This window comes from Humulus lupulus, chromosome 8, assembly GCF_963169125.1.
Source record: "Humulus lupulus chromosome 8, drHumLupu1.1, whole genome shotgun sequence".
NCBI classification, from domain to species: Eukaryota; Viridiplantae; Streptophyta; class Magnoliopsida; order Rosales; family Cannabaceae; genus Humulus; species Humulus lupulus.
This window is the reverse complement of record NC_084800.1, coordinates 23,304,403-23,375,872: the sequence shown is the minus strand read 5'-3', so window position 1 is coordinate 23,375,872 and position 71,470 is coordinate 23,304,403. Positions and strand designations below refer to the sequence as shown.

Below are 71,470 nucleotides of genomic sequence, written 5' to 3'. Positions count from 1 at the left end.
AAAACACAACTGAAAACATATGATTATGTTGCTGATTACTACAAAACTACAACTATGAAAGCATCATATGAGTCAACTGTTCATCCATTGCCAAATGAAAGCGAATGGACACTACCAGAGACTTTAAACCACTAGGCCGCTGCCCTAGAAGGAAAAGAATCAGATCTAGAGGAAAACCAAAAGTGCAGATAAAATGGGGAAGATGCGCGCAACCAGGACATAATAGAAAAACATGCAGGAATGAATCAATCCCAAAGCAGCGAAACCCAACAAAGCCAAAGAAATTAGACAAATAAATTTGTAAATAGTAGATAGACTACAATTTCAATTAATTCAATTGATATAATAAAATTGTATCCTAATGTTTTCTACTTCAATAAAAGTACAGACTTTTTAAGCATTTTACATTTTATAAACTTGATACTCAAGTTCTTGGTTCCAACACAAGTTATTAAAAATCTGAAGACTCAAGTACCTAGTTACAACACATGTTATAAAAAAAAAACAGTTACTATAAATAAATTTAACAAACAACTATATATACATGTAACAAACGACCTAAAAACCTAGTCACATAATCACAAATATTTCACACAAAAAAAAACATAAATATATAAAAAATAAAAATAAAAAGAAAAATAAAAACTAAAGAAACAGTAACCAGTTACCTGAAACATATGGCTTTCACTATGAAAAACAGAAGTAATTGATTACACCATCCTCATACAATCCTATTTACAAAAAAATTGTAACGCCCTAAACTCCAAGGACTATTACGGTGTGCCTTGTAAACAATGCTAAACTCGCTAATCGAGTCATTTGGCCAAAATCGTGTAACTAAGTATGATTAGCGATTTAGGGATTAAATTTTTTGGTTAAGATGTAACGTTTCATTAGAACGTTTACTGTATACCTTGGGATCCCAAAAATATAATGTAAAGGTCTATTACAAGAAAATATTTACAACAGGCCGATCTAAGCGGCAAAATAGGGTTTAACCCTAGTTCCTCTTTCAAACCCTCAGCCGTGGCGGCCGAGCAGCCGTATATGTACACGTCGTCACCTAAGCTCTCCAACTCAAGGATGGTCCAGCTTTCTTTTGCCTTTACCTGCACCACATAGCACCCGTGAGCCGAAGCCCAGCAAGAAAGCTCAACATGCTCATGAACAGTAATAACATGTCATCGAAACATAATGTGCTTGCCTAGCAATAATAGCTTTCATCATGCATGAAAATAAGTTCAAATAAATGATTATGGGGTCCTGCATCAGAATAGAAGACTAATGAGTCATTCTCTGAGGACCTGCTTCTTGAATAGATGACTTGTAAGTCAATCTCGGAGTGGGTGACTAATGAGCCACACCCTGCATAGGTGACTTATCAGTCACACTCTATATAGATGACTAATAAGTCATACCCTGTGTAGATGACTAATGAGTCCATCTCTGTCTAGGTGACTAATGAGTCCATCTCTGTCTAGGTGACTAATGAGTCCATCTCTGTCTAGGTGACTAATGAGTCATACTCTGTATAGGTGACTTATAAGCCACACTCTGGAGGTCCCATACCCTCCTAGCCATGTGACGTGTAGGTCACCTTAGCCTTTCTGGCTCTGGCTCTAATTAACTAGTCCTTAGACTAAACAAGCGCTTATGAGTTTCATCTACCTTAGGGTCGATCCAGCGTTAATGCTCATTCGAGTCATTCAATGCAGATGTCGATTAGATCTAATCTTTGTTGGCTTGCGTTGAACACGCTAAAGTCGTTCCTAACTTATAAGTCAGCACTGTGTGACCAGTGCCCAGTACCACTGCCGAACTTGACTAATAAGTCACAGCTTCACAGTTGATACTGACACCATTGCCAATCCCTGGCTAATAAGTCAGTGCTTCCTCATTTAGGTAATACAAACAGACATATATCATATGTCAAATATTCAGATATAAGGCATTTAGCATGCTCATTCAATAATCAAAAGCATAATTATAATCATGCATAATTACATAGACTCAAGCTTTGATCAATCTCATAATCAACATTCATGCCATGCCCTAATCTCATGTATCCTATGAATTTTCAATGCAATCAATGTCCACATATAGAGCACTCAACATGCCTCATGAATAACCATGCATGTCACATATGGGTGCATTTTTCTTACCTCTGGTTCGAGCGAGAATTAGAACAAGAACGATCGATCATTTAATCCTTTAGCGGTCACCTAGTCATAACCAAATACAATCTCTGATTAATGAAAATCAACAAAGATAGGGTCTTGATCTAAACCCCACTCTCGGGACCCCGAAATGTACTCACACGGTGAGTAGATTCGATCCCGAGCCTTAAGGATTGAAACCCCGAGCCAAAAACCCTTAAAAACACTCAAAACAAGGTTCTGAAGAAACAAAGTAGCACTACAACACTACCCTCTTAGCACCCCAGCGTTCTTCACAAAACCAAATCGCCCTAACACCCCCTGAAGGTAGCGCTGTAGCGCCCCACATTGGGCACTGTAGCGCTACCTTCAGCCAGAAATTTTCCAGAAATCTCTTCCTTCGATTCCACCATTTCTAACCCAAACCAAAAGCTTCCAAACATCAAATTAATTCCCAAATGAACCCAAATACCACCTCCACATACCCCAAACATTACAACCACAAGAACCCTAGCCAAAACTCCAATCAATTCCCAACTTTCCAACTCAAAAACAAGCTGAAACTTAACTAAGAAAACAAAGCAAAAGCAAGAGTTCTAATGGCTCAAAACTCACCTCAATCTCAGCAACACACCCTCTTCAATGGTGGAGCATAACCCTAGCTTATCCCAGCTTGGTTCCTTGGCTTGATTCCTCAAAAGAAAGCTTGAAAATTCAAAGAGAAATGGGGGAGAAATGATGTACGGGAGAAGAGGAAGAAATGCTCTGTTTTTGACAAGGTTTCTACAGATTTCTAAGCTTAAATGGCTGAACCAATCCTTTAGGGTGAAAAGACCTAAATGCCCCTAAGTCTAAAATAAACCTTAACAGTCACCAAGGGCAAAACCGTCCTTTCGCACCTATTTCGTTAATCACAATTAACACCCTCCAATTCCCGCTATTCTCACATACCAATAATCCATATCCCATTACCCTTTAATTCCCGGTAATGCTCTAATCATTAAAATCATCCCGAGACTCACCCTGAGCCCCGAACTTAATCCCGTTATGACCAAATCGAACACTTGAATTTCATGATCGTCTCATGCCGAAAAGCTCGAACAAATCCACATATAATGTGGTACCAATCATAACTCACCCACATGCACGAAAATACATAAACTCGCCCTCAACGGGCCAAATTACCAAAATGCCCTTATAATTAAAAATACACCCATATGCATGCATTTATCATCATATAATAATATAATTTACATAAACATGCATATGATCACTTAATAACATAATAAATCAATTATGGCCCTCCCGGCCTCCTAATCAAGGTCCTAAACCTTATTAGGAATTTTGGGGCATTACAAAAATTAACATTTACAAACTAGTTACATAATGAAGTGTCTCTTTAAAAAACATTGAAAATTCATAAATAAAAAATTATTATAACTTAACAAAAAATAATACATAAACTAAAAATTAAAAATTAAAAAATTGTACCCAGTTACCTGTAACGTAAAACTAATCTTTTCAAACTATACACTAATCAGTTATCCATTATCACACAAACTTCTCCAAAAATAATTGAAACCTATATGAAAAAAAAACATGTACATAACAATATCTTCAAACTTTTACAAAAATCACCAACTCTATTGAAAAAAAACATACACATTAAAATAAAATAAAATAAAAAACTTTATATTCAGCCAAAATGTGAAACCAATTCTTTACATTGACAAAAAAAAAAAGTACCCAGAAACAAGTACAGTACTAAACTAGTATCCAGTTACAAACTACAACTTCACTTTAAACAAAGAAAAAAAAAGACAGACATTAATACAACTTAAAAAAACTACAAAAATCTCTACTTATAATTCCTCAACCTCTTTGATTTCTTTGATGGAGCATCATCTTCTGTCTTGTACCCACCAATCTGCTTCTTTTTCGCATGACTATATAAGTTAATGGCAAGATAATCGCGATAGGTAGCAACTTTGGCAGCCATGTTCTTTGGGATGTCATCAATCCTCCCATGGATAAACAAATCAACATACTTGATAACAAAAACTCCACAATCACTGGAAAACAAACAAAAAACAACAAATGAAATTATTAAAACAAACATAATAGAAAAATAAACAACAAATTACAAAAACCAGTTACTTACTTGTCCTCTTGAGAAGGCAAGTCTTTGGCAAAGTTAAAATCAATTGGAACCTTCTTCCCAACAGAATATGGACCAGCATTCAAGTCCAGATCTTTCCTAGAACCATAAAAATCAAGAAAGTCTAGAAAATATGGTAAAACAACAGAATAAGTCTTCACATATGGCAAAGCAATACTCTCATTCTTCTTCCCCACCAAAGAGTTCTAGACAGTTAACATCCTACTCTTTATGGAAAAGAGAATAAAAACTCAATGCAACTGAACCTTCACATGCACAAGAAAAATAACATGATCCACATCCACCTAAGGAGTGTTACAAAACAAATATTCACTAATAATGTAATCTGAAATGAGGTTATCAAAACGAATGCTGCTTGGTTCACATTTAGCTGCCAAAAAGTTATCATACAAACCCTTGATAGTTGCATCAAACTAAGAGTCTGTAGCTGTAACCCTCTTGTTCAAACTATCACTCAACTTAATCTTCTTCCTCAAGTAATAAAAACTGTTGATCGCGTTTTTGGCCAACAACATGTAGACGTCAAAAATGACAAAAACCTTCAAGAGAAATAAACGACACAGACGATTTTTATAGTGGTTCAGCCCCAATGTGTTGGTAATAGCCTAATCCACTTAGAGTTGTGATTATAGATCTACACTTAAGATCAGATGAACCTGAGTCAACTGAGTTTCTTCAATGCAAATTACAAGAATACAAGAATTCTCTCAAATACAAGTACTCTCTCTCTAGAAAATTGGAATTCGAATCAAAAGTCCCCTTTATGATGCCATAAGCCTTGTATTTATAGGCTCAGGATCGTACAGATGATGTCCCTCATAATCGGGATATTTTGTTATTCTCATTATATTTAATTTACAATAATATTCAAAATATAACAATACACTATATTCATGGGATAAACTGAGAGATTCCCGCGCAAGCCAAGACCGATTCTTGTTGAAGCCGTTTCTGGGATCTCTTGCGTAGCCCTGCTCTGTCTAGTCGATCCATATCACATTCAGGATGGTCAGCCAAACCTTCACTAGACAGACATGCACCTGGCTGGGCAGACATGCACTTGACTGGGCAGACATGCACTTGGCTGGGCAGCAAATATGGTCATGACTGGGTAGACATGTGCTTGACTGGGCAGACATGCACTTGGCTGGGCAGACATGGTCATGACTGGTCAGACATGATCATGACTGGTCGGCTAAGGTCATGCCTGAGCAGCCAATCATATGACTGGTCGGACAAGGTCATGCCTGGGTAGACAATCATATGACTGGTCAGACAAGGTCATGCCTGGTCGGTCATGACACTTGACTGGCCAGTCAAAATTCTTCATTGGTCTACCGGGTCACTCCTAAGCCAGATCACCCAACCATTCATTTCCATTTGTCATTTCTATTGCCACGTCATCATTTTCAAATTTTGGGGATAACATTTGCCCCCCAAGTTTATTATACGATTTTCTCGGATGATAAACTTTTCTTCTAGCAAAATGTTTTTGAGGTCATCCAAAAGCTTCCATCCGGTCAGTAACTCTCACTTTTGTAGTAAACCCACGATTGAACTTTTCTTTTGAATTCTTTAAATTCCATTTTTTGATCTTGTTATAGTATCCCATGAGTAAGAAAATATATTTGCTCCACGTTTTTGAGTAAACTTGTGCTTGCTTAGCTGATTGGAAATGCCTATTTGGTCCTCAGGGACCCAAATACTTTCTTAACTATTGACCCTTAGGTGTTTTGTTTCCTGCTCAGATGCTTGCTTGGATCTTTGGACATGCTCCCCAATACTCGGACAAACATCTAGCCGATTGGACACCTTCCACTGGCTGCTCGGATAGCAGCCCTCGGACGTGGAACCTTGGAAGCACTAGGCTCATCGGATGGCTAGCTAGCATTTCCTCGGACACGGACAGCAGCTCCTTGAAGGCGCACCCCAGCCACTCGGACGAATGCCACTGTCCGCTCGGACATGGGCCTGGCTGCTCGGACATAGCCTTCGGACGCCTCTCCCCTTCAGATGCCCAGCCAGCCGTTCGGATGCAGCCCTCAACTGCTCGGACGCAGCCTTCGGATGCGCGCGGATGCAACCTAGTGATGAACCCAAAACGGGTTTGTTTTAAATATTTATACTCGCAAGCGCACGAATCGTTCATATAGAATAGTGATCGCGTAAGCAAGGATGTCGAACCCAAAGGAGTTGTCTAAAATCGAAAAGAGAAAACTATTTTAAATCAAAAGTAGTAAATTCTAACCTAGCTCCAAAGATTGATGCAAATTTGTAACAATAAAAATAAAATAAAAGACAATAGTATAGAAATTAAAGACAATATATATAAATAAATAAAAGACAATATATATAAATATAAATTAATAATATAAATGAAGATGGTAAAATAAGATTATTAATGATTAGAGTCCACAAAATATAAGTTCAATAATATTTATAAGTACATTGATTCCCAAGTTTTAGTGATAGTTAAAATAAATCAAACTATCATTTTCTAAATAAATTTATAATTTTAAGCACAAATTATTTCTAAAAAGATAGGATTTTTTCTTCACTTTTCAAAGTTATAATTTCAAAGCATTTAGTGTAAATCAATCTAATGAAATAACAAATAAATCAATGAACATTATTTATAAGGCAAAACATAATATTTTTGTTCTAAGCATGGATGTGTACAATTTAATGACACATCTTACACAAAGAATATTATGTATTTGCACTAATGAAGAACAAAGTTTAAATATGTGCTAACAATCCAAAATACATGATATTTAAGATGAAAGAAGATATTTGAAGAAGAAAATTCCATAAACTTTATTGCACAAAATGGGAAATCAACATACAAAATAAATACTATTTAGTTACATAATGTTTCATCATCACCTTAATAATCTTAAAAAGATTAGAAACACATAACTAGAATAGCAAATACAAACTAAAAATTACAAACATAAATAGGAAAATTTGGAGGGGAAACCCTCAAAATTTTCTCTAAAAATACATAGAAAATAACCAAAAAGAAGAAGAAGAAGAGAATAGAGAGGTTTTGAAATGTGTAGAATTTTGTATAGTAACCTCCCCTCTCAAAATGGACACCAAATTCCCTTATTTATAGCCAAAAAAAGTGGTATTAAAATAATCAATTTAAATCAATTAAATTAAATTAATTAATTATAATATGGCAAATATGAATAAATTATAGGGTATAATTATGATGTTTTGGGGTAAAATGTGTAGAAAGTGGGGTAAAAATGTTGACATTTTTGACAAAGGGACAAGGGGACAAAATGCATTTTTGTTGGGCTCAACAAGTGTGAAGAAAAAAGGTGAAGGTGGCTGCTTTGAGGCTCATGGCAGGCGTTGGCCTTGGGTGTAGTGTGCTGGTACATCAAGTGGGCTGGAGGATGGCAGGCGTGGGCCTGGGCATGGCAGCTTGCTGAAGGAATTTCGTGGGCCTGGTGGAATTGGGCCCAGATGGATTTGTAGGCTTTGTTGATGAGGCAAATGGTGAAGGATGGTTGAGTCAGGGGAGTACGTGGAATGGTGGAGGAGCATTGATGCTTGAAGCAAGGGGAAGGCATGTGACTTTGGTGGGCATTGATGGCCACGGCTGGAGACAGCAAGGGAAGATTGAAAATGGGCCTGGGCTGAGGCATTGGCCCATTTGAAAAATGCCAAATTTCTTGTTATTCTTCACAAAAATGCCATTTTTTTCATCATTTTCATTGCTTTTTAAGAACATAAATTCCCTACAAAATAAATATAAAATAAATCATAATACAATATTTTCAATTATAAAATAAATAAATTTAATTCTTTGAAAATATTAATTATAACTTAATTATATTTTACATTTAAGTTCAATAATACAACATTTTTTTACCACTAACTAAACTACAATAATTTAAATAATTAAACTACAATATATTACAACAAAATAACTATAAAAACACACAAAAATATATAAAATCAAAATAAACCTAATAAATTCAAAATTACTTAAAAACTTAATAAATCAATTAAAAACTCAAGAATTAAGCAACAATTAGCACATAAAAAGTGGTAAAATAACTCTATTTTGTAGAGTTATCACCTAGTTGCTTGGTCACCGCTCGGATGCAGCCTTCAGACGCGCGGGGATGCAACCTAGCTGCTCGGACACCGCTCGGATGCAGCCCCCAGCTGCTCGGACGCAGCCTTCGGACACGCGCGGGGGCCTGCTTCGGCACACTCGGCATCCGCTTGGTCATCACCCAACCGATCGGGCATATGGCACAGCTACTCAAGCATATGCCTAAAACTTCTCCCCAAAAACCATCAAAACTCCTTGTAGTATTTACTTTGCATGCATTTGTTCATGTTTGTTTGATTCACTTCAGGGACTCATCGATGTTATTCATGCTAAACAACAGAGTTTCCTACTCGATCAGTGATACATGCTTAGCCGACCAGGGAAGTTGTATCTGCTCTCCCGACCAGGAAAACTTTGCACCTGATCAGCTAAACCTTGTACCCGGCTAGTAGTTTTCTCTTTATTCTTGTGAAGACAATTGCTGCTTAGCAGCTTTGATATTTTTCTCTTACAGCTGAGTTGTTGGCATTTATACTTTACTTTTCTTTGTTAATTTAAAACATTCTAAGTCTTTTTTAGACTTAAAAAGTTATAAGTTTTTTGTGAATAGTAAAGTCACTCTGGTGTATGCCTTATATTTTCGCATGAGTACTTAGTTTTCTAACTTAGAAATTCTAGACATTTCATAAGTCCATACTAAGTATACTTTCTCACACTCTTATTGCTCTAACATTTTATGAGCATAATGTTTATTATCACACGAATATATGCTTCTAACATGAAATTTAAAAAAATTCCAAGTTACTTAAGCTTTGTCAAACAAATTAGCTTAATGGCCTTTTGGACTTCGAAAACTTACAAGTCAGCCTAAAAACAGATATATTAACTCGTGCTCTTATTGCATGTGTTAAATTATATACCAGTATACCCCATGTGCCCCCCAAGTAATCGAGGGTTGAAAGATCCTTAGTCACTTGCTACTTGACCGAATCTGTTCGAGCAGTTAATTACTCGTGAAACACATAGAATATATGGAAAATATTCGAGTAGTTGAACACTGCTTGAATGTATCGACCAGTTGAACACTATTCGGATAATTAACACACATGCATATTTGTATCAAGAATCGACCACGCTACGCGTAGTCTCTTTTATTACTTGTAAATTAAAAAGGAAAAAACGTGTCTAATAACGAGTCTTAAACAACAAAAATTGTTCAAAAATATATGGCTGGTCAGCAAATAACCAGCTCATAAACCAAATTTAAATAACAAGTTAAACAACTTGATATTAAACTACCACTCTGAAAGCGGTATTTAGAAATAATATATCCTCCGATGTTCGCCATTCCAGTGGCTCCTGATCCTAGCACTCCCGCTCAGCATGCTTCTCCCTTGCTTCGTTGCTTTCCTCAGCCAAGTGTGGGCCTCCACATATAGTGTCTAAGGTAAAGTTCACAGGTCCGGGTTGCAAGGGTAGAGATCTTTGTCATTTGAAACTAGGATTGATGCTGCCTCCTTCTCCTTGGGGTGTCTCTGCCCGGTACTTCCTCAACTTGCCCGACCGGAGAAGAAATTCTATCTCGCCCTTGAGGTGATTGCATTCACTCGTGTCGTGACCATAATCTCCATGGAAACGACAAAGCTTATTCATGTCTCTCTTCCTCATCTCTTTCCTGATGGGTGGAGGTTTCTTGTAGGGAACCTCTTCATGACTAGCAAGATATATTTCTGCTCGGCTGGCCGAGAGAGTGGTGTAATTAGTGAATTGAGGCTCATACTTTGTTGGATTTTCATTTGAACTCAACTTTGCTTTCTTTTCCTCATGGTGGTCAGACCCGTTATTTCCACGTTTCTTTCCACCATCCTTAGGAGGGTCAGTTGATCCGCCCGAATTGTTTATGCCATTCTCCTTTTTTTCGATTGCATCATCCAATTTCATATACTTATCTGCTCGGTCAAGAAATTTTTGAAGTGTTGAAATTGGATTTCTATGTATGCTATCCCACAAAGGGCTCCGATAAGTTATCCCAGTAGATATTGCAACCATCTTCCCCTCATCTCCTACAACAGTTGCTCTATTGGCTTCTCTCATGAATCTCTGTATATAATTCTTTAGAGACTCATCTTTTCCTTGTTTGATATCTGCCAAGTGGTTGGCATAAATTGGTAGAGTCCAGGCAGTGTTGAATTGTCTACAAAACTCTTTCCTGCATGCTTCCCAAGAGGTTATGGAGTTCGGCTTAAACTTCCAATACCATTCCTGGGCAGTATCCGATAATGTAGTCGGGAAAACTCTACACCGATAATCGTCACTTACTCCGAGCAATTCCATCTGGTCCTCAAACTTCCCAATATGTCTGATGGGATCTGCCTTTTCTGTATATACTGGCAGAACCGGTGCTTTATATTTTGCCGGTGGCTGGGCTGCTCTAATCCGGGCACAAAATGGGCTGCCACTCCGGTGGTCTATCGCATCTATCCTGGAAGGTTGTTTTGAAAAACCTTGCACTGCAGCTGTTAGCATGTCAAGCTGGGCTTGGATGGCTGGTGCAACTGATGAAGTTCCAAGGTCTTGACCACCTGGTCGGGCATTACCATCTGGTACACTGTCGCCAAGTATTTCTACTTGACTGGCAGGGCGGTTCAGATTTTGCCCTTCGACCGGGACGGTCCTCCTCTTGTTGGTGATAACGTCCCTCAGATCCTTCCGGGAAGCATGCTCTCTTGCCCGATCGAACACTGTACTTTTTGATTTTTCAGAGGCCTTATTACGCGGGACTTGCGCTCTTCCACTACGCTGCTGGCCGGGGTGCAGTGGAGGCCTTTCGGTACGCCCCGGGCAGTCTTTTCCTCCTTGTTGGTCATTGCCATCCTTTTCCTTTGACTGATCGGTGTGATGACTATTAGCCTCATCACGACCATGCCCATCTTTGAATTGTGAAGTCCTCTTATCTCGAGGAGTCTGGGTCTAATCCTGCTTGGGTGGAGTCTTGGTCTGATCCTGTTTGGGTGGAGTCTTTTTACTGCCCGATCAGTGACTCCCTGATCTAGAAGTCTCTGATCGGTGGCTCCTGGAGGGGGTTCTAGAGTGCTCCCTTTGCGTCGAGGCAGTTCTTGATCGGTCCCCATCATTTTCCCGACCAAGGGGGTTACTTCTGCTTCTGTCCGGTCCTCGAGAATCGGTTCTGTCAGTGGTCCTCCAACCAACATTATTATTTCTTGCTCCCTGGATGGTTGCTTGTGCTGCGGCTTGAGCATTGGCTTGGGCCAATTGGGTAGCCGCTTCTAGAGCAAGTGCTGCTTCACGATGTCTCCGGTTGACCTCCTCCTATTGTTGTCTGAGCTCTTCACTTTTGGCCTCCATATCGCTCCTTTGCTGCTCTAACGCAGCTCTCTGCCTGGCCATCTCTTCAGCAAAAGACTCTTGTCGAGCATTGAATTGCACCATTTCCTCCTGGAAAGCCCCCATGGCCTCCTGGAGTTGTTCAACCTCTGGAGTCACGTCCTCGAGCATGACTCTAGGCTCAATCTCATGGTCTTGAGGGCCAGGACCTTCTGATCTGGCAGGCTCTTTAAAGGAACCTGTCTTCTTGGAGGCAACATTGGTGTTCTTAGGCGCCATAATGCTACAGGGATCGTCTGTCTTTCTCTTCGGGCTCTCAATGAAAGCACCAAAATGTTGACCGCGTTTTTGGCCAACGACGTGTAGACGTCAAAAATGACAAAAACCTTCAAGAGAAATAAACGACACAGACGATTTTTATAGTGGTTCAGCCCCAATGTGTTGGTAATAGCCTAATCCACTTAGAGTTGTGATTATAGATCTACACTCAAGATAAGATGAACCTGAGTCAACTGAGTTTCTTCAAAACACGTGTTATTGACATTAGTGGAGAAGGTTAAGTAATGCAAGCATATTGGAAAATTGGTTTGTGGAATTGTCTGGAATGAGTTGAGCATATATGATAGAGTCCAAGTGTTGTAGTCATTTTCGTGTTATATTATTGATTTCCCTAATTGAACTTTACAAATTGGACTTTAAGGCAATTGAGCTGAAATTCTGGTTATTAATATTGCAATTGACATTTCATGAGTTTTGGCAAAGCAGTGTAGATGGTAATGGTGGTTTAGCTTGTTCGTGTTGTGTTTGTTTCTTTTTGTTAGTTTAACTTGGTCTTTACTCGAGGGCGAGTAAAGGTTAAGTTTGGGGGAGTTTGTTGAGTCTAGTTTTTGTCATGTTTAGGTGTTGTTTTAAGTAGTCTTTTATTTCGTTTTTCGTTCATTTAGTGCGGGTTTATGCTTTGTTTGTTTGTCTTTGTAAATATCAGGAAGAATTGAGCACTTGGAGGAAAATGTCAAAGAAAGGGAAGAAATAACCAAGTTTTTCAACATATTTTGAGAAAGGATGGATCTCAACATAATTTGGAAGTGTTGGTGAATTTTTGGGATCAAAACTTGAAAAATTGAGAAATCCCTTAAGAGCCACGGCATGAGCAATGTCGCGGCTAGGTGGTGAAACAGAACCACTGTTTTGAAGGAGAGCCACGAGCCACGGCATGGCTAAAGAGGGCTGCGACATAGATGGGCATCAACCCAGAATCGTCGACACGGGCCACAGCATGGCTGACTAGGGCAGTGGCATGGAGAGAACAAGTCGCCCAGGAATTTAGACACGGGCCGCGGCATGGTGCATGTAGAGCCGCGGCCCGCCTCTTTTAAAAATTGAATCCTAGGTTTTAATATGGCGAAAAAGAGAGAAGAAAGACGTACGGACTGGGGGAGAAGTTCTTGCTTGAAGGCTGAAGGCTTGGAGTATTTTTATCTACATGTTTTTCTTCTACTTTTTGATGTTATCTTTAATTTTTGTTGTGATTAGCATTATGATTATGAACTAATTTTCTGTTTAGGATGTTTAATTGAATCACTTGAATCCCTATTATGAACTAATGCAATTTCAATTCTCTTCTTCTTCAATCTTCTTCAATTCCATATAACCTGTTCTTATAGACTGATTATTGATTGGCCATCTTTAGTCATATATATATGTTTTTAAGTCAAAATCTGAGAAGTGAGATTTAAATTTGCTGTGGTTATATTAGACATAATTCTAATTTGGAACGAAAGTATCTGAATTAATTGTGTAATTGTTTATTAAGTTGTCAAGATTAATGCTACCTTTGTGGTTCAATTTACCATAGAAATATAGGAAAATGTCGCCTAGGTTGAGTTTATAATTCATAGTATGATTATAGGCTGCTGTATCAACTTGTTAATTGAATTAGGCAAAAAGAAGAAGAACTCATATTTTGCATTAGGGAATGATTGGGAGGATAGTTGATGAGATTAAATATCCTAATTGTTTCTACAGTGGTTAAATCAAAAGTTTTACTATTAGTTGTTATTCCATTTAATTTTCAATTGTTGTTTCTGAACTTTTTAGTTTCTTTTGCTGTGTCTACAAAAATCAAGAATTTTAATTTATCAAATAGAATTAAAAAGATTGATTGATTGGTAATTGATAAATCAGTCCTTGAGGACGATACTTGGTTTTTACCATTTTATTACAAATTGCGACTGTGTGCACTTGCATAGCAAAAATATCGCAACAATAAACTGAGAGATTCCCGCGTAAGCAAAGACAGATTCTTGTTGAAGCCGTTTCTGGGATCTCTTGCGTAGCCCTGCTCTGTCTAGTCGATCCATATCACATTCAGGCTGGTTAGCCAAACCTTCACTGGGCAGACATGCACTTGACTGGGCAGACGTGCGCTTGACTGGGCAGACATGGTCATGACTGGTCGGACATGGTCATGACTGGTCGGCCAAGGTCATGCCTGGGCAAACAAACATATCACTGGTCGAACAAGGTCATGCCTGGGCAGACAATCATATGACTGGTCGGTCATGACACTTGACTGGCCAGTCAAAATTCTTCATTGGTCTACCGGGTCACTCCTAAGCCAGATCACCCAACCATTCCTTGCCATTTGTCATTTCTATTGCCACTTCATCGTTTTCAAATTTTGGGGATAACAAAAACAAACATTGATATGCTACAAAAAAAAACAAACAAACAAAAGTTAGGAACCTGGTTACTAGCCAATAAATAATAATAAAAAAAAGTTACACATAATACTACAATAACCTAGTTACTAGCCATAAATAATAATCAAAACAAGTTACACACAATACTAAAAGAACCTGGTTACTTGTCTTAACCATGATCAACAAAAATAACAAAGCATCTAAACAAACAAATACTAGTTAATAAACATTATACAAAGAACCTGGTTACTTACAGTGTCCATAAGGTCATCCCCACAAGTTTGAAGCTTGTAAAACCACATATTCTCATAAATGTTAACAAAAGAATAATCCATCGGAGGATTGATAATGTTATTAACATTAGCAAATTTCTTCTTCCTTCAAACCAAAATATATATATATATTAACACACAATTACATATCAAGAACAATAATATTAAACAAAATATAAAAAAAAACATACTTATATTTAAAAATTATTTTACCCTCAATCCATGTAATATAATACATGCATTCATTCTTTGAAACATTATGTCCAATTTCATCTTTAAATGGAAGCAACCCTCTAACAATCACCACTTCTTCTCCCTTCCTCTTCACATTTTCTTTTACTTCAAATGAACCAAAGTCAGTAACAAAAGGAGATTTAACATGAGTACTAGGTTTAAGCTCCCTCTTTTCAATAGCAACATGAACTTCATCAACATCACCAACCATCACAACTTTCTAATCATCCTTACTCCTAGTAAATATCCTTTCTCCTTCTGCATACTCAACAGTTTTATCAATAACCTTCAAAATCTCTGGATCCAAATATATTTCTTCAAAACTTAAACCAACTGAACTGAACTTAAGCTTCTTTGAAAAATCCTATAATGAAGAACAATAAAATCAATTACAACAAATTCAATTTTAAATAGAATAATACAAAGAAAAAAAAACAAAAATAAATTTCAAAACCTTATTTCCACCCATAACATTTGACAACTCCAAACCCAGAATAAACAACATCAAAATTTTCACTTAAATCCTTCCCAACACCCTAAAATAAAAATGAAACTGGTTATACTAATAAACTAACAAAAAACAACATACTATTAAGAAACATAAACCAGTTACCTTACTACCATCAAAATCTTCACCTAAATCCACCCCACAAGACTGGACAAAAAAAAAATCTGGTTACAACAAAAAATCGTTAAAAAAAACAATAAAATATAGAACAAACAAGTTACCTTAGAATCATCAGAAATAAGGCTAGATACATTATCAAAATCAGTTGGCTTTTTCACTTCATTATATCCAGCAATTTCATCACTAGAACTTCCAACTTTTTCTGAATTTTTTTCAACAATTTTTGCAATCACTGCAGACAAATCAATGAGTTTCCCCATGAACTCAGACCTCATAATTGCAATATCACTAATAATAAATTGTTGCCTCTCTTTTATTGAAGATATTGATTCACAAATCAATCTCAATTTTTCACTATCAACCTGAAAAAACATAATTAAATAATTTACAAAATAGCAAAAAATAAAAATAAAAACAAACCTATAAATTTCAAACAAAATAATATTTTTTTAACTAAAACAAACACCAACACTAACAAGTACCTAGGTACCCGAAATATTATCTCCATCGTCAGCACACTCCTTTGGCAAATATAAAGGCTCAACTTAAACTTCTTCACTGCTGGTTTCTTCCTCTCCTCAGAATTTGGATAAACATCCAAGATAGTCAACTGAATAAATAAAAAATATATATAAAAAAACAAGAAACTGGTTACCAGGATCTGTAACCAGGTACACAAACAAAAATCCTAAATGATTAAAACAAATTTAGCTAGTAACCAGTTACAAAACAAAATATTATACATTTTTGTTGTTAAAAATCTTTGCCACCAAGTTTGAATAGAAGGCATTATCAGAACTCTTCCAATTCAACAAACATGGATATTTTTTCCCAACCCTCTGAAAAAACTCAAGATTCAATTCAGATATAGATTCATATATCAAAACCAGAAAATCAATTGGAAAACCAAGAAGTTTGTAAGGGTGAAGCCCAACCTTCCCATCAACAAAAACTCCATAAATTTTTTTTTATTTCCACCCTTCAAAGTAACACTACACCAAACACCCATTACCATAACACATCATTATAATACTATTTAAAAAGAGTTATTGTATATTAGGAAAGTTTCAGGCGGCAAGGGAAAATAAAATAGCGCCAAATATGCCTAAGTTTTTTCTACAATAGACTCCCCTTTCCCGTGTACCCATTTTCCGTCTCATTTTCTTCTCTCTTTCTCTTCCTGGTATACTCTCTCGTGTCTCATTTTCTTCTCTATTTCTCTTCCTGGTATACCCATTTCCTGTATACCTATTTAAATGAGACCTATCTCTCTCGGTCTCTCACTCCCCTTCACGAAAGACAAATCCTGAGAAGGGCTACACCACATTCGAAGGCGATATAGGAGTTCTGGTTTGTCGGCGGCGGTAGAGAGGCGACTTCTCTTCGGCTCAATCTCTGCGGCTTCACCTCATTGGCTTCTTTGACTCTCCTGTTTCCTAGCCTGCCTATAACTCCCCCATTTTCTTCTTCGCACCCATCTATGCCTCTCCCTGCATTGAATCTTCCATTTACGCAATACCCACCATTAGAATTGACCAGTCCCTTCTGAGGCTAGGAGGCACGATCATCCCTGGAGGCTTTGGTTTGAAATCAGGTAATGTTCTCGTCACCATCACCAAATGCTTTCCCTTGCTCTCTCTCTAGCTCCCTTTCTTCTCTCTCTTCTCTCTCTTCTTCTTTCTCGTTTCTCCATTTATTCAGTGGCTTGAAAGAACCCAAAGAGTAATCGATTTTGAGAGGATTTTTCTCTTTCATGATTGAGCTATTATTATTGGTATGTAGTTTTGTTTTCTTTTTTGATTTCTGAAAGCCCCAAAATTGACTCTCGAATTGGTTTGTGTTTCCCCTAGATATTAAAAATCTCTTGCATTTTATTTTTTAGATTTCTCTTTGTAGTTTGGGTAATGCATTGCTCTGTTTCTCATTTTTGTGAAATGAGATTGACAGGTTCAGGCATTCGCATAAATAATTTCTTTCGTTTTGTTCCTTATACAATTTTTTTTTGTTTTTTTGGTTGATTCTATCTCTTGTGGTTTTACGAAGTATTAGACTTGCAGATATAGGTGGGTTATCTCTTACACTTGTGGCTCACTGTCTTTATGACTCTCATTAGGTGCACACATAATTTCTGGGAATGTTTTTGAACCTCGGGCATTAAACGAACTTCTTCCTCAGTGGAAACAGGAAGAGGTAATTGATTGCTCTCCTTGATTTCTTTTATTTTAACCGAGTTCTTTAGTCATGTATGTAGATTATTAATGTAATACAGTAAAACTTTCGGGAAGTGATCCTATGTTACACTAAGTGTGTACATGAATGTCTCTAGACATTAGATAAGGAACAAAATCTACCTCAGCTTGTGCTTAAATTAGTAATATGAATAAGGACCATGCTTTCACTTTTAGATGAGATAATTCACCCACTGTGACTCTCACTGCAGTTTAGCAATTAAATTCGGCCTCCCCCGACCTCTGCTCTCACACTCTTTCTCATATTTATCGGCAGCAGACAGTCCAGTGAGCCGAGCAGCAGAGGAAGCAGAGCACCCACCGACGACGACTTCTCCAACAGGCTCTCGGCTCGCTCTCTCTGACTAGCAGCGGCACAGGAAGGGACTCCTCCAACAGGTTCTGTCAGCTTTCTTCTTTCTTTGTATTCAACTTTTTCTTTGTTATTATCGAATTAATTGAAAGTTGAAATAGTTATTATTGATAAGATTGAATGCTGAAATAGATAATATAGAATTGAGTAGTGGGTTTATACTTTATATTTTTGTGAGTAATTGATGTGGTTACTGGTTTATATATTGCTTAATATCTTGTTTCCACTTGAGAAGATTCATTTGGACATTTGGTTTCAAATCTTTTATTTTGCTCAGCTTTTCATTTTTAAAGCACACAAGTGTTTGGCAAAATGTGTCAGAGAATATTAAAAATATTTGATGTTTTGAACTTATTGTTTATTTCACAAAATGTCTCAGAGAACTATAAGCATATTTTAAATGATTTTTTGTTTGAATGGTAAGAATGTCTCAGAGAATATATATATATGTCATGATCTTTGTAATCAATCTCATTTTTACACACTAGAAAAAACTAAGATCAGTTGGGCAGTTTACAATTGGATTTTTGCCACCCGAAATATACATTGGTTTGGTTGAACACTATAATATACATGTGTACCTATAAGATACAAAATAACATATAAGAATCTGATCTCACTTGGCTAGTGGTTGCTCACTTTTTTGTTCTGTTACCAGAAAAAATATTTGGACATGGAAGTAGTGTGTTCGAAAGTTTCAAACTTTGGATTCTTTTGGCTTTTATTGATTGTTGCTTTTACTAGTAGGCAGAAAGAACATTTTTAAAGAGAGACTGCCCCAGTCTGATGCATCCACAAGCAGTTGTTGCTGATTCTGATCTTCATCTTGAATTTCTGGCTATTCAGATCTCTAGCTAATGGTGTTGGTTCCATTCCAAATTATTTACATTTTTTCCTTTACATTTGTATTCGACATGAATTGAAAATTGCTTATGGAAAGCAGATTGTGGTTCATTTTTTTTCTTCTTCCAAAATCATTTCTATATAGTATGTACAATAAAATAACAGTTAAGATGATTCCCTGGATTGGAAGAATAGCTGACAAATGAAAGTACATTTAAACTAATTTGGAATGTGTTCTGTACAGAAAATGTATTGTTACATTGGCTTTTGTATTCAAGCCTTTATCTTTCATTCTTCATTGCTGGCTGGCAAAAACATGAAAAAAGAAGAAAGTTGCTATGCTTGAGTACTTTGACATCATCTTTGATTTGCATCCATATGAATGCAAATAATCTCCATATTGTTTTCTTGTGTAAAATTATTCCTCCCAGTCTCATTTATTGGACCAAGTGTGTGGAGCTATTTATTGATTCCTAGTCCAATTCATTAAGAATAAGTAAACAAACGAATTGAAACAATGATGGTGTTAAAGGTATTTTCTCAGTTTTTCTTTCATGGCCATCATATTGATCTATTTATTGATTACTTTTTCCAGGTTGGAGAGAAAGACAGTTAAGAGGAAAAGAGTTTTTGCTCGAACATATTGTTCACCTTCTTGCCAATGAGCAATCACAACTTCGTGTTCTTGAAGAAGCTGAACCCGTAAGTTTAATCTCTTTAATGTTCATTAATGTTGATATATTTTGCTATGCGAGTATGTCCTTGTATTGTCTTTAGATTGACATTAATCATTATGTGGTGTACCTAAATATTTTATACTAAATTGTCTTATTCTGAAATTCTGAAGTGAGATTTGTGAAATGTACTTGAGATTATGTTGATTTGGTTTCACAACTAGCTATGTAGAGTTTTTCTTTTTCTTTTAAAGCTGTTGCTTAGTTTATTATTTGCATAAACTTGTGAGGATGAGTTCTATGTAGAGGTAGAATTACGTATTTTATGGAAATTTTATGTAATGTTCATGTAATTTGTTGGTAATAGTGTAAACTATTAAACACTTGACATAAGGTAGAGTAGATTATATATATATATTTAAAGTGACTGGTAGATTATATATATTTAATTTTCATGATCATGACTATACGTTTAATAGGCCCTCTCTTATGCATTTCAGAAATAGTGACTTTTGGCAGTCTAAACTGCTGCTTTGAATATCAAACTTCTTCTGATGTGGCCCCCAGGTTAGCAAGAATATATACAGAAAATTCAGATTGTATTTTACTGTTCAGAGCATATATATTTCACATGGAAAAAGTAAACTATTTCTTACTTTTGAACTTGGGAGTGGTACAAAAATACACACATATGTTTAGACAGTTCAGAACATATATATTTCTCACAAAAATAGATAATATGATTTTGTGATTTCTTATATTCATGATTTTAGATTACTACTCTAGACCTCTTTGATTTGATTAAGTCTTTCTCATTAATATTGCATTCCAAATCCTTAAACTTGTTCTTGGATAGTGAATTACAAGAGGTATATATACACATAAAGAGGCTGATAATAGTGAATCATTCTCTTCTGCTGTTGCTGCTTCTTATGTACTGTTTTTTAAGCTACTTTTTTTTTTCTTTTTTTTTTTACAAGTATATTGGTAGCTACTTATTATTAGAAGCAACATTTGTCTTTGTATCCATTAATATGTAAAACAAAAGGGTATTTCTCTTTTCTCCAGCACTTAGTGTAAGTATAAGTATTTTTAGTCATGATATATTCTTTCTTCACTTTAATACAGTGCATTTGTCACAAATTGAAGCAGGGCAGGTGCAAAAACAGTACATTGCAAGAGTTATTGGGGCATTTCCCGAGCATGAGGTATGTACAGCTGTGTAATCTATGCATGAACACATATATCTGTGTAAATATTGTCTTGTTCGTAACTGGCTGCAAGGCAGGGCTGGCTTACCTTTGCTTGTCAATTTGTTGGTTATCTTGAAGACTTAATTTTACAATTACCAAAGTTGAGAACTCATTGTTATTAACTTTTTATTGTTGTTGTATTACCACAATCTAAACCTCCTTATCGAGGGGTTTCCTTTTGAAAAACAAAAGTAAATGCATTGAGCTTTAAATTCACGATTCATAAGTCAGAAAAGTTATTTTTTACAACACATATTGATATCTAAGTGCATGCTTATTTTGAATTCTGATATCATCATTTAATTAATTTGTTTTTTTCCTTCTCAGAAAGTTGTAGATGCCAATATAAATTATAATGCCCGGGAAGGAAAGAGCACAGCAGCGGTTAGTTTGATGCTACATTTTCTATAGTTTTCATATGAAAACATTCCATTATTAGTTTGTTTTGATGTCTGCTGAGAGGTATTCCAGTGTCCCTCATTTTATGCATTTGAGGCCATTGTCCTTGGGCATGTGCCTGAGAATAGTAGGATACCTTTTGTAAATCCTACCTCTTTGTTATGCAGGTGCTCAACTCCTCTGGTGGCACTTCAGTAAAAGGAAAGGTTGCTTGTACCAAGTTCACTAGAATTAGTACCAATGGAATTCATAGCATTGTCTCATGCCAGCCAATCACTGGAAGAACTCATCAAGTAAGTTCACCAAGTTAAGAAAATGCCATGAACACGTTTTATTCACTGATCATACTACAAAACCCGTGTTGCATCTCTAAAATTTATTCCATAAATTGTAATAAATTTGGTGGTTAATTATTTGATGTGCACGCTTTCTTTAATTTATTTTCTGGGGCTCACATGCGTAATACTCTAGTGAACTAAATATTTCAACGTTAAAAGTTATGCTTGCACTGATAATTTGGACATAAATTCTTGAGGTAGTGATCCTACTATGCATATTTTTCCTTTGTTTTAGCTTGAAAAAGCTAAGTAAATAAGAGTTTAATGACTTTATGTTACTCACTCATTCTATTTCTTTTATGTAGATACGTGTTCATTTACAACATGCAGGCCATCCAATAGCCAATGACATGATTTACCTATCCAATGAAGTTGTTGATCGTTCCACCAAAGGAATGAGTGCAGATAGAGTTGCTGCTTGTTCAGACCCTTCATTGTCATCTAAAAGTGGTGAAGACTGTTCATGTGAAAAATGAAGAAAACTCCAGTGAAGATTTCAACATCGATCCCATGTGTACAAATTGTCCAAATTTGGCTCCGAAAGGGTAAGACATTTGTGAAAACATAAAAATATAATACTTGATCGTGCCTGTGACATGAGTTACATAGAGAATGCATTTATGATATCACTAGTTGTCTAGTTTTAGAGTCTTTTTCTTTCATTTGTTAGCTGTTATAAATGATGAGTGGGGTATGTATGTCATTGATGAAAGTGCATAAAAACACAATGTGTGGTCTGCACACACACACGTCATATAGGGGAGGTTTGACAATGGAGTTGGAATCTTATTTATTAGTTGCAAGACTTTGTTGCCCTTGTCATAATTGCAGATATGGTGGCCATGAAGAGGGTCTGTGGCTACACTGTGTTAGATACTCTGGGCCAGGATGGATTTATGAATGCCCATATCCAGATTGGGCTTCACTTAGCTAAACATCTTTCTATTATTCTTTTTTGTTTTATTTATTTATTTAGTTTAGTTTAATTATTATACTAGGGTAATTGTTTTCATTCTAGATATTGTGGAGAAATATGTGATGAGGATTTTCCCACTTCCACATTAGGCTTCTCTAAGCTTAGTCATCCTTCAATTTTTAATTTATTTATCAAATCTAAAATCTATCTAGAAATATGTATTTACCCTTTTCCATAATGTGTTCCTCTATATATGCAGATTTATATAATTAAAGTCATGTGTATTGAAGTTGTTAACATTATATATATACATTTTTTGGAGTAAAGCATTTGATGTAAGTTTTTAAAGTATTTATTGGACTTTATTAGAGTGTTCTACTATATGAGTTCAAGCTTTTACACCAGACATAGCCATTAGTTATGTTTTAACTGTCATTAGTGATACATCTTTTGCTGTTGGTTAATACATGTGACAGTGAGAATCCATTTCTTACTACTTTGGCTTCTCTTTTGTGATTTCTTGCTATGTATAATAAAACTTATAGGGTAACTCTTGATGGTATATTCTGTTGCGCTATGTGTTTTATTTCTGCTGCAATTGTTGTAGTAGTTATAACATATATATCATAGGAAAAGTAGTGTTCTAGAGGGTGTATACACTCCCACTACAACAGGGGCTGGGCATTTTCTCAGTCCATTCCCTCTCTCAGTTACTCAGGTATGGAGATTGCTTTTTTATTTTATATTTTAATTTCTTTTCTGTTTTTTTCTTTCTTTCTTTTGTTTTGGTGAGTTTTGTGCAATAACTATTTCAGGTTATATAATGAGCGGTTAGGTATGAGATATGGGCGAAATCCATACTGGAGCTTTCCCTGGACTTCTCCTATTACAGGTTTTAATTGTCAGTTTGTTAATTATATATGTATATTTATTTATGCTTACCATTCATTATTTGAAAATTATTCTCAAGTGATGATGATGCGTTTACTTGTTTTGTCATCGTGCAGAGATTGACCACAAAGATGTACCATTTGTTACTTTAATGGATTTTCTTACCTATCGAGAGGTATCATATTTTATTATTTTATTTGGTAGCTCTCAAGTTTTCTGGTCCCACTATCTGATTCTATGTGCACATTCTAGAATTTCCTATATAAAATATCAAGTAATAAACCATAGATCAATTTTTTTGAACATTTTAATTGAATGTGACATTGGAATTAAACCTCCTTACTGATGTAGAACCAAGAAAGAAAAAAGAATGAGCAATAGAAGAGGATAATTTAGGGAGAGAAATAGACATGGACAGAAATGACAAAGAACTAGAGAGAGAAAACAGTTTTATTGAGAGACAATCTTAGTTTTTTTATTCTATCCTTTTACAAATAATTCACATGGCCAAGAGCCTATTTTATAGATAAACAAAATAACAAGCTCTGACTTAATTAGGAAACTATTCTAGGAAATTAAAACTTTATAATTTTTTTGCGAAGAGAAACCATGGCTACTGCATCTGGTTCGTTTCAATTCCCTTTCTCATCTTAATTTAAAATTTCTATTCTCACAGTTCAATTTTTCATACTCAGAAATTGATTTGGGAATCGACACAATGTTTAGGATTTTCTTTAGGCTTAGATTTGTGCATTGTAAATTTGAGTAAAGGCCTTTATTTTGGGTATGCCTTTTGTTTTCGTTCTTCGGTTTCCTTCTTCGCTTGCTGTTCTACTCATGTTTGAGTTTTTGTTCTTCGGTTTGAATTGTAATGGGAAAGAATGCTCGAGAAAATTCAACCCCTTTTAATCGTTTTCTTCATTCTTTCGTGGATTTTCTTTTTTTCTTTCTTTTTTTGGCTGTTTAAATTTCTTTCCTTAATTGCAAGAAATAAACTAAAGCTTCGAATGTGTTTTTGGTCCCCTTTCTAAAATTTTTTGGTTTTAGTTGTTTACTCTTTCTTTGGAAATATTATTTGATATGCGATTGCATATCATTTTTGTAATGCCCCAAACTTCCTAATAAGGTTTAGGACCTTGATTAGGAGGCCGGGAGGGCCATAATTGATTTATTATAGTATTTAATGATTATATGCATGTTTACGTGAATTATATTATTATATGATGGTGTTATTATATGATGGTGAATGCATGCATATGGGAGTATTTTTAGTTATGAGGGCATTTTGGTAATTTGGCCTATTAAGGGCATATTTGCAAATTGGGTGCATATTGTAAATTGTGAATGAGATTTTATTATTATGGAGATATATTCGAGCTATTCGACATGAGACGGTCATGTATAGTGGATTAGCGGTTTTGTCATAACGGGGTCAATTTCGGGGTAATAGAAATGTTTATTTGGTGATGGATTGGGAGTATTTGAGATCAGGATGGAATTCTGGAAGTTTTGACTATAATGTCCCCAGGGGTGTTTTCGGGACCCTGAGCACTAGATTTTATTTGATGTTACTTAAGCTTGAAGTAGCTTGTCAGATAAGAACATACGTTAGGAAACCTCTCGTTCTCTCTCTCGACGGTCCGTTTTACCGTTTGAGCGTTTTCGAAGATATCTTGAGTTCTAGGAGTCGGAATCAAGCGAGGGTCGAGGCATAGCGATCCTAGGAAAGAATAGAAGCTTCTTAGCCGAAAGATTTGACGGAAAACAACCCAATCAAAGGTAATTGAAGTTTAAGTTTTGAGTTATTTCGAGTTTCTAAGCTTTGAATTGATTTTGTGAATCGTTGAGTTTTCGGTTTGTTTGAACCTTGGGTTTTGAGGGTTTTGAGGTATTGGGAAGCTTAGGAACTTTGTTTTGATGATTGGGGAATGTTTAGATGTGTTTTTAGGGACTTTGAAGTGTTGAAAACACGTTGGAGAATGGTTTTGGGTTGGGCGCCGCGGCCCTAGCTCGAGTTAGCAGGTGGCCTTTCTGTTTCGCTGGGCGCCGCGGCCCTTGTGTGGGGCGCCGCGGCGCTTGCCTCTGGAAATTTTGGGGGCCGTGGCCCAAGGTGCTAGGACCGCAGCCCTTGCCCTGTTTTCACCCCGTTTGCTCGTTTTGACCCCGGGAACTTAGATACGGGCCTCGGGAGTGTTCCTACTACTTGGATTAGTTTGGATTGATCTCTTGGAGGCTAGATATTGGTTTGAAAACCTTTGGTTATCATGTTATTGATGGTGTTCCATATTTGGTTATGATTAGGTGACCGCTAAGGGCTTAAAGGTTGACCATTCTCAAGGGTCGTTCTTATATTGGTTCTAGCTCGGATTTGAGGTAAGAAAACTGCACCCTGTGTGTATGAGACATGCATGGCTATTATGATGCATGTTGGTTGATTATTGAGTATGACATGCGTGGTTATTCTTGATGCATGTCGGTTGATTATTATGTATGACATGCATGGCTATTCTTGATGCATGTTGGTTGACTGTTAACGTGACATGCATGGCTGTTATTGGTGCATGTTGGATTGTGGGATATATTGCATATGATGCATGGGAACATGAGATTAGGACATGCTTTGCATATTGGGTGTGATATCGTTCGGAGCTTGAGCCTCTCTGTTAATGCATAGTCCTAATTGTACTAATATCTGTTGAGTAAGCATGTTGAATACCTTGTTACTGGGTAATGGACATGTGGTATATGTTTGGTGGCATGTCTTACCTGTGTATGGCGCTGACTTATTAGTCAGAATCGACAATGGTGTCAGATCCGTCTGTGAAGCTGTGACTTATTAGTTAAGTTCACCACGGGCTGAGCACTGGTCGCGTTTTACCGACCCAAGGGTCAGAGGTGGCAGTGCGTTGTAAACGCCGGGCCAAATAAAGATTAGATCTAATCGAGGTCGGCATTGAATGACTCATATGGGGTATTAGTGCCGGACCGACCGGAAGGTCAATGAGAACTATAAGCGCTTGCCTGGTCTACGACCAGATGACTATAGCCAAGGTATATGACCCTGGTGACTGTTTGTCACATGGCTAAAGGACGTTGTCCATAGTTTCGACTCTAGAGTCGTGAGGAAGGTTATGTTGGTGATTAATCACCTTGCACCTGTCCTAACCAAACCTAAGAAAGAATCACTTATCAGTTGAGCCCTGGTGACCCTATCGTCACATGGCTAGAGGGAGCGATGCTCATTATTGTGACTTTTGGCTATTGTCACCTACCTGTATGGACCGTTGGTTCTGAAGGGTTACTTTGGTTATTGTTGATATTATATCATGATGTATTATGCTTTCTTGCTGGGCTTCGGCTCATGGGTGCTACGTGGTGCAGGTAAAGGCAAAAGGAAGCTGGACCATCCTTGAGTTGGAGAGCTTAGGTGATGCGTGTACATATGCAGCTGCTCGTCCGCCATGGCCGAGGTTTAAAGTGGAACTAGGGTTGAACCCTGTTTTGCCGCTTAGAACGGCCTGTTGTAAATATTTTCTGTAATAGACTCTGAAATTATATTTTCGGGATCCCAATGTATATGTTAAACGTTCTAGTGAAACGTTACATCTTAACCAAAGTTTTTAATCCCTAAACCGCTAATCATACTTAGTTCACGATTTTGGCTAAATGACTCGATTAGCGAGTTTAGCACTGTTTACAAGGCACACCGTAACGGTCCCTGGGGTTGGGGCGTTACAATTTTGTCCAATGACCAAAATTTAGATTGTGGTTTTGTAACCTTTGAGACAGTTTTTAATTGTATTAATGTGCTGCTAGTTGGTAAGATTATAGGTTTTCAATCCCCTACTCTTAAATTTCCAAAAAAATTAGGGTGGTTTCCTTTTTGATTTGTAAGTTCTGGAAGACGAATTCTGGGTTTGTTCTACAATTGAAATCATATTCATTTTGTTCTTTGGTGGAAAACAGGATTACGTGCCAACTGTTTTCGACAATTTCAGTGCAAATTACTCTGCTGCCTCATGCACGAAAGTTAGGGGAATGAATGTTGCTGGTCCGATTTTGGTTGCCACAATGCAGGAAAGTTAGGGGAATGAATGTTGCTGGTTCGATTCCAAAAGAGCTATGGACTCTGACCTTCTTAAACTATCTGTATGTTTTTATTTTGGACCTTTCATGGTTTTCGTGTCCTCTTCACAACTTTAAGAATAACATGGTGTATCATATATACTTGGTTTATTTCATCTGTTGTAGGAATTTGGGCTACAATTTCTTGACAGGCTCTCTTTCACCCCCTACTTCACATCAGACCATGGGTCGTCCTCAACCTGGATATGGACTGCCTAGCAATGCTTCAAGAAGGCTTGATGAAACTATGGCTACAGAAATTGAGAGTTTGAGGTGACAATTTTAATGCAGTTCATGATCTAGATATTAGGTTTTGAAAAATTTTTGTCTTCTGATTTTTTTTTTCATAAAGCTTGTCAAGCATGGAGGCTATGCAGAATGTTCTGGAACTCCTACGTGACATGCTACAGGCAGTAAATCCTGGTGATTCTGCGGTATGAGCAATGAATTTTTTTCATCTCTATGATCTATGATATGAGCTACTTGTCCCCTTTTTTTAATCTCTATGAGCTACTTATCCCTGAAACTTAATGTGGTTCTTTTGCCATTCTGTTCAGGCTGTAAAAGATGAAGTAATAGTTGAGCTTGCCATTCTGTTCAGGCTGATGCACGTTTAAGAGAAGAGCTCAAAAAAGGAAAGTGGCTATGGTAAATCATAAACTGATTGATTTGGCAATATCAAGTTTCCTTTTTTGTAATTGTTATTACTTTTTATAAAGAAAATGCAGAACAGAGGTTGTATGTATAATGTGTTAAATCAACTTCCTTCATGTTGATGCAGGGGGATTCCCGAGACATTTTGCATCTTAGAAAAGGCCTCCTGAAAGCAGTTTTGGGTCATCTTGAGTGGCAGGTCTGTTTCTTGTTTTGTTATGCCCGGGATGGTTTTGAAGGGGTTGAGACACACACACAATAATTTTTTTTTATACATAACTAGAGAAATATATGACAAGCAGTCCTTTCCAAAAGAAAATAAAAATACTATTATAAGTCTCTTAAATCCATCAATGTAAAGATTAGATGAAACACTGTGAGTTCCATTAATAAAGAAATTGTAGTTTGGAGTTTTGATTGTTTAATGGTAGTTTATGCTGGTCATTCTGATTTACATATTGGTTAATGTAGAGGACGAGCTGGAAAAACTTCTTTGCTCATCTGGGTCCTAGATTTCTTGTCTCTATTGCATATAGTCTAGTAAAGCATGCCACCCTGTATGCACCAGTTTTTTCTGGCTGCATACTTGATATTTCTTTCTGTATGTAATGAATTAGATGCTACTATGAATGACATTGATCCAAGGTATTTGTATGAGGTCCGAGTTTATTTTTTCATGGTCTTAAGAGACAAAAAAATATTGAATTTTTTTAATTAATGGCATATTTGTGAAGACTTGACATGTGTTCATGTTTTGAGGTTTTCTATCAAGTTTTTGCATTTTTAGTTACTGTTTGGATAGCCTCATTTAAAAAACTTATCAAATTACAAAATGTTTGAATTTTTAATTTGTACAATTTAAAAGTTCCTATTGTTAGAATATGCCAATGTAATGGAGGAATGGACATAGATTTCATCTTTCATTAAATATTTCGTACTTGTATTGATGGTGTACTCATTGCTTGTTGTGTAGGAATGGGAATCTAAGCATTGTTCAGCACCTTTGCGAGCTCCTGAGTTGTGGGATTGTCCAAGTAATGTAGATATCGATGAGAGAGCTGATATTTGGTCATTAGGATGCACTTTATATGCGATAATGTGATAATGTTTTTTACCATGTGATTTAAGATTTATTGGTTTAAGTTTTCGGATCTTTGTCTCCTGAGAGCTACAATATAATTTGATGACAGTGTTGAATTTTTTGAACTAATTTGTGGATTGTTAATACAATGTTGAATGTTTTTTACTTTTTGTTATTTGAAAATCAAGTTCATTTGATGATGCTAGTATATATTAGAAAGCTAATTTTAATTATATAAATAAAAAATAAAAATATAATAGAATAAATTAGTGTTATATAAATGAATATATAATGAGAATTTAAACTTATCTAAATATTAAAATAATACGAAAAATGTGTTATAATATCTATTACAATAACACTTTTTATAAGTAAAGAATTTTGTTATGTAAACTTCATTATATAACACAAAAAATGTGTTATACTAAAGTGTAGTATAACACAAAAAATGTGTTATACTAAAGTGTAGTATAACACAAAAAAAGTATTATACTAAAGTGTAGTATAACACAAATTTATAAGTATTGAAATGTGTTATATAATCGACTTTAAATAACATAATTAAACACTTATCTATATATTAAAATAACACAGAAAGTGTGTTATCGTTGACAGTACAATAACACATCCGTATAACACTGATAAAGTGTTATGTAAAGTACCCTGACCTACAATAACATAGTCGGTCTTAACACATCAGAAAGTGTTATCGTATGTTTTGATAACACATTTTCGGTGTTATTAAAAGCATTTTTTCTTGTAGTGTAATTTTCAAATAATGAAAACTCATTTCCCAAACAAACTTTCCAAAACTAATATTTCCCAATTAAGATATATCACGATCAACCATCTAAAAAAAAACGTCATCGACCAACTTCTCACTAGTATACCCGTACAAATAGTTTACTAAAATATGAATTATACCCAATTTCACAACATCATCATCATCAACTAAATCCTTACTAATGAAAGCATTTCGCAATTCGGCCTTTCACACTTTACCAACAAATGACCAAATATTTTTTTCTTAAACATAACTTTCTTTTTTTGAAAAAGACTTAAATAAAAAACACCATCACATTTAAGACCTGTAACTAGGGCAAACTCCTCAACAGAAAATCTACAAACCCTACGACCCAACTTAAACCACATCTCCTCTTCCTCCCTCTCGTGAGACACCTCTCTCGACAACACCAGTTGGGCAAGTTGGGTTTGAAAATGAAACTTCTAAGAAGTGCCCAAATGACGTCTTATTAAACAATGCTTTTTGAATTTTGGTCAACTTAGCTTTCAAGTCATTAATGACACTTTTGTCATTGAAATGTTGAACCTTACTTCCAAACCTCTTAGAGGGATTGATCTTTAAATGAGCCTGCAGAAGAAACAAACAAACCAATTACACAACATGTAACCAGTTTCATACAATATAAACATGGAAAATAGATCTTTATTTACATTTATAAAATCGGTTATATGACTTTAACTTTTGCATATTTTAAATATATATATAAAAAGACAATACATTCACTAAGGTAACTAGTTACACACGCAAACAAAATATTAAGCAAAATAAACTACTTATCTACAAGTAACTAGTTACACATGTAACTAGGTAGAAAGAAACAAAATACTTTAACAACAAAAAAACACAACCATAAAAATAAAACAAACACAATAAAAAATGAACATTATGCAAAATAAACTACATATCCACAAGAAACCAGTTACATATGTAACTAGCTACATAGAAACAAAACACTTAAAAAAAAAACACAACCATAAAACTAAAAAAAACACAATCAAAACTGAACATTATGCAAAATAAACTACTTATCCACAATAACCAGTTACATATAACTAGGTACAAAGAAACAAAACACTTTAAGAACAAAAGAACACAACCATAAAAATAAAACAAACACAATCCACCGAATGTGAAACCAATTACAGTAACATAAACATATGAACATTTTTTTATTATTATACTTAAAAAAATAAACACATACCACAACATGCTTAGTCTCAAGAGAATCATCTACAACATCCTTACTACCAGATGCACAGGATTCCTTCGTCTGTTTAACAGTGGAAGGGGATTTACTCTTCTTCCTTGCAACAGACTTCAAATGAAATGTTACTCCTTCGAGGAAGAATCTCGCCAATATCATCCCCTACAGTCTTCGATTCATCCTCTACTATTTCAGAAAATTTCTTCTCAGAACCAATAACACCACCAACTTCTAGGGCTGTGCAGAAATTTTTACAACCCGCCCAACTCGAATAATCCGCCCAAACCAACCCGAAAAAACCGTCAAAATACGCAACCCGAATAAACCGACAAAAATTTAAACCATCCAATTGTTACATTGGGCGGGTTGAAAATAATTATCAACCCGCCCAATATATCCCGACCCGCCCAATTAAGAACTTACTATTTTTAATACATTTAAATAAATTATATAGTTTTGTTTTATTTTTTTACTCAAAATTTAAAATATTGTTTTAAGCTTAAAAATATCAATTTCACACTATTAGTACTAGTATTTAAAGAGAAGAAAAAAACTACAAAAATGTAATCTTAAAAAAAAAATCACACTACCACTTCGGTTTGGGCGAGTTGACCTGACCAACCCGCCCAAACTATTGGACAGGTTAAATTGATTTTTTTTTCTTATTTTGGCAAGTTACGAGTTTACTTTTCTTAACCCGATTATGATACTGGACGAGTAAAAATGCCTTGTAACCCGACCAACCCACCCAATGATCAGCCCTACCAACTTCACTAGAATGATCCATCGGAAATCTTTGAAATTAAAATAGACAATGCACTGCATAAAATAAAAACAAACAACACAAATGAAAAAGAATAACAGACACACATATATATATATATTTATAGCACAAATTACAAATAATTACCCATAAACTTCCCCAAAATAACTGATCAAAAATTGTCAAAATCCTCACTAAAAAACTAACCATCAAATCGTGCACCAAAAACAAAAACCACCATTAACACCAATTAAAAAACAACCATTTACGACCGAAAATAGATAATCCAAAGCAAAATTAACAAAAAATATACATTAAAAAAATTAAAACATAAACCCTGAAACCGGGTACTCACCGAGTCGAAAACAACACAGTAGCCACAAATCCACAACGAGAAGACTTATAAAACCCTAAAAATAGAACAAAAATTAGAATATCAAATGCTGAAGGAGAGGAGAAAGAAGAAATCAGGGTTATCCAAAAACGTGATACTGAAGCAAGCTAAAAAAAATAGACCCATGTAACCAGATATTCACCGAGACGAAGACAACACAGAAGCCACAAATCCACAACGAGAAAACTTATAAAACCCTAAAACAGAATGAAAAAGAAGACCGAATATCAGAATAACAAATGCTGATGGAGAGGAGAAGACAAAATCAGGGATATAACGTGATACTGAAGCAAACTAAAAAAAATATAAGATATTGGTACTCGAGTACCTGCATGCAGAAGAAATAATACTAAAGATTGAATTTTCTTAAAAAATTGTTTTCCAAAAAAACTGAACAAATAAAAAAAATAATACATAAAATTACTAAAATGCCCTCACAAAAATTCAAATTTAGTATAAATAATCTTATACAATAAAATATGGAAAACCAAATAATTTATTTGATAAATATGGGATAACAAAACCCATAAAAAAAAAAAGTTAAACAACCAAAAATACCATAAAAAATACACACAAAAAAAACCATATATATCAAAATTTATTTAATTTTCCCATATTTCATCTAAATTCCTCTTTTAAAAATTCCCCTCAGTTAAAGCGTACTCCGTTTGAGGTCCAAATTCAGTTGGAGCCCAAGCCCACAAACCCTGTACCATCTTCAGTCACCTATTGGCTGTCTCGTAATTTCGGCGTCGTTAAACTTTGTCTCGGACACAGTCCTTACCAGTCAAACAATGCTCTGTAGATAAACGACCCCAAATAAAATGGTGGGATAACTTATTTTACGACATACCCTCGTCGTCTTCTCTGCTCATCTCTCGCCACCGCCGTCATAATTATCGTCTTCTTTCTCAGTCGTCTTTGCGTCGTTGTTCATATTGTACGTTGCCGTAGTTCGTCTCCTTCCAGGTATTTTCTTTATATCTCAATTGCCATATAATTTTTCGTAGTTCATTGTTTATTGATGAATTGTTTGAGCATCAGGGACTGAATTTCTTTTAAATGCTTAAGAAATTTTACTTTGGTCGAATTTTTTTAAATCCGAGGGTTCTAGTATTTGTTGTAATATTGATATGTTTTGGATTAAATAAATTGTGGGTTTTTAGTTTTTTTCTTTTTCAATTATTAACAGCACCACATTAGGAGAGGTGTACTTGATTACTGAGAGTATTCAAAAGAAGATAAAATAATATTTTGTGTGATTTAGACAACATAATTTGACTGGAGGGTTTCATATCTTTCCTTATGCAAACCACGTGTTCGAAAAAATTCCACGTAGAAGGCTTTTGTCACTTTTTACCCACTTACTGGATCAATGTTTCACTCATTTACTTTATAGATTGGTCAACCTCGATGAAGTTAATAAAAATGTTATTTGTACTGAAAACTGAACGAAGATCGTGTCTATTTACGCTAAAACAATCCATATAGATGGAAAGCTGGAAGCTTCAATAGTTCCCTGCTGAACCTTATAGTGCTATGTATAACAAAATAAGAAGAAAAAATTATGCATTTGTGTTAACGTGAGGAGAGAGCTATGTGTGCAACCAGTGTTCATGATGTTTTAACGGTTTGAAGTTTTGAGCTTATAATAAACACGTCTTCACTTATTTATGGTTGTTCTAAAGTTAGAAATGTAGACCATCAATACAACCTGCATATTCTTTATTCCTGCAAGAACTAAAGATTGCAGGGAAGCAGTTGGTGTGTTATAGAGCTCTGAGCTCTGAATTATTGCCAAGAGTGTAATTGGTGTTGTTGCCAAGAGTGTACTAGTTTCATATTTATAAGAAAACAGATTTAGTTATCAGCCAAAAAGTTATGTTGTTAGATAAATCATATTAGGTGGTTATCAATTATTTTGAATTAATATTAATGATTGAATGCTTTGTAATATGCAATACATTTTTTTTTTGAATATGAATAAAACATAGTATCACATCCTAATGACAAATTGTTTATATAATACCAGCAAACTTGTTAGTGCTTTATGTTATTCTTACCCACAACTTACCATCTAGTTTATATACATTTCAATTCCTTGGGATAGTTTAGCTGGTAAAAAAATGTAAAAGAATTGATGAACTAGAAAAGTGCAATAAGCTTAATCGATGAGCTGATTAGAGAGAAATTGACAAAACATATCAAAACATAAGTCCAATTTCCCTTGTCTTTTGCCTCCCACTGTCTACTACTGTATTTTGATACTTCATTATCTTTTGGAAACCACAAATCTCTTTCATCTTCACAGTCTAAAACCGCAGCCTTTGCATAAAACTTTTTAAAATTCTTAAATTCCAATTAATTTTTTTTCAGTTTTTGATATTGAATTTCAATAATAGTAATAATTATTAAGATTGTCATCAATTGTTTTTTCATGTGTTTCTTTAATAAAAATAAACTATTTCTTCACTTTAATCCAATCTTATCATCCACTAAAGCCTGTATTATTTATCCTGCAGTTAATCCAACCGTTTACAAAACACAGCATTGGATTATCCATAATTCAATCCAGTCCAATCCTGTGTGCTCCTGAGATTCATAGTATTGGTCATGGCTATGGAGACTGCCCACCGACTCTCATTCCGTCTCCTTCCACTACTTCAATCTGAAAAGTGCCTAAAACCCGGCATTTTTAACCCGATATTCAGAAAATCCCGAGTACCCATCTTGGCTCATATTCCCCAGGAACTGCAATTAAATACAATCTTCATGACCCAGAGAACTTACAGTCGTGCGTCCCCATCAATTGCCAGAGCAGGTTGGCTTTTGGGTCTTGGAGAAAAGAAGAAGACAAGCTTGCCCGATATAGTTAAAGCGGGTGACCCGGTTTTGCACGAACCGGCGAAAGAAGTTGAGCTCGGAGAAATTGGGTCAGATAAGATTCAGAAGATAATTGATGATATGATTGCGGCAATGAGGAAGGCTCCTGGAGTTGGTCTTGCGGCTCCACAGATTGGAGTACCCTTAAGGGTCAGTTTTTGGATATCAATTTCCATTTTTTTCTTTTTCTTTTTCCATGCTTGGTTTCTGAGAAAATGCATGAAAGGAAAGAACTTAACTGTTCTGATACTGGAATGACTGCAGATAGTAGTTTTGGAAGATACAAAGGAATACATTGGTTATGCACCCAAGGACGAGACTAAAGCACAAGACAGACGCCCTTTTGATCTTCTGGTATGTTAGTTTGATTGGAAGAGAAGATTTTTTCACATCGAGTATCACTACATGTTAGTTGGTTTGGGCAGGTGATTATTAACCCGAAGCTGAAAAAGAAAAGCAACAGGACTGCAATGTTTTTTGAAGGGTGCTTAAGGTAATCTACAGTTGACTTCATCCTCATATTTAGTCACTTAGTCTAGAATGAGATCCATCAAAACAGGGAAAACGGTAAAATGAATTAATGAAGTAGATTCTAACTGATTTAATAGATACTTAAATTGTTGAAAATATCTCAACTGGACATTTCTGAGCTTAAGTTCAAATCATCTGGGGTTGGCTATCCAGTTCATTTTTTGGGGATATTATTGCAGTGTCGATGGATTTAGAGCGATGGTGGAGAGATGCCTTGATGTTGAAGTTGCTGGCTTAGACCGTTATGGCAACCCCATCAAAATAGATGCTTCAGGCTGGCAGGCTCGTATTTTACAACACGAGTGTGATCATTTGGAGGGAACTATTTATGTTGATACAATGGTACCTAGAACATTCAGAACTGTAGAAAACTTGGATTTACCTCTAGCAGATGGATGCCCCAAGCTTGGAGTCCGCTAGCTTATTGAGTTGAGAGCTGGATAATGTGATGCAAGGGATAAAGATTGAGGTTGACATGCATTTTGCTGGGATTCTTGTACTGCTTCTTTATGCAAGTTTGTACTGTAGTAAATCAAAGTTCATTTACTCTCCAGAAAGGTCTAACATCATTCTAAAAGAGGCATTTTCCCCTACTTTGAGTGTACCTCTGCTCAACTTTGAGTGTCAGTTTTCAGTTATGATTAACCAGAAAAAGATCTGAATGTTTTGGTTACATTCAGCCTCATTTTTGTAATTGGGATAATTTTATTAATTTATCTGAATCATAATGATATATAAAAGAGGCATTTTTCCCCTGCTTTGTTCTCCAAAGATGTTTTTGTAGTTATCTGCATTGCTGAAGTTTAACTAATTTACATGAAAAAAAATTCTTTAGTATCTTTCTCATCAACAATGATAAAAGGTCCTTTATCAGTAATTATATAGATGAGTTAAACATATTAATAAAAGTTACATTCTTTTATTAACAAACGATTGGATATTAACATCGCCAACCTCATCAAAATGCTTATAAATATTAATTACAACAACTATCGTAATAAAATCACTCGGCCAGGTTTCTAAAAATGGCAAAGTATATTAACTGCTCTGTACGTGTGAATAGCTATTTGATAACCTTGACTCTTTGATGAAGCCTTCACTGATGGAAAAACAAGCTGGTGGATCTACTAAGCCCAAACTTGAGCCATAGGCCTCCCAACAAAAAGACCTGGTCGTTTCCCCAATGCATGACAGAAGCTGTACATCTTCTAAATATAACCCTTCACAGGGCAAGTTATTACTGCAAGTAAATTTTATTGCTTCCTCTGTAGCTGAAGTCCCTTTAATGTGTTTGAAAGATATATTCTCCACTTTTACCGCCAAAGTCTGCATCTCCAAGGACATGTTAAGATATAATGTCAGATCTTATTAGTATCTTGTCCAGATTATTTTGAGAGAAGGAACTGATCGCATAAGCTGCCACTGACATACCCCTACCTGGTTGTGACATGGTTTCTGAGAGTCACAGTAATATTGATCAATTATTATTGGATTTGATACATTCTCCATTAACACGTTTTGGAACAAAATCTTTGAAGCAAAACCACTACCACCCTGAAAAATACATGGAAAAAAATATTAGATTCAACCATTATAAATTGCTCTAGGAGTGAGAGAGTGCCAGCTTGGTTAAGAAACTTACCTGCCAAGTTTTAATCCTCACCCCATTTTCAGTATTGGACAAGAAAGCCCCATCTACCGTTACATCATGCACATGTGACCATGACTTTGACTTTCCCAAGCTTCCAATGCTAAGGATGTTGGTTAGAGTCAGTTAAGGTAACCCTGATACACAATCTTGCATTATTAAAAGAGAAGAGCCCCTTACCTAATCCCATGACCTGGGCCACAAGAAATATCACGTATCCTAATCTGTGAGGAATTACCGACAATAGAAATGCAGTCATCACCTGGACAAGTTAAATAACTATGAGAATTTTAGAGAGCCAATGTCAAACTCAAGAAATATAGTTCATCAGTGTGTTGCCATTGTCAAGGAGATGAAAAGGAGGAGTGGTTTCATGAAAGCCATCTCAACAAGGCCTAATCTGACCTGTCTTGAATATGCTATGGTTGACCTCAACGCTTCTTGATGAACTAATGTGGACTGCATCAGTGTTAGGACTAGAACCAGGTGCAACGAGTTTGAGATGGGATGCCAAAACCCGGATACAATTAGTGAATGCCATGTGCATTTGTTGGCTATCAACAAGCATTAGGTCCTTAACTTTCAGATTCTTGCACTTGTGGAAAGTAATAGCCTGAATTGTAATTGATACTACTCTAAGATTATGATCTAAGCTGAAGGGCAGATAAGAAAAACAAATTTAAAAATAAAACTAACTGCATGTCCGAAAAATATAGCAGCACTTACAGTAGGAGCATGTCGACATGGCTGTAAAAAAAGAAAAAAGTCTCTTAGAACAAGGCAGGTGAAACTAATATGTGGAGGAAACATGAATGAAAGGATACAAGATTGTAATACTTTTTCTGGGTTGCGCTTGCAAGACCGAGACCACCATTCATGTCCCATCCCATTGATTGTACCTCCTCCTTCAATGGTGAGGTGATTCACTTCATGGATGTAAAGCCATTTACGTGGATTCAAACCAGACCAGGCTTTAGGATCTTTCGGAGCAGTGATGGTTCCAGATATCTACTAAAAGATATACAATCCATATGATAAGGAGTAATGCAAAATGTTAAAAATGTGTATGAAGAAAGAGGAGGGCTATGCTATCAAAAGTATGGCTCATACCCTTATAGTGACCTTTGAACGACAAGGCCCGCCAAGATAAATAGGATGGATTAAGTAAGTATTTCCAGCGGGGACTACAATTGTTGTCCTCACAGGAAATGAACAAGCTTTGTCCCAAGCATTTATGAAAGCCTGAAGAAATAAAAAAATGAAACGATCACGTATCAAAAGATAGCACAATGCATAACATAAGTGCGGTGATTGCTCTATTTCTCATGAGTTTCGCTCAAATCCTTCATATCCCATCCAGATAGCTCAAATTACTATACAAATAGTTCTTAAAAAAAGCTATATAATAGAGAGAGATTATCAGTAATAGCTTATAATATGCAATTCCTAACCAATTGAACAGTTTAGAGTAGGTGAAATATTTATTTGATAATGTGAGTATGTGACCCCACAGCCACATGGATAGTAAGTTTTGTGTATTTTTACGCTGGATCGAATGTCCAAAATCTATAACCAGACATTAAAAATGATTTATACAATAAATAATATATTAGGAAACGAATCATCAACCGCATATCACTCAGATAATAAAAATTAACAATTAAAAAAATCCCAAAAATAGTACCTTGGTGTCATTATGAATGCCGTCTCCCTTGGCACCAAAATCACAAAGCGAAAGAACCCTTTTGGGTCTGAGTCGAGTTGTTGCTGACCCTAAAAGAGACTCGAACCCTTCTGTGCTCCCCAATTGTGAGCTCCAAAATCCGACCACGCAAAAAACAGCAATGGCATTGACAAATGTCGAAGAAGAACAAAGTCTGAAGCATCCCATGATGCTTGAGAGAAGAGATACAGTACAGGAGTCTTAGCTAGCTACCATTGTTGTACAATCTAAAGCTTATATACATTTAGAACATTTCACTATTCGAAATTGTCGGCAATAATTATATAATTTTTTTATTTCTACCAACGAGTCTTATTGGGAGAAGAGAAAGCAAATCGGATTCTTACAGAGGATGAATGAATACTAACGAGACCATTTCACGACATGCCGTTTTTCACAAGAACATTATACGACAAATCGTTTTTTATGAGAATACGACAAATCACTTAGTTACGAAGAATAAAGTCTTAATCCTGTTTTTTTTTTTTTTTAATTTTTAATAAAAAAAAACCATTAAAACTAACAATTGGAAACCTTCAATTTTCTCATATGTCTCAGAGTCAGAGATTTAACTCGGGTCTTCTTACAATGTTTTGAGTTTTGGGGTATATTTGCACTGTTTTCTTGCTATTTTTAGCAAGAAAATAATGCAAATTTAATATATTTAATACAAAAAATAATAATTGAAAACAAAAATAATATAATTACATATGAATTTATTTACGCGAACCACTAATTAATGTGTGGTGTCGACAATACATATATAAACAATTAACTCATTTGAGTTATTTCAAATTATTTTAAAAATTGGCTCACCACTACATATGACTAGTTAATTTGTTTTATTTTGTTTATTAAAAATAAATTAAAAAATTATTGGCTTTATTGTTTGTAACTTATACTTTCTAAAAATATATTATATCATGTTAAATGTTAGAGATTAGGGCTGTGCAGAAATTTTTACAACCCGAATAATCCGCCCAAACCAACCCGAAAAAACCGCCAAAAAACGCAACCCGATTAAACCGACCAAAATTTAAACCGCCCAATATAACCCAACCCGCCCAATTAATAATTTGTTATTAATTTATTATTTTTAATATATTCAAATAAATATATAAATTAATTAAGTTTTGTTTTAATTTTTTTATTATAAATTTAAAATATTGTTTTAAGCTTAAAAAGATAAACTTCACACTATTAGTACTAGTATTTAAAAGAAAAAAATTACAAAAATGTAAAAAAAAAAAAAAAAATATCACTTTTGTTTGGTGCGGGTTGACCCGACCAACCCGCCCAAATTATTGGACGGGTTAAAAAAAAATTTCTTAATTGGACAAGTTACGGGTCACTTTTGCTAACCCGATTATGACATTGGACAGGTAAAAATGTCTTGTAACCCGACCAACCCGCCCAATGATGAGCCCTATTAGAGATATTTAATAATGAATATTAGTATAAATAGCTCAAAAATATCTTTGAGTTTTCTAAAATTTCAATTTTAGGGAAATATGATATGGGAGCAAATAATTGGGGTGACAATTGGACCTAAGTAGATACACGTTTTCCCACTCATTATTATTAACAATTAAAAAATTGAATTAATGATATTTATTAGTTATCATTTAAAAAATTGTTTTTATCATACATATCACTTTTTTTCTACTTAATAATCTTAATAATATATATACATATATTTCTCTATTTTTTGGAAGATTGTGGAAAATAGAAACAATTATTTAAAGAATAATTAATTCCAAAGTTGAATTTTCTTGAGAAGGAAGATATAAAGATCAATGTGTATACTTTAATGGTAATATTGATAGACCAAAATCAATTTTTATAGGACTTTTCTTTTATACTTTTTTCTTGTACAAGATAGGATTCATTATTCCATTGACACAAAATTTATTACAAAGCAAAAAACAAATTAAGCTAATCCTTCTTCTTGCATTTGTTGTTGCAGAAATCTTTTAACGCCTCATGATCTATCACACAAGCAAATCAATCATAAAAAAAAAAAAAATTAGTCAATATATCTCTATTTAGTTGGCTTATATAATTACATGAATCATGAAAATAGAAAAGAAAAAAAGAAGTTAAACCGAGGAAAGTATAAATGACAAATAACATAGATGATCATTCTACGACCATATTGAAAATTTGATATAATTTCGAAAGAAAAAAAAAATCAAAACTGTCTACCTCGCACTACATTAACTCTAGCTAAAAAACATTATAAGATAATGAGAACATAGCATGTTAAATGAGAGCATCTTGGCCAAGCCATTTTCTGTAATCAATATCAGCCATCAAGATATTCGTCGAGATCATATCCTAATATTAGAGTTTCAAATTAGGGGTCTATAAAATTTTTGTAGAAATTAGTTTTAAGGGGTAATTAGGTGGAAAAGATAATAACGACAATTTCATTGATGGTAGAATAAAGTTCAAAATAAACGTTTTGTTTCAAACATTGTAGGGAGAAAGAAAAAAAATAAAAATAAAAACTCGTTTGAGTGGTAGTTCTGAACTACATAAAATAATGAATAATGAATTGATTGTCTTAATCTTTATGAAAGTTAATTATACAGTTCATGTAATCATGCATTTACAACAAAGACGAGCTGACTATAATAGTTTTGACGACCCTGTCTAGCTATGACAAATAATATAGATAATCTTAATTTATAATTTCTTAGAAAGTTAATTATATTAATGTAAAAAGAAAAAGTGATTCAAATTGAAATGACGAATAACTTCATCCAAATAAATTTATTGTCTAGTAAAAAAGTATACAAATTAATTCATCAACGGCTTTATAAAAAATATGAGAACGACCACCAGAAAAGAAAATCATACCATGTTTGAGAGTGGAGTTTGTATTGATAACGGTGGAGTTCATATTGATGATGGTGGTGGTATTAGTAGCACCAAATCCAATGATGGTGGAGTTTGGGCAAGCAAGGGCACAAGCCAAGAGATGAGGCGAGAGATGGAGAACATCTTTAATGCACTTTAAACCAAGAGCACCAAAACAAGCATACATTACAGGCGGATATGGTAAGGCCAGACAATCACACAAGTGATTAGCTACGCAAACCCCAAATTCTGCACTTTTATTCAATGCATGCTTTATGTTTTCAGTAACATTTAAATGTTCAACAACTTTGGTGATCATTTCTGGTTCCACAAGGTCTGTACACTTGACTCCTTTAAATGAGAAAGAAGAGGAGGAATAATTTATTTGAGATGGATCAATTGATTGAGGATCAATTCTTGTTGATGTTACTGCAATGGGTATTATCAGAGAATAAACCAACACTACTGCCACTTCCATCCCTAAAAATATTCTCCCCATCTTTAGTTAAGATAATAATCTGATCAAGGTTTAAAATATATGGTTTATATATTGCTTGATATAGCTGGTTAGGTAGGGTTTCCAAGTTGTTGTATTGAAATATAACCCTCTCTAACCAAGTTCACATCTGACTAAAAATCAAAATAAATGGGCTTTTTTGTACTTTTTTAAGGGCTTTTTTTTAGTTGTATATAATAATAGTAAAACTATGATAGTATTAATACCAAAAAATATAATTATATTAGTGATGTAAAACAACCCAAAATATAGAACTAGTCTTTTTAATTATGGGCAATCAATTTTTGTACATTCCATATTTATCTAATTGTTATTTTCAATCAAATACAAATATTAAAAATAGCAACAAAAAAGTCAAAATATAAAATGATAATGATTAATATACTTCATGACCTCAGGTGTCCATTTTAATATATATTTTTTTAAATGTATCAACCTGAGCTGCATCTCGATTGAAATTGAAACTAGCAAGAAAAGTCAAGGTGATGCAATTAGGAAATACAAGGAAGAATGTCAATGTGGTTTTTATTTTTTTTTTATGAAATTGGTACACATTGCAACCAACTAACCAAGTTCACATGTTACTAAAAACAAAATAAATAGTATAATAAATAAATAAATAGGCCTTACATCCCATACAGAGCCATTAGTTATTTTTCAAGACTATTTTTCTAATCAATACAATGGGCAATTATTTTGTCTATACGTAACCTGTGAACTTTTTTTTTAATTGACATTTTTTCAGTGGTAAAAGCATGCATTTCTACGGAATTATATTATTATTATTTTTTATTATTGTTATTATGTAATATCCATTTGAAATATTTAAAATTAAGTGAAGCTTTCATGTTTTTTAAAATAATTGTAAACGACAACACATAGGTCGGGCACCTCTAAAGCAATGGTACCATTGATGGATTCAACTAGCAATTTCTCAACCAAAAAAGAGAAAATACATTTACTTCATAAAAAAATAGTCGACTTTCTATTTTTATCATTTGGATGGCGAACAAGGACCACATGTTATGTTTTGTTATGTTTCAGCCAAAATATTAAAATAATAATAATGGAAAAGGAGAGCTGGGAAATGGAAAGGAGTTTCGCCATTTAAAAAAAAACTGTGTACTTCTTTCTTTGGGCTAGGCCCATTTACGATATTGAAATCCACTGAAATGGGCTGGAAAATGGAAAGGAATTTCGCGATTTAAAAAATAAAGTGAAAATTACATTTTATAGAGTTTTTTTAATAAAGTTTTCATTTTACAAGTATTATTTTATGGTTTTTTTAAACTTGTATTCCCTTTTATGGGATTTTTTTCCCATATTTTTGTAAAAAAATCATTATTATGCCATATTTTTTTTCCATAATCTGATTTTTTATAATTAAATTTGTCCATACAAACTAAAAAAAGTTTAATTACCATATTTTTGCATATTAATAACTAAAAAACCATATTTATGAAAAAGTCCCAAAAAAAAACTTATGTACTTCTTTCTTTGGGCTAGGCCCATTTACGATATTGTACACTAAAATGGGCCCGATCCTAAACTAATGGACTAGTGCCCTACTCTCCCATTCAAGAGTTGGCTTGATAGTGGAAAGTTTACAAAAATACCTAAGATTTAAAAAAAAAAATACTTAAAATACAGAATTTAAAAAATGTTACAAAAATACGGAGAGTCATAATCATATATACGAATTTTTTTTTAAAATAAAGTTTATAAATTTATAACAATACACTTTTTGTAATTAAAGTTTATAAATTTGTAACTATATGTTATAATTTTTAAAATAGATAATTGTAATAAGTAGTAACATAACAAACTGTTATCTGTATTTTTATACTTTTTGTAAAATTCTATATTTTATAATTTTTTCTTGATGCCTTTTATTTTATAATTTTTTTCTTCAAAAACATAGTTTTTACAAAAGCAGTATTCCAAAAATATTCTCAAAGTTTATTTTCCCATATTTATCTAAAATGGGTGAAAAGTTCAAATATTTTTTTGTCTTAGAAAACAAAAAAAACCTACTATATTCTCTATTTAAAAAAATAAAATAAAAAATTGTGGAATATAGCAACAATTATTTTAAGAAGAATTAATTCCAAAGCTGAATTTTCTTGAGAAGGGAGATAAAGATCATTGTGCATGCCTTAATGGTAACAATAATAGATGACAGAAAATGAAGCAATAGTCATGCACATGTGAACAATGTTAAAAAGTCCTCTTTTCTAAATTTTTTTAGGAAAGGACACCAAAATTCAATATGAAGTTTGTCCCAGAAGAAGCTACTTTATATATGACTTTTCTTTATACATTTTTCTTTTAAAGTAAGATTTATCATTCCAAAAGTAATGCATGAGCAGTATTAGAAAGGAAAAAGAAAAAGTAAAAGCTAAACTCTCTTCCTGCATTTGCGGTAGCAGAAAAAATCTCCCATTGCCTCATATCATCTATCACAATCAAATAAATCACCAAACAAAAAAAAATATTAGTCAATATAAATTTAGTTGACTTAATTACAAGAATAATGAAAAATAAATAAAAGTTAAACCTCAAGTTGATTTCTTCAATTCTTCACGGAACAAAATAGTAAGCAGTTTTTATGTGTATCAAAGTCTCTCATTACCATATTTCATTATCAATCTATAATCATATTGAAAAATTACCAAAAATTTAAACAAAAAATCCCCATTTAATAAGTCTAACTAACAAAAGAATTAATATAAACATAAATGACAAATAATAACAACAATAATATCTTGTCTTCGAATCTCACCCAAACTAAAAGGGCAAAAAAAAAACATGGAAAATAAGCTTTGATGTCTTTTGATATATAGAAGTATATATATACACATACCAAGTTTAGGAAAACAAAACTAAATGAATATATATAGAAGTATACACATACCAAGTTTGAGGGGATTTGGGAGAGTGCTAGTAGAGTGTTGATCATGGAGGTGAGTTTGAGAGAGCATCTGTCATGCACTTTAAGCCAAGTTCAGCCAAACAAGCATAAATTACTGGTTGATATGGTGAGGCCAGACAATCACAGAAGTTATTGGCTACGCAAACCCCAAATTTGGCACTTGTCTTCAGTGTCTTCTTAACGGCATCAGAAGCTTTTAAATGGTCAAGAACTTTGGTGACCATTTCTTCTTTCACAAAATTTGTACATGGAATTGAGTTTGATGAGAGAGCATCTTTCATGCACTTTAAACCAAGTTCAGCCAAACAAGCATAAATTACAGGTTGATATGGTGTGGCCAGACAATCACAGAAGTTATTGGCTACGCAAACCCCAAATTCGGCACTTGTCTTCAATGTCTTCTTTACGGCATCCGAAGCTTTTAAATGGTCAAGAACTTTGGTGACCATTTGTTCTTTCACAAAGTCTGTACACTTGAGTTTCTTGAATATATTTCTACCAACTGAGAATGCAGATGAAGATGAAGAGGAGGAAGAAAATAATGGAGAAGATGGAGCTGCTGATGATGTAGGATCAATACTCGTTGATGTTATTGTAATGGGTATCATCAGAAAAACCAACACGACCACTGAAAATATTCTCTCCATGTGTACTTTTGGAGGTTTCTCTATGTCTTTTGATAATGTTTTTGTATTAACTAGCTAGCTAGGGTTTCGAATTTATATATGTTGGGTTGAATTATAAGGAAGGTATATCGATGAGGTTTAACCACAAGGTTGTTAGTGATACTCATTGCAAGCTGCAACCAACTAACCAAGTTCACATGTTACTATAAAATAAGACAATAAATAGGTCCCCCACTAGTGAGCATGTTAGTGACATGTGAATTTTTGTTTTCTTAGCAGTTGACTGATCTTAATGGAGTATTAGTAAAGCATTAGGCGTGTTGTGAATTACTATTGGTGTAATTATTACAATTATTAGTTGAGAAATTTGCGTTAACATTGATTAAGATAATGTAAAAAGTTGCATTCAAATAACAAAATAATATTTTTTAGGACAAAAGTCATTTTCGTCACCATTTTAGTGCTATTCTAGATCATCCTCTGTTAAGTTAATTTAAATTTAAAAAGTATTGCACTTAAGTTGTTAAATTTTTGCTTTGGTAATTTTATTTTTATTCATTAATATTAAATGGAAGATGACTTACATCTGCACAAAAAATATGATCGAAATAATTTTTGTCCTCAAACAAATTGTTTTATGACAGTGCAATTTCTTACACAACTTAATAACTTTTCACATTTCTATAAAAATAACTGCACCAATTCTAATGTTTATTTATAAAACTCGTCAATTAGTTTCAATTAAGTGGTTACAATCTAATTATATAATTAAACAAACATACCTAATCTAATAATTCTCTTTAATTATATCCAATTTTAATTATTATATAGCTTTTGGAACGCACTTACATAAATAATGTGATTCTTATTCATGATTTTGCCCCACATTTCAAAATCGAATGAAAAGTCTATGATATTATAATGTAGAGTCGTGACAAAAGATTGTCAAATTGAGATGTGAACACAAGAATATTGTCATTGCAAACGAATGCACATTGGTCGGGCTAAAGTAATACAAATATTAATGTAATTCAACTCCTTCTCATTTCTCCACCCAAAAAAGGAAGAAAAAGAAAAAGAAAAAGAAAAAGAAAAAAAAAAGGTAAATTTCTATATGGTACATTATTAATCTACCCCATCATAAAAAAATTACTCAAGTTTTGTCCATTTTAAACTTTTGGATGGAGAACAAGGACTATATGTTTTGTTATGTTTCAGCCAAAGTTATAAAATAATAATAATAATGGAAAAGTAGAGCTGGGAAATGTGAACTTCGTACTTCTCTGGACCATTAGTTTAGGATCGGGGCATTCCAGTGGATTCATTTGATACCCTAAATGGGCCTAGCCCAAGGAGTACTAATGGACCACTACACTTCCCGGGAATTAACTTGATAAATGTTATTTTTTTAAATAGTGATAAAAATGATGTAAATTTAGAAAAAAGTGATCTAATGAATAATTAGGCGCACTATAATGTGTTGTTTATATCATTCGTGTGCGTTTTTCTTTTTCTTTTTTTTTTTTGTTAAATAAAAGAGCTTTTCATAAATTAAAGTACTTCCGTATAATTGAGTAACATGTAATCTAATAAATATTTGCTAATTTTAAATAAGTTTTTCTAAGGCTAGCTTGGGTTTTTATTATTATTTATTAAACCATTTATATATATTAGTGGGTTTAAATGTGGCGGTGGAAGTTCTATTAATTTAGATTGGAAAAATAACAAGGTTATAGGTAACTGTGACCGTAGTTGTGTGGGAGAGGGAAGAGGATGAAATTTGATGATAAAGTATTTAGAATGTCTTCCCAATTTGGAGAAACTTTACTGCTCAGATGTCGATGAAGGTACCTTGTTAGATTGTGTGTTAGTAGATTGATTTGTGAAGTAGCTTTTGTTAAAGCCATTAAAGCAAGTGAATAAAAGGAAGTCAGAATTTGACAGTCATATATTTTCAAAGCCTTTTTTTGTAACCAACTATTTTAAAAAGATATAACAACTCCTGTTAAATCTTTATGCAAAATACAAAAGGTTAAATATTTCAAATGTAAGATGTTATTTGCACAATAAAGAGAAAATAATTGTTAAGCATTAAAAGGACATAATATAAGTAATTTATTGAAAAGGCATTTATAATGTTTTTTTAAAAATACATGTTTAGTTAATTTAAGATAATTTGTTATTTTTGGGTTGAATTTGAAATAAACATAATTTGCCAAATTGCTTTTCAAAAACTTAAATATTTAAGTAGCCTTATTTGTGTTAAAGGTCTTTAAACTATACATGTTTTGGCAAGTTGGCTATGAATTATTTTTTTTGATAATGTTGGAGCAACAATTTGTCTTTCTGTATCTGGAGGCTCCTCCCTACAATGGACGATGCTCAGTCACTATTCCGGTGATGAAATTTGCCTTTGACTCGTCGGGATCACCTGCAAGAAAGACACTCTGATGCTTAAGTCAGTTCAAAGTCCGATCCCTTTTCCCTCCTACGAATCTTATATTTATAGGACAAAATATGTAAAGCAGTTAGTTGGTTCAAGCGAACCCTGGAATGGGGGGAAGAAATAACCGAATTTCCCTCCAAAAATACCGACTTTGAATATCTCGTTTAGGGGTTAGAGGCGCGGACCGCCTCTAACCCACAACTTCTGCTTACGGAGCTTCTATATCCAAAACGTTCCATTTTGAACATTCGATAAATGAGGAAAGGGTTTTTGGGCCGAACATTTTGGGCCTAACAGATACCCCTTGACCCAAGCTTCGAACAGGCGAGGCGTGCTAATCTGTTCGAATCTTGGGCTGACTCTTCAACACCAAAAATTTCGCCTAGAGTCGTCATTCTCCGTAAACCGAGGTAATCCGTAGGTGCATGATCATTTGATTGCCTGACAAGCTACACTTAATGCAAACACAATTATCGAGTGAAGCATTTGATTCAGAATTTTACCTTTCACTTAAATAGTATTATTTTAAAATAATTTTCATTCAAATTTCCAAACTTTATTCCAACTTCCAGAGAGAAGCTCCGAAGAAACCCTAGAGATTTCCTTCAGTTCAATCCTTCGACAATCATCTCATTCCACGTAATAATATCTTCTCGTTCATCTCCCGAGCCTTTGGATCGCGATGGATACAAGAATGCGTATGAATGCATGCGCAAATCGTTCGACATTCCTGACAATGTCACGGTGAGGATGCTCTCGGATGCTGAGCTTCGAGAATGGCGATTTAAGGACGTAGTGAAGCCTTCCGAGATCGTCATGAGTCTGAGACATATCGAATGGCTCCGCTTCCCTCTCCCAGCTCTGCTTGTTCAGATAATTTCAAACTCTGGGGCTCACATTTCTCAATTTCTCCCAAAAGCTATTCAGTCAATAGTCGGGGCTCGGATGATAGGGAGCCTCAGGAATGTCAACATTCAATCGGACGACATTTACGCGTGCTTCACCAAGTCTACGAACAAGGCGATAGAGGGAAAGCCTTGGAAAACCTTCTACCTCTCTCCCAAAAAGGATCGGACAATCTTCACCGATTTCGATAGCTCCCATCGAAACTAGGATAAATATTTCTTTGTTGTTGGAGGAGCGTGGTATCCTGAATACCTGCCTCAGGAAATTTTTCCTTTGGCCAGGGTGTTTATAAAAGGTGAGTCACATTTTTCATTCTGTTCGTTATTAGCTTTAATGTGAATCAATCATATCTGGATGATTATCTGTTAGTCTAACTCTATGTATTACTGTTTTTGTTCTTTGCATCAGATTTTTCTTGGCCTCAGGTTAGTATGAGTCCTGAACGGCAGAGCATGCTGACAGAGAAGGGGCTTCTGCATGAATCTAAGGAGAACGCCATTGTGTGCTGAACCCTTACTGCATGCAAATTATGACTCGGCTTTGCTTCGTGGATCGAGTCGATCTTGGCGCTGTGCGAGTTAGATCGCAAAAGAGGGATATGACCCTTAGCAAAATCACAGCAGCATGTGCGAAGCAGCTGGGGGCTTTTATGAAGAAATCTCCTCCCACTCCCTCAACTTTGTCTCTGTCGAAGACCGAGTGTGAAAGGGCGTGTTCTGAGACTTACGCCGCATGCACCAAATGTCAAGGGGTCCCAGAAGGCAAAAAGAAAGAGGGATCTAGTCTAGCTCCTGCTGCAGAGTCATCCCCTGATAAGTCCAGCTTATCGCGCAGATCTTCTCGCATACAAGGGAGATCGTCCACGCCTTCTGACGCTCTCCCAATTCAGCCTCTCCAACAAGTGCCTTTGCCTGCGGACGCCTTAGGAAAAAGAAAGGAGCGTGAGGAATCCTCTGGTGAAGATTCGGACGACGGGAAGTGCATTTCGTCCAAGCTTCGGATCCCAAAAGGTTCTGTCTCCACTGCTCAAGGATCTCCCTTTGATATCCCCAAACTTACCCCAGGTAAATTACCAACGGGCCAGGCTCTCTCGTTGTGCAAGAAGCCACGAGGATCTGCCCCCGTTGGACATTTACCTGGGGCGTCTCCTACTTCACACGCAATTGGGTCTTCCTTGGCGGCAGGCTCAGAAGGGGTGGCTCACGCAGAGGGCGTTTCCTCTTCTCCGTCCAAATTATCAGGAGTGGTGACTGGAGATGGAATGCAGGGTGGCTTACCAGTTGAGGTGAAGTCTCCTGTTGTCTATATGAAGCCGTCAAAGGCATTACCCTCTGCTTCTGCTTTGGTTGAAGGGTCTGACATTGGCCATAAGCGTGGCTCAGAGGGGAGACGCCCTTCTTCTGCCTCTCGTAAGAACAAGTTTCTAAGGGATGCCTTCGGAGAGGGTTTTGAGTCTGCGGATACCCCTCCTCTGCCAGTTGAGCCAAGTAAGACCATTGTATCTGAAACTACCCCTGGGTGTCAGGAATCAGGGGCTGTCGAAGTAACAGGTGTTGACACTCTTAGTCTGTATATACAATGATGGTGTGGCTTTCAAAATATTGTTGTAACTTCTTCTTTGTCGTATGGAGTGCGAGTGCCAATTTTTCCATCATACTGTAACGAGTTTCAGCGTCCAGGAGCATCTTGCTGCAGTAGAACACTGGCCTCTGACGATTAGCTTCTTCTCGGAAGAGAACAGAACTCACAGAGAATTGTGAGACAGCCAGGTACAAGAATAAATCTTCATTAGCTATGGGGGAGCTCAATATAGGAGGGGAGATCAAATAGGCTTTCAATTCTTCCAACGCTTTTCTTTGCTCTGGTCCCCAGGTGGTGTTGGTAGATTTCTTTATGCATTGCAAGAAGGGCTGGCAACGGTCAGACATTCGTGATATGAATCGGCTTAATGCTACTACTTTGCCCGTCAGAGCCTGTATGTCTTGGATGGTTCGGGGCTCTTTGACTTCTGAGAGGGACGCAATCTGTGTTGGGTTCGCCTCGATGCCCCTCTGACTGACGACGTACCCCAAGAAATGTCCAGAGGACACCCCAAAGACGCATTTAGAGGGGTTTAATTTCATTTTATAAGTATCAAGGATGTCGAAGCACTCGGCCAAGTCGTCTATATGTGAAGAGCTTTGTTTGGACTTGATGACCATGTCGTCAATATAAACCTCCATATTTCTCCCGAGCAATGAGGAAAACAGCTTGTGCATCAGCCTTTGGTACGTTGCGCCTGCATTCTTTAGACCGAAGGGCATAACTTTGTAGCAGTATAAACCACCTTCTGTTATGAAAGCCGTGTGAATTCGATCTTCTGATTTCATGGGGATCTGATTGTATCCAGAGTAAGCATCGAGGAAGCTCATTCTTTCATATCCTGCCGTGGCGTCTATCATTTGATCGATCTTCGGCAGAGGGTAGCTATCTTTGGGGCATGCTTTGTTTAAATTTGTGTAGTCTATGCATACTCTCTTTTTCCCATTCTTCTTTGGGACCACGACGGGGTTGGCAAGCCAACTGGGATATAAGCATTCTTCGATTGCGCCTGTGCTCAGGAGGCGTTGGACCTCCTCTTGTATGACTTGATTCACCTCTAGAGCGAACCTCCTCTGCTTCTGCTTGACAGGTGGGAAGCTATTTGAAATATTTAGGTTGTGACTCATGACGGAGGGGTATATTCCGGGTATGTCGTGCGGAGACCAGGCGAAAGTTCCCATCTAGTTTTGAGGAATTGTGTGAGGGTTTGTCTTTCTTCTTCAGAGATCTTGGTGCTTACTAGCACTGTTTTAGATGGGTCACCGTCGTCCAGACATATTTGTTCTAAGGTATCCAATGTAACGAGGGGTTTTTCCTGGTAAGTCCTGCTGTAATTGCTATTTTTCAGGGGAGTTGTTATGGGAGGCAACGCCAGAGCTATTTATTTCTTTCAAGGTAAGGAAGCACTTTTTGGCCTGCTTCTGGCAGCCCTTAATGTCGACGGTGTAGCGCCCATTGAGTGATTGACACCGCATCACCTGATGCAGAGTTGAGACTACCCCCTGCATCCGGTGGATCCAATTTCTCCCCATGATGGTGTTGTAGCTTGTGGTGGAATCTATAATGAGAAAGTCTACTGGCAGGGCGCGTTCTGCGGCCACCACAGTTAATCGAACGACGCCCTTCAGATATACTCTTTGGCTGTTGAATCCCAAAATGGACGTGGTGGAGGGCCGGATCTGATTCTCCTCTAGCCCCATCTTCTGGAAGGCTTCCCAGAAGAGGATGTCAACCCCACTGCCCCCGTCGATTAGAACTCTACCCAGCTGGCAAGTCAACCTGTAGGGAAATGACGAGTGGATCATCATGGGGTAGGTGTACGCCCTTCAGGTCATCATCGGTGAATGTGATTGCAGAGGCTGGATAGCTTCTGTCTTCTGAAGTGACGAGATTGACCGCGTGACCTAATGATTTGTATCGCTTCACTCGTTCTTCCATCCTTTTGTGGATTTTGGTGGTATGCTCTTGATTGTCAATGAGTTCTACGATCCCGTGGATCATAGGGACTTGCTTAAGAGGCTCCTGCGTGCTGTCAGAGGCTGCGTGCACGGGGTCTGACGCTTATGGAGTGAGGGCAGAAGCGGGATTATGCCGCGAGGTGCCGGGTCTGCCCGTCTCCTTGATGTATTGGGTAAGCCTCCCACTCCTCATGAAGGCTTGGATCTGATTGTTCAAGTTGTGGCATTCAGCGATCGTATGACCGTGATCTTTGTGGAAGAGACAGTATATGCTTTTGTCCCTTCTGTCAGAAGGAGTGGTAATTTTGTAGGGTTCTCGCCAGATAGGTCTGTCTTTGTTTTCTTCATAAATGACTTCTTGCGGGACAGTGTATTCGAAGGACGGGTATCGTGATGACTGTCGATCCTGTCTTGGTCTTTTTCCTTCCTTCGTGTGATCTGTTTGGTTCCGCTTCCTCTTGTCATCCTTAGCAGGTGGCGGAGGTTTATTTGTTGGTGGAGCAGAGATGAGTGCAGACTTCTTCTGTGCATGTTCTCGAAATTCCAAGACCCTGAAGACGCCCTCAGCTCGGGTCTGCACGTTTGCCATGTCGTATGGTGGCGTCATGGTGAGATTCTCATGTAAAAGAGATCCCACCTGCAAGATTTTAACGAAGAGATTTGTTGCGGTGATTGGATCGACATCGTGGATTTGATGCACGAGGTCAATGAAACGCTGTAAGTATGCTTTCGGATGTTCATTCTCCCTCTGTTTAATCCGATAGAGATCAACCATTGTTCTGGGTGCCTCTCGGTTCGCACTGTATTGCTGTAAAAAGGTCCGTCGGAGATCACTAAAACTGTTGAGCGACCCGGGTTTTAATTGTCGGAACCATAACAGAGCTGGCCCGGAGAAAGTCATTGAAAAGACTTTGCACTGAATAGCTTCGTTATTAGCTTCTAATGCCATCTTCTGTTGAAATTGGAATAAATGGTTTAGCGGATCTCCCTTTCCATTGAATGCAGGCAGGGAAGGGATGATGAAGTCTCGAGGCTTTGGCGATTTCTCAGTGGTTCTTGATACTAGATCCAAATGCTCGGTGGCGTAGGCTGATCGCCCATATGAGAACTTCTGCATCATTTCCCTCATCATGTCTTCTTTCCAATTGTCTAAGAATCGGATCGAGGGAACACGACCTTCAGAGGGAGAATCGTGCGCGGCTTGAGGTGTGGTGCGTTGAGGCCGGATTTCGGCTGCTGGCTAAGCGGATCCGGTGGTTTCTGCTTCCGTCCGCCCATGCGTGTCAGAGGTTGGGGCTCGTCGCTCTTCGGCCCCGGAGGATGGCAGGATGCCTTGGGATCTTTCGTTACCTGGGTTCATGTTTTGATGAGGGGAATTAACGCGGTCGATTGGAACTTCAGATCTGCCAGAATCAGGATTGTCGTGGGCTTGGATGTTGCGTGTTGTGTCAGCAGATCTGCGCAGCTCAGCAATCTCGACTTCGAGCCTAGCTTCGGCTTCGGCCAATGTCTTGATTGCTTCGTCGGACTGCTACTGGCTCGTCTCCAACAGGCGACACATCCTGTCGATCTGGTCGCTCACGTCCGCCGGAGGGACGCTCTGTGCGACTGGGCCCGAAACTCCGTTGCCTTTTGGTGGCATGATTTCTGGGTTCGTAGGGATCTTGATTTCTTGGTTCGACGACGTGGCTAAGGCCGAAATGTTTTTCGATTCCCACAGACGGCACCAATTGTTGGAGTAACAATTTGTCTTTCTGTATCTGGAGGCTCCTCCCTACAATGGACGATGCTCAGTCACTATTCTGGTGATGAAATTTGTCTTTGACTCATCGGGATCACCTGCAAGAAAGACACTCCGATGCTTAAGTCAGTTCAAAGTCCGATCCCTTTTCCCTCCTATGAATCTTATATTTATAGGACAAAATATGTAAAACAGTTAGTTGGTTCAAGCGAACCCTGGAATGGGGGGAAGAAATAACCGAATTTCCCTCCAAAAATACCGACTTTGAATATCTCGTTTAGGGGTCAGAGGCGCGGATCACCTCTGACCCACAGCTTCTGCTTACGGAGCTTCTATATCCAAAACGTTCCGCTTTGAACATTCGATAAATGAGGAAAGGGTTTTTGGGCCGAACATTTTGGGCCTAATAGATAAATTGATCCCCAAACTTTTATCTTCTTCTCATTTGTAACCCTATATTGTTAAATGTTACATTCTGTTGTTTGGTTTTTTTTTCTATTATTTTTTATTCTCTTTTTATAACAAAGGGCATGATTATAATTTTTTTTAAATGGGGCATTATGTAACACTCCAAAACTTTATTAAGATACCTCAAATTTTTAGTGAATTATATATATTTGAAATTATGCTCAATTTTTTTCTATGCATTTCTTCTTTTTCATATTGTATAAAAGATAAATAAATAAAATATATTTTAAGTATTTACACACAAAAATTTAAACAAAATAATATATAGTTTTTTTTTAAAATAATGAACTTAAATAAGATAAAATTAAATGATTGAAAAAAAAAACACAAAAAAATAAATTAAAAAGTATAAAAAAATTTGAGAAAGAGTGTAAATAATATATTTTAAAAAAAAACTAAATTAATTTATTTTCAATAAGTGGGTGTATATATATATTATTGCGATGTAAATATCATCCTTAAAAATAATAAATTAAGGACATGATTGAATTATGTAGAGATTGGAATTATAAAAATATCACCTAATTACAAAATACTTGTTATTTTTTAATAATATAATAATAGATTATTTTAAGAATTTTAGCCAAGAAAAAAAGTTAATATAACTCCATTCATTTTTATATTTTTATATAGTATTTATTTTGTGTGTTTATAAGTATCATCAAGATGTACTTACGTATACGTTAAATTTGTTACTACTCATATTAATGAAATTCATTTTGGTTAGTAATGAATAATACAAACCTATCTTATTATATGTGTGAAATTTAAGACACTATCAACCCACAATAGTTTAAATGTAAAAAGTTGATTGAGAGCGTCTGCCCAGAAAGTTCTTTGTGGCAGTTACTATTTTACTTGGGAAATTTGGTTATTTATGCATTTAATAGGGTCCAAAATCAAAACTATTATACCCCATGTACACATCACTCTTATATGCTAATATTCCCATTTTCCTAAAAGTCCCCTAAGACAACAACGGATACTCTATTCCCCTTTTTTTTTTTTCTTTTTTTTCTTTTCTGATTTTGTCTTCTCTCTCTATCTGTAACGCCCTGGTTACTCCAAGACCGTTACTGTTGACTTTAAACAGTGCTTAACTCGCTAAACGAGTCATTTGATTATAAACGTGCATCTAGGTATTATTAATATACCAAAGTGAAAATCTTGATTAAAAAGGAATGGGTATATTTTATTTAAAATATTAAACTATACATGGGCCCATAAGAGTGTTTACAAAGTTATTTACAATTCAAAATTGTCATTAGAATATAAAAATTACAACCCGTCGACCTAAGCGGCAAAAATAGGGTTAACCCCTAGTTCCTCTGAGAAATACCTTGGCCATGGTGGTCAAGCGGCCGCATATGTACACATCGCCACCTATGCTCTCCACTCAAGATTGGGTGAGTTTTTTTTTTCTCTTTACATGCACCATATAGCACCTGTGAGCCAATGCTCAGCAAGAAAACTTATTACTGCATGTATGTAATATCAATAAATGATTCTGATAATCATTCTGGGGTTTGCAACCCTAATCAGATAGGTGACTAATGAGTCACACTTTGGATAGATGACTAATAATTCACTCTCTGAATAGATGAGTGATAAGTCTATCTCTGGGGCTCTGCACCCTAAGCCATGTGATGTTCAGTCATGTGAGCCTGTTGGCCCTGGCTCTGCGTAACTAGCCTTTAGACTAGACAAGCGCTTTTAGTTTTCATCGAACTTGGGGTCGGTCAAGCATTTCATGCTCATGTTGATTATATCTAATCATTTCGACCTGTGTTAAACACATTAATGTCGTTTGACTCTTAAGCCAATACCATACGACCAACGCTCAGTATCACCTTTGAACTTGACTGATAAGCCACAGCTTCATGATCAATACTAAACACCATTGTCGTTCTCTGACTAATTAGTCAGTACCATACACAGGTACGCAAAGGCGATATGCATTTACAATGCAATCAATGTCCATATATAGAGCACTCAACATGCTTCATCAATAACCATGTCACATACTGGGTGCAGTTTTCTTACCTCTGGTTCGAGCGTGAAATAATAAAAGAATGACCTTTGAGAACGATCGGTCCTTAAGTCCCTTAGCGGTCACCTAGTCATAACCAAATATGAAATCTCATCAATAAAAATAAATAATAAAAGGTTCATGGTCTAAACCCCGCTCCCGGGGCCTCGAATCGTACTAAAACGGTTAGTAGATTCAATCCCAAGCCTTAGGAAATGAAACCCCGAGCCTAAACCCTTGAAAAACCCCTCTTGGCACAAAAGGAAGAAGCAGGCGCGACTTGGCCTAGTGAGTGGCGGCGCGCCCCCAAGACAGAGAGCATCTGTCTGGGGTACCAGGGGCGGGCCGCGACTTGGCCTAGTGGGTCGCGGCGTGCCTGCTAGATAGAGCCCAGGGGAGGCGTTGGAATGGGTTCAAGTCACGACTTGACCCTGCGAGCCCAGCTCCCCTGCCTATTTCTCAATTCAAACCAGCCCAAACCTTCCCCAATTCAATCCCAAAATCTCAACCAAACATTACCACAACATAACCAACATTTAAACAGCAAAACCCAAGCTTTGAACCATTCAAAACCACACCAAATAACCACTTCAACAATCAAACTCTCAAACCTTAAACTATCCTTAAAACAGAGCAAAAACTAGAAACTATGGCAGAAATCTTACCTTAAACCCAGGTTTGAATCCCCTTCTATGGCTGAACACTAGACTAAACCCTCAAGCTTTAATTCCCAAGCTTTGATCCTCAAGCTTACTTCAAAATTCAAGCCAAGAAGAAGAAGAAGAAGAGACGATCGAGAAAGAGAGAGAAGGAGAAAGAAACTCTGTTTTCAGCTTAAGCCTTAACCTTCTACATCGTTCTAACTTAAGCATATCCCATGGTCAAAAGACCAAAACGCCCCTAACCCCAATTAATTCCTATACAGCTACCCAAGGGCAAAACAGTCATTTCTCGCTTATCCCGCTAATCATAATTAACGTCCTCCAATTCCCGTTATTCCAAATATTCTCAAATAATAATTAAATCATATCCTATTACCCGTTCATTCTCGGTAATGTACTAAACATCAAATTACCAAACCACTAATCTTGCATTCTAGGATCGTCTCATGCCGAATAGCTCAAACATATCCATATTATAATGTGGTCTCATCCATAAATCATAACACATGTACATAAATATACAGATATGCAATTATCATCATATATTCCACATAATAATGCATTTAATCACATAATTGCATAATAAATCAATTATGGCCTTCATGGCCCCCTAATCCATGCATAAACCACATTAGGGAATTTGGGACATTACACATGCATCTCACACTTAAGCACAAAAAGTGAAATTTACTTACCTTAGGTCTTTAGCTTATTTTAAAATTGCTCACCAAGAGTCAATCAATCCAATCCATACAGATCATATTCAAGGTACCTCATTTATTAAATTCTATCAAAATCGTAAATATACACTATTGATGGTGTATATTAACAATACCAGAAACCACATAAATGATAATAATAATTATTATCATCATAATGCTAATACTCTTCATGCATGATAATCCTCTTTACAAAGCAATGCTTTAAACATTGCTCATAATATAATGTACTTTTATGATACATTAATAATAATAATAATAATTTTATTCTATAAATAAACTTATTTCAATATTAAAAGAATTTTAAACATATTGGTAATCTTAATAACAAAATACATGAATAACAACATGTTTGTGAATGTATATATTCGAATAATCATTTTATAAAAGAAATCATATTTTTAATATAAAATTATAATAATCTATATAATGATAATAATATAAATATAAATATTTATATTACTATTAATCAGCCAGAGAATCAATCACATTGATAAAATAAATATAATTTCACAAAATTCAATGTTGTTACAAATATCAATAACTATATGAAAATAGTTTTTTTATTATCTCAGTATTCAAGTATTAACAAAAATATTAATACACCATAATAACTATTAAATAATAGTTTAACCACAATCACACTTTACATATAAAAATTATATTATTGATTTACCAAACAAAATAATAAAAATAAATAATAAAAATGAACTATTCATAATAATTTCCATATTAATAGAAAATCAATTAAATATGTCTAATATTTTCTAGAAAATTGGATAGCACAACGGCTATAAAATGGACAATCCCAAAATCAAAACCTGTATCAGAAATACATATAATCCCAGACAGTCAGTATGACAACAGAAAAATATTAAATATATCAATAATATAAAAATATATATTATAGGTACACATAATAACAATTATTATGATCAATCACAATTAAATCATAATATATAGGTTAAAGAAATTTTACCACAATGGTCGGGGTTTCAAAACGAGTTAAATGATGATTTTTGAAACTCAAAACGAACTCCAGAACCACGAAACTAAGTTTTGATCATCAGTCTACGATGGATCACGGTGGCATGTGGTGGGCCCGCTGCCCAACTATAGTAGATATGGGAACAATTTATTGGGTTTTGAAGCCCACAACACAAGGAACACGATAGTGGTGACGGATCAGCTAACAAATGCTCGAGGTAGCCAGATCGCAACTTTGAAGTCGCGTGGTGGCCGAACTTAAATCAATCAGTTGAGGTGCTTAATCAGAGAATGAGTTATAGATTCCAGCAAAGTCGATAGTTCGGAGGATTCTGCGCATTTTGACCAGGCGCGTGTCTATATGTGGCGGCCAGAAAGTGATCGTTCGTCGTCGGCAACAGTAGCACACAAAGAGGAAAAAGAGAGAGAAAGAAAGAGGAAGAGAAGGAGAGAGAAAGAAAAGAAATTTTTTTAGGAGAGAGAGAGAGACTACGGGAAAATAAGGCTGAAGCCTTTTGTAAATTGTTGAGTTTTTGGTTTGTTCGAACCTTGGGTTTTGAAGGTCTTGGAGCATTGGGAAGCTTGGGAACTTTGATTTGATGATTGGGGAATGTTTAGGTATGATTTTGGAGGCTTTGGAGTTTTTAAAACGTGTTTTGGAATGGCCCAGAGTTGGGGGCCATGGCCCTGTTCTTGGGGTGCCGCGGCCCTGTCATGAAGAAGCAGGTAGGGCTCTTTGTGCCTGCTGGGCGCCGCGGCCCTTGCTTTAGGAATTTCTGGGGGCCGCGGCCAAAGGTGCTAGGGCCACAGCCCTTGCCCAGTTTTCACCCCGTTTGCATGTTTTGACCCCGAGAACTTAGTTATAGGCCTCGGGAGTGTTCCTACTACTTGGATTAGTTTGGATGGATGTCCCGGAGGTTAAATATTGGTTTGGAAACCTATGTTGATCATTATTATTAATGATGTCCCATGTTTGGTTATGATTAGGTGACCGGTAAAGGACTAAAGGTTGATCGTTCTCAAGGGTCGTTCTTTTAATCGTTCTAGCTTGAATCTGAGGTAAGAAAACAGTGTAAGAATACAACTGCACCCTGTATATGTATATGACGTGCGTGATTGTTATTGAGGCATGTTGGTTGATAAATGTGGACATGGATTGCATATTAAATGCTAGTGAATGTTGTTTACTTGTATACGGTACTGACTAGTCAGGGGCACTGACCTAAGAGTCAGAAACGACATAAGCGTCTTGAACGCAGGGCCGAATGAAGATTAGATCTAATCGATATCAGTGTTGAATGGCTCTAAGGCATTAACGCTGGACCGACCCTAAGGTCGATGAACTTATAAGCGCTTGGCTAGTCTAAGACTAGTTACTGAGAGCCAGGGCCAAAGGCCTAGGTGACCGCTTGTCACTTGGCTAGGGAACAATGCTCCGGGGTTATGACTCTATGGTCATGAGGAAGGTTATGTTGGTGACTATTCACCATGCACCTATCTTGTTTAAGCTAGTGAAAGGTTCACTTATCTGTTAAGCCCCGGTGACCCTATTGTCACATGGCTAAAGGGAACTGTCCACATCTTAGTGACTTTTACGACTGTCAACTATCTGTTTTGGACTGAAAGTTCTGAATGAATATTATAATCATTGTTGATATTATAACATGCTATATTGTGTTTTCTTGCTGGGCCTTGGCTCGTGGGTGCTATGTGGTGCAGGTAAAGGGAAAGAAAATCTCACCCAGCTTTGAGTGGAGAGCTTAGGTGGTGATGTGTACATATGCGGCCGCTTGACCATCACGGCCAAGGAGTTCTCAGAGGAACTAGGGGGTTTACCTTATTTTTGCCGCTTAGGTTGGCAGGGTTGTAAATTCGAAACAGTAGTGACCTTTTTGTATTATAAACAACTTGTAAATGTTTTTAATAGGTCATGAGCAGTTTATATACTTAATGAAATACATCCTTTCCTTTTGATTGATTTTCCACCTTAGCCTGTTAATCACACTTAGAGCACATTTTTAACCAAAGGACTCGGGTAGCAGGTCAAATTTCTGGTTCACCATAACTGTTCTGGGGTAACCAGGGCGTTACAACTTGGTATCAGAGCGTGCCAAGGTTAGGGTTCCTGTAGATTGGCTGGGCATGTACACACATCACTGAAGTCAAGCTCGACTCATGGTTTGGTAACTATTTATGTAGTTGTATGTATAACTGCTTAAATATAGTATATATGCTTTACCTGTTTGCATGAGACACCATGTTAAACCTGTGCCCTGAAATATTATATCCTCAGCAATTGTGTGCTTATTAGTACTGAGATTGCTGGAACATACTTATTAGTATTGTTGTTTATGAGTTATTACGTGATACATGCTGAGTGCTAAATGCTATAGACATGTATCTGCCTGTATAATTGTATGACTGTGGAATGTAATAATTGTCTGCTTGTTCTTGGACCGTATGGCGACAAGAGGTTTAGTTTTTACTACCTGACTTGTCGTATTGATCATTATTTCAGCAAGGTATCAGTGATAGAATTATGAATCTAGGGCAGACAGACACTTCAGCTGGCCAGAGTGATTAGGGCCAGAATAATAATAACAGTCAGGGTCAAGAGAATGACTAGTCTCAGATTCCATAGCCAGCCCCTGTAAACTGGCAGCAGAAAATCAGTGATCTGCAGGCAACAATATTAAGACAGGGAGAAGAGCTTCGTCTCCTAAAACAGCAGCAAGTGCCTACAGTGGCTAGTGTATCAGAGGCACCCCCTGTGTTGGTGCCAGCGGCTGGGTAGCTGCCTGAGGTTGGAAGTAAATGGGAGCCTCTCTATGAAAGGTTCAGGAAGCAACAACCTCCAGTATTTGAGGGCAATGCAGATCCTGCCAAGGCTGAGCAATGGATGAGCATGATTACCACTATCCTTGACTTTATGAGGGTAACTGGTAATGAGAGGGTGGCATGTGCCACTTATATGTTTTGGGAGGATGCCCAGATTTGGTGGGAAGTAATTACCCAGACCAAGAATGTAAATGCCTTGAGTTGGGAAGTGTTGATGCTCAAAATCTCATCAAGGGAAAACACGCGGTTTACAAGGTGTGGATGCTAAGATGTCATGGCCTCACACGACCCCGCTCGGATGCTTAGGCGCGAGGCGACATGGCCTCGCTTGGCCTCGCCAGCCCCCGCCACCAAAGTGGCCTCGCGAGATGCCTAGGCCACACCTCCCAAGTGGCCTCGCGAGAAGGTCTCGGCCACGCCACCAAAGTGGCCTCGCGAGATGCCTAGGCAACGCCACCCAAAGGGCCTCGCGAGATGCCTAGGCCACACCTCCCAAGTGGCCTCGCGAAAAGGTCTCGGCCACACCACCAAAGTGGCCTCGCGAGATGCCTAGGCCATGCCACCCAAAGGGCCTCGCGAGATGCCTAGGCCACACCTCCCAAGTGGCCTCACGAGATGCCTAGGCCACGCCAGCCAAAGGGCCTCGCGAGATGCCTAGACCACACCTCCCAAGTGGCCTCGTGAGAAGGTCTCGGCCACACCACCAAAGTGGCCTCGCGAGATACCTAGGCCACGCCACCAAAGTGGCCTCGCGAGATGCCTAGGCCACGCCACCCAAAGGGCCTCGCGAGATGCCTAGACCACACCTCCCAAGTGGCCTCGCGAGATGCCTAGGCCACACCTCCCAAGTGGCCTCGCGAGATGCGTCCGTGGCTTCGCCCACGGCCTCGTCCAGGGCCTCGTCCATGGCCTCGCCCATGGCCTCTCCCATGGCCTCGCCCATGGTCCCGTGCCCATGGCCTTGGAGGCGAGAATACTCACAAGGGGCAAGGTACATGCATGAATATGGAATGTGCCTACAAACCTAAAGAAGTTAGAATACGGATATAGTACCCCTACCAGACAAGTAGTGGGAACGCCAGGAGTGGGTATGCAAGGATAGGAGTTATGGTACGTCTACAGCCATAGGTCAGAGCCGACACCACTACCTCCTGCACCACTACGCTTGCCACCACGCATTAGACATGGGTACCGACAAGTAGTGGAGACATCCTCCTGACACCTGCTTCTGTACGGGATGTACGACCACAACCTCTGAAGCCACTCCTCTGACACAGTACGTATGTACCACTTGGCCCCCTGGACCACTATGTATCTAAGGCCATTAGAGCCTACTATAAAATGAACCCTAAGACCACCTGAAAGGGGGTTGGAAATTTGACGGTAGCAGAGGCTTAAGTGTGAATGAAAGACTAAGTTCTCCATTATTGATCCATCATTGTTCCTGAGTTTTTGTTCTAGTATTTACAGCTTTCCGATTAGCGATCTTAATTTGATAATTTTTCCAACTTAATTTCGTTGACGAGTTCTCACCGTCAACAGGAAGAGTTTCAGACTCTAATCAATAAAAAGTATTATAATGATGCTATTAGAGCGGCGAAGGCCGAGGAGTTCATTAGGCTACTTCAGGGGAATTTATCAGTTACTGAGTATGCCTTAAAGTTTGATCGTTTGGCAAAGTTTTCCATGGAATTGGTACCCACTGATGGGACCAGGAGGGAGAGATTCCTTCAGGGGCTACAGCCCAGATTATCCCGAGATGTACGTATCACCACTGTGGTAGGGGTTACTACCTATGCACAGGTGGTTGAGAAGGCACTCACAGCTGAGAGTGCAGAGAACATAATCTGGTGTGACAGTGCAGCCAGAAAGGAATTCAGGAGGCCAGGTCCTCCATTTGTGGGTTCAGGTAGGGGTGTTGGTCCTAGTGATCAGAAGAGGAAGGTTCCTGACACCTTCCCAGTTCCAGGTTCTGATAGGCGGCCCTGTGGTATTTCTATGGGTCATCCAGGTGGTGATGAAGCCTGGAAGTCTTATCCTGAGTGCCCCATATGCAAGAGGCATCACTTGGGAGAGTGTAGGGCAAGGGTCTGCTTCTCATGTGGAGCAGTGGGTCATCTTAAAAAGGATTGCCCTAAGGCAAGAAAAGAAGAACCCAGAAAAGCGGACAGCTCGGCTCCAGCTCGGGTGTTCGCATTGACTCAAACAGAAGCTGAGGCTTCTCCCTCAGTTGTTACAGGTCAGCTTCTTAGTGCTGGAACCCCTTATAATGTGTGGATTGATTCTGGTGCTACACATTCTTTTGTTGCTAGTCGTGTTATTGATAGACTGTGTAGACCTTGTGATTTTTATGCCTTGGGGTTTGGTACTTTGTTACCCACTGGAGAGTTAGTGGTAACCAGGAGATGGGTCAGATCTTTGCCAGTAACAGTGGAAGGCAGAGAGTTGTCAGTGGATTTAATAGAGTTGGTTATGACTAACTTTGACATGATACTGGGTATGGACTGGTTGGCAAAGTATGGGGCAACCATTGATTGCAGAAGGAAGATGGTCACCTTTGAGCTTGAAGGTGAGGATTCTTTTGTGTTTGTTGGTGCTGTGCATGGACCCCACATTCCTATGATTTTTGTATTGAGGGCTAGGGATTTATTGCAAGGAGGTTGCATTGGATTCTTAGCCAGTGTGGTTGATACCACTCAAGTCATGCCAGTGAGACCAGAGGATACTAGATTGGTTTGTGAATTTCTGGATGTGTTTCCAGAAGATTTGCCAGGGTTGCCACCGCATAGAGAAATTGAGTTCGTTATAGAACTGGCACCAGGGATGGAGCCAGTGTCTAGAACGCCTTATAGAATGGCCCCAGCTGAGTTGAAAGAATTAAAAGTGCAGTTGCAAGAACTGTTGGATTTAGGTTTTATCAGACCTAGTTTTTCACCTTGGGGTGCGCTAGTTCTGTTTGTAAAGAAGAAGGATGGTTCTCTGAGGATATGTATTGATTACAGAGAACTGAATAAGTTGACAATTAAGAACAAGTATCCTTTGCCAAGGATAGCTGAACTGTTCGATCAGTTGCAAGGTAAAAAGGTATTCTCAAAGATCGACCTTCATTCTGGTTATCATCAGTTGAGGGTCAAGGAAGGAGACATACCAAAGACTGCTTTTCGTACCAGATATGGGCATTATGAGTTCCTAGTTATGTCATTTGGATTGACTAATGCCCCTGCTGCTTTTATGGATCTAATGAACAGAGTGTTCAATGATTATCTGGACCAGTTTGTGATTGTCTTTATCGATGATATTCTGGTATATTTTCAGACTGAGTCAGAGCATGAGCAGCATCTGAGGTTGGTTCTACAAAGATTGAGGGAACACAGACTATTTGCTAAGTTCAAGAAATGTGAGTTCTGGTTATCTCAGGTATCCTTTCTTGGGCATATTTTCAGTAAGGAAGGGATTAAGGTAGATCCTGCAAAGATCGAAGCAGTCAGAGATTGGCCAAGGCCAAAGAATGCTTCTGAGGTTAGAGGTTTCCTTGGATTGGCAGGTTATTATAGGAATTTCATGGAAGGGTTCTCAAAGATAGCTACTGCATTGACTGAACTGACACGCAAGAGCCAGAAATTTGTGTGGTCAGATAAATGTGAGAACAGCTTCCAGGAACTGAAGCAGAGATTGATTACAGCTCCGATTCTGAGCCTTCTGACAGACCAGGAGAAGTTTGTAATTTATTGCTATGCTTCTCATCAGGGTTTGGGCTGTGTTTTGATGCAATCAGAGAAGGTAATTGCTTATGCTTCTCGTCAATTGAAGGAGTATGAAAAGAGATATCCTACTCATGATTTAGAGTTAGCAGTTGTGGTCTTTGCGTTGAAGATATGGAGACGCTATCTCTATGGAGAGAAGTGTGAGATTTATACAGACCACAAGAGCCTGAAGTACTTCTTCACCCAGAAATACTTGAATATGAGCCAAAGGCGTTGGCTGGAACTAGTAAAAGATTATGACTGTGAGATTTTGTATCATCCAGGAAAAGCCAACGTGGTAGCTGATGCTTTAAGCCGGAAGGGTCTGGGACAGATTTATGGTATGAGGTTGATAGCCAAGGAGTTAGGTGATGATATGACCAGAGCTGGTATAGAGTTGCTAGTGGGCCAGTTGGCTAATATTACGCTACAGTCTATGCTGTTAGAGAGGATCAAGGAGGGTCAGCTGAGTGATCCCCAACTGATCAAGATCAGAGAGGATGTTCTGGGTGGAGCATCCAGGGATTATACAGTGTCTGAGTTAGACTTGTTGAGATATAAAGGGTGGTGTTCCGTTAGACAATGCTTTGAGGCGAGAGATTCTAGATGAATCTCATACTACACCTTACTCTTTGCATCCAGGCACCACGAAGATGTATCTGGATGTGAGATCGTTGTATTGGTGGCCAGGGATGAAGAGAGATGTAGTGGAGTACGTGGCTAAGTGCTTGACATGTCAGCAGGTCAAGGCTGAGCGTCAGAGGCCTGCAGGGTTATTGCAGCCTCTCAATATCCCAGAGTGGAAGTGGGAAAACATCACAATGGATTTTGTGGTGGGCTTACCCAGGACTGTTGGTCAGCATGACTCAATTTGGGTGATAGTGGATCGCTACACCAAGTCAGCTCACTTTCTGCCAGTGAGGACTACTTATACAGTTGACCAGTATACATATCTCTATGTGAGAGAGATTGTGCGCCTCCATGGAGCGCCTAGGTCGATCGTGTCAGATCGGGACCCTACTTTTACTTCTAAGTTCTGGGGAAGTTTGCAAAAAGCCATGGGGACACAGTTGAAGTTCAGTACTATTTATCATCCTCAGACGAATGGGCAATCTGAGATGACGATCTAGATATTAGAAGACATGCTGAGAGCATGTGTGCTGGACTTTGGTGGATCTTGGAGTAAGTATCTTCCTTTGATAGAGTTCTCCTACAACAACAGTTATCAGTTTACCATTGGAGTTGCACCTTATGAGATGCTGTATGGTAGGAAATGCAGATCTCCCATTCATTGGGATGAGACAGGTGAAAGGAGATACTTAGGTCCTAAGGCAGTTCAGAGGAAAAATGAGGCCATTGAGAAGATTAGAGCTCGAATGCTTACTTCTCAGAGTAGAGAGAAGAACTATGCAGATACCAAGCGTAGGAACGTGGAGTTCCAAGTGGGAGACTATGTCTTCCTTAGAGTCTCGCCATGGAAAGGGGTGAGAAGATTTGGGAAGAAAGGCAAGCTGAGTCCCAGATTCGTAGGTCCATTTGAGATCCTGGAGAGGATTGGTCAGGTGGCTTACAAACTGACTTTCCCTCCGGCGTTGTCTGCCGTGCATAATGTGTTTCATGTTTCAGCTCTTCGGAGGTATGTATCTGATGTGAGCCATATTCTGAGTTATGAAGATCTGGAGCTTGAGCCAGATCTCTCCTTTGAGGAGCAGCCAGTTCAAATACTTGACAGGAAAGATAAAGTCCTCATAAATAAAATGATACCTTTGGTTAAGGTATTGTGGAGGAACAGCAAGGTCGAGGAAGTGACCTGGGAGCTGGAGTCAGATATGCAGGATCAGTATCCCGAGCTATTTAGGTAAATTTTGAGGACGAAATTTCTGTAAGGAGGGGATAGTTGTAATGCCCCGAATTTTCCGATGTGGTTTAATGGCGAGATTAGTAGGCCGGGAGGGCCATACTTGCTTAATTATGCCATTAATTGATAATTTGCATGTATATGTGAATTATATTATGATATGATGTTATATGCGTGCATGTAGGTCCACATTTGAATATTATGATATTTTGATAATTTGGCCCTTTAAGGGTATATTTGTGTATTTGGATGCATATTGTGATTTGTGAATGAGATCCCATTATTATGGAGATATATTCGAGCTATTCAGCATGAGACGGTCCTATATAATGGATTAGTGGTTTTATCATAACAGGGTCAATTATTGGGTAATAGGAATGTTTATTTGATAATAAATTGGGAGTATTTGAGATTAGGATGGAATTCTGGAAGTTTTGACTATAATGTCCCCGGGGGTGTTTTTGGGACCCCGAGCATTAGGTTTTATTTGAGGTTATTTAAGCTTGAAGTAGCTTATCAGATAGAACGTACGTTAGAAAACCTCTCGTTCTCCCTTTCATCAGTTCGTTTTACCGTTTGAGCCTTTTCAAAGAAATCTCGAGTTCTAGGAGTCGGAATCAAGCGAGGATCGAGGCATAGAAATCCTAGGAAAGATTAGAAGCTTCTTGACCAAAGTATTTGACAAGAAACAACCTAATCGAAGGTAATCGAAGTTTAAGTTTTGAGTTTTTCGAGTTTCTAAGCTTTGAATTAGATTTTGTAAATTGTTGAGTTTTTGGTTTGTTCGACCCTTGGGTTTTGAGGGTCTTGGAGCATTGGGAAGCTTGGGAACTTTGATTTGATGATTGGGGAATGTTTAGGTATGATTTTGGAGGCTTTGGAGTGTTAAAAACGTGTTTTGGAATGGCCCAGAGTTGGGGGCCGCGACCCTGTTCTTGGGGTGCCGCGGCCCTGTCATGAAGAAGCAGGTGGGGCTCTTTGTGCCTGCTAGGCGTCACGGCCCTTGCTTTAGGAAGTTATGGGGGTCGCGGCCCAAGGTGCTAGGGCCGTAGCCCTTGCCCAGTTTTCACCCCGTTTGCATGTTTTGACCCCGGGAACTTAGTTATAGGCCTCGAGAGTGTTCCTACTACTTGGATTAGTTTGGATGGATATCCCGGAGGCTAAATATTGGTCTGGAAACCTATGTTGATCATTATTATTAATGATGTCCTGTGTTTGGTTATGATTAGGTGACCGGTAAAGGACTAAAGGTTGATCGTTCTCAAGGGTCGTTCTTTTAATCGTTCTAGCTTGAATCTGAGGTAAGAAAACAGTGTAAGAATACAACCGCACCCTGTATATGTATATGACATGCGTGATTGTTATTGAGGCATGTTGGTTGATAAATGTGGACATGGATTGCATATTAAATGCTAGTGAGTGTTGTTTACTTGTATACGGTACTGACTAGTCAGGGGCACTTACCTAAGAGTCAGAAACGGCATAAGCGTCTTGAATGCAGGGCTGAATGAAGATTAGATCTAATCGATATCAGTGTTGAATGGCTCTAAGGAATTAACGCTGGACCGATCCTAAGGTCGATGAACTTATAAGCACTTGGCTAGTCTAAGACTAGTTACTGAGAGCTAGGGCCAAAGGCCTAGGTGACCGCTTGTCACATGGCTAGGGAACGATGTTCCGGGGTTATGACTCTATGGTCATGAGGAAGGTTATGTTGGTGACTATTCACCATGCACCTATCTTGTTTAAGCTAGTGAAAGGTTCACTTATCTGTTAAGCCCCGGTGACCCTATTGCCACATGGCTAAAGGGAATTGTCCCCATCTTAGTGACTTTTACGACTATCACCTATCTGTTTTGGACTGAAAGTCCTGAATGACTATTATAATTATTGTTGATATTATACATGCTATATTGTGTTTTCTTGTTGGGCCTTGGCTCATGGGTGCTATGTGGTGCAGGTAAAGGGAAAGAAAAGCTCACCCAGCTTTGAGTGGAGAGCTTAGGTGGTGATGTGTACATATGCGGCCGCTTGACCACCACGGCCAATGAGTTCTCAGAGGAACTAGGGGGTTTACCCTATTTTTGCCGCTTAAGGTCGGCGGGGTTGTAAATTCGAAACAGTAGTGACCTTTTTGTATTATAAACTGTTATCCCCAAAAATTGGAGATCGATGATGTAACGTCCTGGCTACCCCAGAACAGTTACGGTGAGTAGTGAACCGAAAATTTGACTCGCTACCCGAGTCCTTTGGTTAAAAACGTGATCTAAGTGTTATTATTAGGTTAAGGTAAAAAAAACCAGTAAAAAGGAAAGGATACATTTCATTAAGTAAATAAACTGCTCATGAGCCTTTCAAAATGTTTACAAGCTGTTCATAATACAAAAGGGTCTCTACAGTTTTAAATATACAGTCCCCGCCGACCTAAGCAGCAAAAATAGGGTAAACCCCTAGTCCCTCTGAGAACTCCTTGACCGTGGCAGTCAAGCGGCCCAATATGTACACCACATCGCCCAAGCTCTCCACTCAGGGTTGGGTGAGCTTCTCTTTCCCTTTACCTGCACCACATAGCACCCATGAGCCAAGGCCCAGCAAGAAAACACAATAAAGCATGATATAATATCAACATTAGTCATAATAATCGTTCGGGATCAACAGTCCAAAGCAGATAGGTGACAATAGCCAAAAGTCACAATAATGGGTACAGCTTCCTCTAGCCATGTGACGATAGGGTCACCAGGGCTTAACTGATAAGTGATTCTTTCATAAGTTTGGTCAGGACAGGTGCATGGTGATTGGTCACCAACATAACCTTCCTCCCGACTCTAGAGTCGTAACTATGGACAACGTCCCCTAGCCATGTGACAAACAGTCACCGGGGTCATATACCTTGGCTATAAACATCTGGTCTTAGACCAGGCAAGCACTTATAAGTTCTTCGACCTTAGGGTCGGTCCCACATTAATGCCATAGAGCCATTCAATGCGTGTTCATCGACTTTAGAGTCGGTCCCTGACTAGTTAGTGCCATAACCAAGTAATCAGCGTTCACTAGCATTTAATATGCAATCCATGTCCACATATATCAACCAACATGACTCAATATCAAACCATGCATGTCATATATCTATACAGGGTGCAACTGTATTCTTACACTGTTTTCTTACCTCTGGTTCGAGTGAGAATTATTATATGAACGACCCCTGAGAACGATCAACCATTAAATTCCTTGACGGTCACCTGGTCATAACCAAAATATAGGATTCATCAATAAAAATGAT

General features: G+C 37.1%; 6 protein-coding genes and 1 pseudogene across 10 annotated transcripts; 3 read left to right on the top strand and 4 right to left on the bottom strand.

The window, feature by feature from the left end:
* Positions 1-18,118: 18,118 nt before the first annotated feature.
* LOC133796362 (RNA pseudouridine synthase 7-like) lies at positions 18,119-23,607 on the top strand (annotated as a pseudogene).
* Positions 23,608-27,256: 3,649 nt separating this feature from the next.
* Positions 27,257-28,940, top strand: LOC133796363 (TOM1-like protein 6). The gene is made up of 5 exons (XM_062233845.1): positions 27,257-27,655; positions 27,758-27,904; positions 27,984-28,065; positions 28,189-28,279; positions 28,413-28,940. Exons 1-4 carry the CDS (start codon positions 27,549-27,551, stop codon positions 28,246-28,248), a joined length of 396 nt encoding a protein of 131 aa, XP_062089829.1. The 5' UTR covers positions 27,257-27,548; the 3' UTR covers positions 28,249-28,279; positions 28,413-28,940.
* A 4,296-nt stretch (positions 28,941-33,236) lies between these two features.
* Positions 33,237-36,703, top strand: LOC133796361 (peptide deformylase 1A, chloroplastic). The gene is made up of 5 exons (XM_062233844.1): positions 33,237-33,501; positions 35,055-35,565; positions 35,680-35,769; positions 35,841-35,908; positions 36,126-36,703. The coding sequence occupies exons 2-5, from the start codon at positions 35,146-35,148 to the stop codon at positions 36,364-36,366; spliced, it is 819 nt and encodes a 272-aa protein (XP_062089828.1). The 5' UTR covers positions 33,237-33,501; positions 35,055-35,145; the 3' UTR covers positions 36,367-36,703.
* Positions 36,704-36,799: 96 nt separating this feature from the next.
* LOC133796360 (probable polygalacturonase At1g80170) lies at positions 36,800-39,653 on the bottom strand. Of its 5 annotated transcripts, none has more exons than XM_062233842.1 (9): positions 39,279-39,651; positions 38,705-38,836; positions 38,432-38,602; positions 38,321-38,341; positions 38,000-38,207; positions 37,775-37,856; positions 37,589-37,697; positions 37,378-37,500; positions 36,800-37,272 (listed from the first exon to the last, which is right to left on the bottom strand). In XM_062233842.1, exons 1-9 carry the CDS (start codon positions 39,483-39,485, stop codon positions 36,985-36,987), a joined length of 1,341 nt encoding a protein of 446 aa, XP_062089826.1. In that variant the 5' UTR covers positions 39,486-39,651; the 3' UTR covers positions 36,800-36,984. The 5 variants fall into 5 exon arrangements, with proteins under 5 accessions (XP_062089826.1, XP_062089825.1, XP_062089822.1 ...); XM_062233843.1 differs by having other exon boundaries at positions 36,846-37,272; positions 37,384-37,500; positions 39,279-39,650; XM_062233841.1 differs by lacking the exon at positions 38,321-38,341 and having other exon boundaries at positions 37,589-37,688; positions 38,000-38,242; positions 38,419-38,602; positions 39,279-39,653.
* A 1,443-nt stretch (positions 39,654-41,096) lies between these two features.
* On the bottom strand, positions 41,097-42,568 carry LOC133793580 (uncharacterized). Its single transcript, XM_062230897.1, has 2 exons — positions 42,180-42,568; positions 41,097-41,305 (listed from the first exon to the last, which is right to left on the bottom strand). The coding sequence occupies exons 1-2, from the start codon at positions 42,496-42,498 to the stop codon at positions 41,253-41,255; spliced, it is 372 nt and encodes a 123-aa protein (XP_062086881.1). The 5' UTR covers positions 42,499-42,568; the 3' UTR covers positions 41,097-41,252.
* Positions 42,569-44,913: 2,345 nt separating this feature from the next.
* On the bottom strand, positions 44,914-46,334 carry LOC133796359 (uncharacterized). The gene is made up of 2 exons (XM_062233837.1): positions 45,611-46,334; positions 44,914-45,152 (listed from the first exon to the last, which is right to left on the bottom strand). Exon 1 carries the CDS (start codon positions 46,273-46,275, stop codon positions 45,652-45,654), a length of 624 nt encoding a protein of 207 aa, XP_062089821.1. The 5' UTR covers positions 46,276-46,334; the 3' UTR covers positions 44,914-45,152; positions 45,611-45,651.
* A 6,914-nt stretch (positions 46,335-53,248) lies between these two features.
* On the bottom strand, positions 53,249-54,277 carry LOC133795146 (uncharacterized). Its single transcript, XM_062232593.1, has one exon. The coding sequence runs from the start codon at positions 54,275-54,277 to the stop codon at positions 53,249-53,251; it is 1,029 nt and encodes a 342-aa protein (XP_062088577.1).
* Between the last annotated feature and the right edge of the window lie 17,193 nt (positions 54,278-71,470).

What these genes read in the sequence shown, in the direction of transcription:
- LOC133796363 (XM_062233845.1), top strand. Translation starts at nt 27,549, where the DNA reads ATGTTGCTGGTCCGATTTTGGTTGCCACAATGCAGGAAAGTTAGGGGA. An exon ending in ACAGAAATTGAGAGTTTGAG is followed by an intron (nt 27,905 to 27,983) that starts GTGACAATTTTA and finishes TTTTTCATAAAG; the next exon opens with CTTGTCAAGCATGGAGGCTA. An exon ending in TAAATCCTGGTGATTCTGCG is followed by an intron (nt 28,066 to 28,188) that starts GTATGAGCAATG and finishes CATTCTGTTCAG; the next exon opens with GCTGTAAAAGATGAAGTAAT.
- LOC133796361 (XM_062233844.1), top strand. Translation starts at nt 35,146, where the DNA reads ATGGCTATGGAGACTGCCCACCGACTCTCATTCCGTCTCCTTCCACTA. An exon ending in GACGCCCTTTTGATCTTCTG is followed by an intron (nt 35,770 to 35,840) that starts GTATGTTAGTTT and finishes TGGTTTGGGCAG; the next exon opens with GTGATTATTAACCCGAAGCT. An exon ending in TTTTTTGAAGGGTGCTTAAG is followed by an intron (nt 35,909 to 36,125) that starts GTAATCTACAGT and finishes ATATTATTGCAG; the next exon opens with TGTCGATGGATTTAGAGCGA.
- LOC133796360 (XM_062233838.1), bottom strand. Translation starts at nt 39,485, where the DNA reads ATGGGATGCTTCAGACTTTGTTCTTCTTCGACATTTGTCAATGCCATT. An exon ending in GGCCCAGGTCATGGGATTAG is followed by an intron (nt 37,698 to 37,774) that starts GTAAGGGGCTCT and finishes CAACATCCTTAG; the next exon opens with CATTGGAAGCTTGGGAAAGT. An exon ending in TGAGGATTAAAACTTGGCAG is followed by an intron (nt 37,501 to 37,588) that starts GTAAGTTTCTTA and finishes TGTATTTTTCAG; the next exon opens with GGTGGTAGTGGTTTTGCTTC.
- LOC133793580 (XM_062230897.1), bottom strand. Translation starts at nt 42,498, where the DNA reads ATGATCACCAAAGTTGTTGAACATTTAAATGTTACTGAAAACATAAAG. An exon ending in AAACTCCACTCTCAAACATG is followed by an intron (nt 41,306 to 42,179) that starts GTATGATTTTCT and finishes CTTGTGTGATAG; the next exon opens with ATCATGAGGCGTTAAAAGAT.
- LOC133796359 (XM_062233837.1), bottom strand. Translation starts at nt 46,275, where the DNA reads ATGGAGAGAATATTTTCAGTGGTCGTGTTGGTTTTTCTGATGATACCC.
- LOC133795146 (XM_062232593.1), bottom strand. Translation starts at nt 54,277, where the DNA reads ATGATGAGGGAAATGATGCAGAAGTTCTCATATGGGCGATCAGCCTAC.